The 72,089-nt window shown below is 37.1% G+C and overlaps 1 long non-coding RNA gene across 1 annotated transcript; it reads right to left on the bottom strand.

The window, feature by feature from the left end:
• Positions 1 to 21,317: 21,317 nt before the first annotated feature.
• LOC144291526 (uncharacterized) lies at positions 21,318 to 53,319 on the bottom strand. Its single transcript, XR_013358848.1, has 4 exons — positions 52,916 to 53,319; positions 40,165 to 40,274; positions 25,248 to 25,325; positions 21,318 to 22,973 (listed from the first exon to the last, which is right to left on the bottom strand). It is a non-coding gene; the product is annotated as an uncharacterized LOC144291526 (long non-coding RNA).
• Positions 53,320 to 72,089: the final 18,770 nt, after the last annotated feature.

The raw sequence follows: 72,089 nt of genomic DNA, 5'->3' as shown, positions 1-72,089 counted from the left end.
TAGTGCTCTCATTCTCTTAAAAATGTGAAAATAGGGGATCCCTGGGTGGCGCAGCGGTTTAGCGCCTGCCTTTGGCCCAGGGCGCGATCCTGGAGACCCGGGATCGAATCCCACGTCGGGCTCCCAGTGCATGGAGCCTGCTTCTCCCTCTGCCTATGTCTCTGCCTCTCTCTCTCTCACTGTGTGCCTATCATAAATAAATAAAATAAAATTAAAAAAATTTTTTAAAAAAATGTGAAAATCTATGGACAAAAGAGTGAATGATATATTGCAGTTATTCTTCCTAAACTATGGCAGGATGAAACAATATTTGCCCGTCTTAAAAAAAAATTCCTTAGCTAGATAATCAAGTAAGTTAAATATGATCAGAAATATTTTATATCTTTGTTTTCTTATTAATTTATATTTGGTTTTGTTCAAAAAGTTTAGAGTGCAGCATCTGACTCATTCAGTGGAACAGAGCACATGACTCTTGATCTCAGGGTCTTGAATTCAAGCCCCATGTTGGGCATAGAGATTATTTGATTAAAAAAAAAATTTTCTTAAAGTTTAGAGTAATAAGTGCTCGCTTCGGCAGCACATATGAAGTTCAGAGTAATAAGCATAGAAAACTTTATGCTACCTCAAGTAGCCTTCAAACACCTTTGGTAAGGTTAATCAGAGTTGGGAATTTTTTCAAACTTCTACAGAAGCAAGATCCAAACTGTAACTTTAAAAAGTTCTCAATTTACAAAGTAAAACGGGGCAGCCCTGGTGGCTCAGCAGTTTAGCGCCGCCTTTAGCCCAGGGCCTGATCCTGGAGACCCAGGATTGAGTCCCATGACCGGATCCCTGCGTGGAGCCTGCTTCTCCCTCTGCCTTTGTCTCTGCCTCTCTCTGTGTATGTCTCTCATAAATAAATAAAATCTTTAAAAATAATAATAATAATAAATAAATAAATAAATAAATAAATAAATAAATAAATAAATAAAAAGTAAAATGGCCAAAAAGGTACCTCAAATCTCATCTGGATCTAAATTTGACTCTCAAGTGTCCTATAACAAAGCTATCTTTGAATGTATCTACTCCCAGCAATTAACATTTTACTCCCTGTCTTCCTTACCTTTCCTCAAAAGTTTATCACATTTAAAATCAATTTTAAATGAAGACTCAAAGGAAGTTACTACCACAATCCTGGCTTCTTGATTAAACCTTCCTTCTCACATTTACACACACACTTTACTGAGAGTTGGGGCCACTATAGTTCAGCTCTTGGAAAACCATTCCTATCATCCAAAACTGATCACATGAAGGTGTGGCTGGCCAATTTATGCCTGCCTTAATCTGGAAGAGAAAATATTTATGCTCATAGCTGCTTGCTTCCAAAGTGATCACCACATTTTTGATAAGTCATTACTCCTGGGATTTTTTTTCCCCTCCTCAAAGCAAATCTAGAATTCTGGAGTCAGTGCTGCCACTACCTAAATTCCAGGGCCTCCTTTGAATGGGAATGTCCCAGGGTTAGTTAGCCAAGGCAAATGCAAGTCAAAAATCTACTGGTCACAAATCTAAACAGTTTACGAGAAATCACAAATATTAGCGCAAATTCCAGGAAGCATCCACCATAGGGGCATATTATTACATCAAGAGAAACCAAGGAAAAAAGGCTGGAAGAGGAAAATTAAAGGCTCTTATTCTAAAGCTAACCACCACCTAGCTGCACACTTTCTAGGTGTCAATGTATAATGTCAGTTGGACATATGTGGCAAGTTTTAATTCCACTTTGAGCAGTGTGAATGAATTCCATGGTTACCTTCTTAACTCAAAGAAATGTGGTAAAATGGGATCCCTGGGTGGTGCAGTGGTTTAGCACCTGCCTTTGGCCCAGGGCGCGATCCTGAAGACCCGGGATCGAGTCCCACATCGGGCTCCCAATGCATAGAGCCTGCTTCTCTCTCTGCCTGTGTCTCTGCCTCTCTCTCTCTCTCTCTCTCTCTCTCTCTGTGACTATTATAAATAAAAAATAAATAAATAAATAAATAAATAAATAAATAAATAAATAAATAAATAAATAAATAAATAATTTAAAAAAAAGAAATATGGTAAAATGGAATCATAAAGAGTCTCCTCCCTTTCCACCTATCTTATTTCCTGTACAAAGGAAAAATAAATATCATTATGGGGAAAGACATGATGAGAAAGAAAAAACAAAATTTCTTTGATATGTAAAGAATAAAGAATACACTAAAGCATTGAATAACCCTTAAAAACCACTTGTCTGAAAGTAAAATCCACAAAGTCTGAGAAAAACCAAGCTCTGTTATTCAAACATGGAACTTTTACAATAATTTTTAAGTGAGGTATCTTCATTCTTTCCTAATGTTTATGTGTACTCAAAAGGGAAGTTAAATATTGTGATTTTTCAATGTTGTTTTGCTAGTGTTTTGATCCAAAGAGTTCAATTTACTGAACTTCCCCTGAAAAGTATGTGTTGTCCCCACTTTCTTCAGCATAATTTGGTGTGTGTGAGGAACTGGAAGGGATTATAAGAAAACCACAAGACATAGTTCTCTTCTGGCTATTATTATTATTTGGCACCAGAACTTGAGCCTGAAAGGTTTATTTCCGTAAAGTTCAAAACACATCTTGTGTGCACTATGTAATTATCATATTATATTTTTTTACCTCCTTGAGGGAAATTTGCTCTTCTAGTTTGGTTCCCAGATGGCATAATTCCGTGGGTCGTGTGTGTGTGTGTGTGTGTGTGTGTTTATAAATATATCTTAAAGCATACATGAGATAGATGTCACAGTCCTCCAGACCAGCCCTCAGCTGGCTCTAAAGCAGATAAGTCAAAAGTCCTATTGCTTGGCCCTTAGCAGTTTTGGTATTCATATCCAAACTTCTGTCTTTAATATTCACATAATCCTCAGCCAGTTTCTTGCAGTTTGCCTTGCTGGGCCATATAGCAATGCTACCACCTAGCGGAGCTTAATTTATCCTTTGGTGAACATGTTGCAATCTAACCCTATCAAGAAAGTCCCCTTGTGGGCAGCCCGAGTGGCTCAGCGGTTTAGCACCCCCTTTATCCAGGATGTAATCCTGGAGACCCTGGATTGAGTCCCACGTGCGGCTCCCTGAAATGCATGGAGCCTGCTTCTCCCTCTGCCTCTCTCTCTGTCTCTGTGCCTCTCATGAATGAATAAATAAAATCTTAAAAAAAAAAGTCCCCTTGTGAGTGGGTAAGTAGTCTTCTCCCAAGAACCTTCTTCCCAAAAATATTGCTTCCTACAGCAACCGCCAACATTTGATCTGTTTAGAAATTCCAACATTAGATTCACTTTTGGGAAAGCTTGACATTGAAGAATGTATCACTGTTTCCAACAGAATGTGATCTTAAATGTATGTAATAGCTACGAGGGAAAATTGTAATTCTTAGAATTTTTTCAAATTAACAAATTTTTAATCTAATTATCAACTAAGAATTTAAATGTCAAAGTATAGTATGCTCAGAATATAACTTGAAGAACATACACCAAAATATTGGCAATGATTACCTCTAAAGGGTAGAGATGAAAGGGAGAAAAGTGTAATGTTTTCTTGTTTTTCACATTTTCTACACTGAGCAAGCACTTTTTAAAAAAGGTTTTATTTTTTATTGATGAGAGACACAGAGAGAGGCAGAGACATAGGCAGAGGGAGAAGCAGGCTTCCTATAGGGAGCCCAATGCAGAACTCAACCACTGAGCCACCCAGGTGCCCCTGAGTAAGCACTTTTGAAACTAAACAAATTAACAAATAAATGTTAACCTTGATTTATATACCAGCCACGCAGAATGAATCAGTAGCCAAGTTTTCAAACGGGTCAGCAGCAATATCCCTTTATTATAGACAAGGTGGTCAAGGCTCAGAGAATTTAAGTGACTTACCTGAATTAAGAGTGATGGTTATTTTTATGTATCCATTTGACTGAGCGCCATGGAATGCCCAGACAGCTTCTTAAATATTATTTCTGAATGTGTTCATGAGGGTGTTTCCAGAAGAGATGAGCATTTGAATTGCTGGTCCTGGTAAAGAGATGCCCACTGCAAACATGGTGGTCACTATCCAATCCACTGAGGGCCTCAATAGAACAAAAAGGCAGAGGAGGGCTGGTTTTGCTCTGCCTGACTGCTTAAGCAAGGACATGGATCTTTTCCTGCCCTCAGTGCTCCTGGTTCTCAGGCTTTCACCTCAGACTGGAACCTACACCTTCTGCTCTCTAGTTCTCAGGGCTTCAAATTACACCCCCAGCTTCCCTCAATCTGTAACTTGCAGACAGGTGATCATGGAGCTTAGCCTTCACAATGGATCTAAACTCATGAGCAAATACCCTATAATACATATCTTTCTAGATATAGATATATACTGTTAGCTCTGTTTTTCTGGAGAATTCTGGATATTACAGTAACACAGCTAGTCACTGGCAGAATCTCAGTTTCAGTTCCAGTACTTATGCTACTATCTGATGATACTTCTCCTTCATCTCCTCTCTGGTTGAATTTCTTACATAACCTCTTTCCATAGTGCTTATCTCAAAGTTATTTTAATTTTTCCTGTGAACAAAAATTTAGTCACGTATTCTTGTGTGAAAGTGGAACAATAAGACTAGTACCCATGAATGTCTTTTGCCATGATACCCTACATAAGTGATAGGAACAGAGTATAATCTCATTGTGCATAAAATAATGTGCAGGACCCAATTACCTCAATTGATCAAAATACTTCTGATAAGCTAATAACACTAGAATACCAACAAACGTTTTCAGACTTTATTATTAAAATACTCTCAAGGATAATATCTAAGATAAAATGCCAAAACTCTAAGAAAAGCTTTAAAATATTTAAGCTTTAATTTGAAACACTAAATATAATAATTCTACCCTAACTTGGGCTGACTTGGTAAAACTCATGAGATCTTCTTCTTCTGTTTCTCACTCCACTCCTATCTGGCCTACTTGCAAATAAGCACGATGTAACAGAAAAATACCACTGGTCCAAGTAAATAAACTAATTATTTCTACTCATTTTCAGTTAAAAGAATATTATAATCTAGCTTTTGTAATTACTCCTTGTTATCATTTGTTGAGGTACTACACTCTAGGTGCTTTGTAAATGTCTGTAATTTTTAAACACAAAAGGTAGGTGGTATTACCATTTGCTTTACTGATAAAGAAAATGGAGTTCCAAAAGCTACTTGCCCAGTAACTCACACAGAGACACTACCAGGGTTGCCCTCATGAAAATTAAATATTTATGTCTAGAGTTGCATTTAAGTACTTTGTATGCTATATGCTAACAAGCTGTATCAAGATCTTGTTTACAATTACCCAGGTCACAAACTATTTCAGCAGTTGACCAGGTTGACTGCTTGACAAGCATCTTCCTTTGCAGACAAAAGTATAGACATGAAATTAATTAACTGTTCCTTCTCAAAAAGGCCAAGTCTATTCAGGGATGAAGCAGAAAGACTATATGAGAGACTCCGAAAAATAAAACACTTAATCTAGTTCTCTCACAGAATTTCCTGAGGGGGAGGTAAACTGCCCAGTTTCCCAGAACATCAAAACTTTAGTTGAAAATGAGCTAATCTTTCAATCAGCTCCATTGGGCTCTTTGGCAAGAGGCAGAAGCTTGGACAGTCACAGTCTGTTGTGAGACTATGGGATTTTCTTCCTCAGTGCTATTATTTTGGCACCTTTCACAAGCAATAAATCCTTTAAAGCCGAATAAGTAATTGTAGAGATTGAAACTAAAGCTGCTATAGTTGCAAAGCTTTTAATGTGTCACTGGAGTAAACCATCATGTTCACTGTTCTGAACAGAAATGTCCTTCAATACTATGGGGTTATTTTTTACCACCTGCTATATATCTGGAACTGTGTTAGAAACTACAAGGACTACACACACACACACACACACACACACACACACATCGAAAACAGTAATTCCTGTCTCAAGAAACTTAATGTAACAATGAAGAGGCAAAATGTTTACAAGTAATAATCATAATTTCTGGGATCCCTGGGTAGCTCAGCGGTTTAGCGCCTGCCTTTAGCCCACAGCGTGATCCTGAAGTCCAGGATCAGGTCCCACACCAGGCTCCCTGCATGGAGCCTGTTTCTCCCTCTCCCTGTGTCTCTGCCTCTCTCTCTCTCTCCCTCTCTCTGTCTCTCTCATGAATTAAAAAAAAATATTTTTTTAAAAAATCATAATTTCTTAATGAAACTTTCCTAGAACATTAATAAGAACAATTCATAGTTGAGACATTCCAAAACTGTCAAATCCAAATAGGAAGTTGTCGAATTTTGTACTAGTCCCCCTTAGAAAACAGAATTTTCCTCCAGATGATTCAAATGAAAACACGCTAATATAGGGATCAAAAACAAAGGTGTGGGAAGAACTGAGCTAATAAACAAGGCATGATGAGGCATCCAGAAACCCATTCATGCAAGGACATCACCACTCTTAAGGCTGAAGGGGCAAGAAGAAAAAATGTTAAAGGAGCCCAGTAAGAGCTAAAGCTGTGGAAGGGTCTACCCAAGGGGATCAAAATCATGGAAGAGCACATCTACTATAGGAGAAACTGATGCATGGAAGCAGGGAGGATGCAAGAAAAAGAGAGCTGTGGCTCCGTGTCCTCCCAAAGCCTCCGCTGGCTGAACCCAAATATAAATCAGCTAGAAAATATAAATCAGCTAGAAAGGGGAACCTAGGGGCACCTGGATGGCTCAGTGGTTGAGTATCAGCCTCTGGCTCAGGTCATGATCCTGGGGTCCTGAGATCAAGTCCCACATCAGGTTCCCCAGAGGGAGCCTACTTTTCCCTCTGCCTATGTCTCTGCCTCTCTCTGTGTGTCTCTCATTAAGAGATAAATAAAATATTTTAAAAGAGGGGAGGAACCCAGGTAATGCTCTTCATAGTCAGCAGTCAACTGTGAGGGTGTAAAGTAAGGGAGGGGGAAGACGGACAAATACAGAATATCTGTATATAGACCAATGAATTTTTATTATTATTATAAATACTAATAAGTAGTAAACACAAAGGATTTACAATGCCAAACACTGGTCTGAGTGTTTTACATATATTGAATCATTTAATCTTCACAATGATCTTATGAGTTAGAACTGGTATTAGCCCTTTTACAGATAAAGAAACTGAGACACAGGAAAGTTAAGTATCTTGCTCAAGGTCATACAGCTAGTAAGTGGTAAAGCCCAGATTGGAACCTAAGTAATCTTGCTCTAAATCTCACGGCCTGAAACATTATGTTCTACTGCCTATTCTAACACTAAAAACTCTCTCTCCATGACAGCCCCCGAGAGCAGCGTCTCTGGATATGAAATCAACAAAGTTAAAATCTAACTTGATGCCTCAGAATTTCACCAAATATTTCTTTTTTTAATTTAAATTCAATTAGCCAACATATAGTACATCATCAGTTTCAGATGTAGTATTCAATAATTCATCAATTGTGCATAATACCTAATGCTTCTGTTAACTGACATGAAGAAAGTATTTGGGATGCACACTCCTCTACAATACAATGAAAGAAAATTAGATATCATTTTGATTTTACCCAAAGATGCAGGAATTCTTAGAGGAGTAGTGGGAAAATAATCAGAAAACACTCTCTTGCAAAGGAGAAAACCAGTGGCGGAAAAGAAAAAGACATGATTTAAAGCCCAAAGAGAGAAGTTATTTTAACAAAGAGCAACTACTGCCATTGCTTTGCCTCTCCAGACTTGAACCTGGAGAAATGTTGATGTTCTCAAACTAGTAAAATTGTAAAGCTCCTCAGAGACATTTCTTCTTGGAGGCAGAAGAAAACTGATTAGCCATTTAACCTGAGGTAGGTACATAACTTGAGTTTAAAAGAAAGCAGGCATAAAGAACGACTTATTCAAAAGTCTGCAATAGTCACCAGATTGTTGTTGCAACTCATCACATCCTTCCTGAAAAATATGGAAGAAATGCTAAGCTTTCCCTGGCCCATAATAAATCACTCAGGAGCTGCCACTCCCAGGCTAAATCTTCCGGTCTGCTCCCTACCGCTCCCTTTTTTTCCCTTCATATTTATCCTCTCTCATATTTCTAGTCTCAGTTAAAGGGAATGAGAAGAGGAGTAAAACTAGACCATTTTCCTGCTTCTGCTTAAAATTTCTGCATCAGAAATCATAGCTGACAAGTGTCCACCATAAGGACATATCACTTTGGCTTTGTACTTAAAGGGAGTAGGTGACCCGCTTGCTTGAAAAGATGCAGTTTTAATATGGATTAGATTTGTCCAGAGTTTCTCTCCCACTATCCTGTACCAAGTCATCAAATTTCTTGAAGATTTAATTTTCTGAACTATCAGTAAATAATTTGCTTATGTGCTCAACAGATTTCAAAGCACATTAGAAGTGTTACCTATTTGATCTTTGTAACAAACCTATGATTTATTCAATTTGCTCATCTCTGTTCATATCACCACCATTGCTTATGGGGGTTAATAAGGTAGGGCCTCTCACGATTTGAAGACTAAATGAGGTAGAAAAGTACAGTGTGGAAAGGGAAAAAAAGGAGTAACTTTGTGGAGAAACCTGACAAACACTACTTAAGCAAGGTTAGAAAGGTTAATTCCAAGAGTGATGAGACATGTTAATAGTATGTACTCTTGATGTTCTGAAAATAGCACTTTATCTCTGTGATTTTCCTCCCCAAAACTCATAAACCCAGTCTAATTATAAGAAAAATATCAGACAAATGCCAAATGAGGGACATTCTACAAAATCCCTGACCAGTACTCCTCAAAACTGTCAAGGATTATCAAAAACAAGAAAAGCCTATCACAGCCAAGAGAAATCAAGATGTAATGACTAACTGTAATGTGGTATCCCACAGGGGATCCTAGAAGAGAAAAAGGACATTTAGATAAAAAATAATAAAATTAGAATTATAAAATAATTAATAATATGTCAATATTGCTTTATTAATTATAACAAGTTACTGTACTAATATGTTAATAATAGGGAAAAGTAGGTATGGAATGTATATGGGACCTCTCTATATATACTACCTTCACAATTTTTCTGTAAATCTAAAACTCTTCTAAAAAATAAAGTTTATTATAAAAATGAAATAAGATAATATATAGAAAGGTTTTTTTTAACCATAGTATATTCCTAGGGTGATGATGTTGGTTATGATTAGAGCTGTGTTTTGGTGACAATCTGGCAGTAACTAGCAAGTGGACTAGTGCAGTATTCACAAAGGATTTTCCATGGCTCAAATTTGTACTACAATATTCACAATTCCATTTTCTTGGAAAACACAAACTTTCAGATACATAATTTCTGAAAGTAGTTCTAGTTATCATCAGACAGATATCAGAAATTATTCAATAGTTCATGAATCATTCTGCAAGTCATTTCTTTTAGTTCTTATCATGCAGCAGGTACTGTCCTAAGTATTGGGAATACAAAGGCTTACATAATTGACCTGCACTCCCAACCCCCAAGGAGTGGACCCATAAAAAAGGTAAAAGAAACTAGTGTTTATTGACATCCTGTGATATAACAAGAACTTCACCTACACTGCATCATGTAATCCTCATGATTTAGAAAATGTCTAAGAAATCTTTCACTACTGCCCAAGAGTGCATCCAGTTCTCACCCCTTTTCTGGCACTTACCACACAGTAGAGCAATAGCCAACATACTGCCCATACCCACAACTAAACTGTCAAGTCCTTCAGGACAAAGACCTATTCATTGTTGTGTTTCAAACATAGTAAAGCATAATACCTGCCCATAATTGGTGAAGTGGGTGAATGAGATTTATTTAATCCTCCCAAAGCTTCTACCAGTAAATCTCATCACCCATATATATGCTCTAGCTGAAGAAGTTGTAGGAACTCTTAAGATTCCAGATCATACTGGTGAAAGATAACTTACTGAATGTCTTATCATTTAATATGCCACTCTGTGCTCTTCAGTAAGAATCATTCCTGTATAATAACTAATGGAGCAACACTATACTGCTTTTCTAGACCAGCTCTGTTCCACTTTAATGGAAGCTATCTAAGACAAACTGGATCATATTTAAGACTGCTTGATATGCACCTGTTCTTTGCTTTTATCACCTTGACTGTTAATACTTGCTGGGAACTCTATGCAATGGGTCAGAAATAAGTGTAATTTTTTTCTGAAGTTCAAATTACTCCCTACTCCATTTGGCAGCAGAAAACTTATACCCACTAATGCAGGTTAAACTCAGTTAATTTGGGTACTTTCTTAGTCAAATCAGTGTAAACTCAATTTAGGGTTCTCTCTCCTTCTTAATTTAAGTTCTACTTGGCTTACTCCATGGCATCAGGGAAAGGCACATGTTCCTCAGTCCATGCTGAGTTCTGCTGATATGCACCTCATTCCATCTGACTCATGGAAGGCATCATATCTCCATGCTGGCATCTCCTGAGGACATCTATCTGTGCTGCTTTCCAGTGGTGGTCCCTTGTTACAAATACAGGGCTGCTCCACAAGTGTCTATCAGGTACACACCCACATTACTCTTAGCTATACAGCAAAAGATTTGGCTACTCCTTACACTACATATGAGCAGAAGGAGATTCTCTGTAAGACCGTTCTCCAAGCAACACTGTAGTATCTCCAGCTACTCTGCCGTCCCATGGATAAGGACCGCAGCACCCCTGAAAACCAGCCAAGGAGTAGGGCATGCGGCCTCTCTGAGTTTACCCAGTCCTGGGACAAAACTGTTGCTGAGATAGGTGTAGGGAAAAGCACGTGGCTCTGTGCCAAAGACCTCCAAGAGTTTCTAATGCCATTCCTCTCCAATTATTTCTCCATAGCCCAAAGAATCTTTATCAAGTCTAGAAAGAAAAAATGCTCTTATATTATCATGAATTCTTGCCAATTTTCCAATCATTTCTTTTAACTACTATTTCTACCATGAATTTTAAAATCAGAAGCTCGGATCAAATAGTTTGCTTTCAATTGTTTAATAGGCCTCCCTTCTCTGAAACAGTGGCTGCCTGAAATGCAGATAAAAGGTCATTCACAACCATTTCACAATAATTTGGGGGCTATCCTAATAAATGACCAGATCAACCAACTGAAAAGACCTATGTAGGTGTTTTGTTTTGTTTTGTTTGTTGTTGTTGTTTTTGGCTAAGCCCTTAAGTATACAATAACCAAGACAAAGAAGAGAGGACAAACCTTATGCTTGGCAAAAAGGAGACTTTTGTAATGAACATCATAACTTTATCATGGACTGTATTACTCCAAATGCTGGCAGTATCCAGAGGGCACTATGTGGACAGAGGTTTCCAATTCTGCCCCCCAACCATGAAATCATTCTCATACTCCATCCTGAAGAAAAGAATGGAAAAGGGATACAAACCTAAAGGGCTATGAATTTAACACAAAAGACACTGAGTCAGCAAAAAGACATCTGATGAAGAGTTAGTATCCAAAATATATAAAGAACTTAGAAAATTCAACACTCAAAAAACAAATAATCCAATTAAAAATGGGCAGAAGAAATGGAAATTTGTCCAAAGAAGACATATAGATGGCCAACAGACACATGAAAAGATGCTCAATATCACTCATCATCAGGGAAATGAAAATCAAAACCATAATGAGATATCACCTCACATCTGTCAGAAGAGCTAAAATCAACAACATAAGAAACAAGAGGTGCTGTTTCTTGTAGAAAGCAACATCTTGTAGATGTAGAGAAGGGAACCCTCTTGCACTATTGGTGGGAATGCAAATCACTCTGGAAAACAATATGGAGGTTCCTCAAAAAGCTAAAAACAGAACTACCTTGCAATCCAGTAATTGCACTAGCAGGGATTTACTCAAAGAATAAAAACATTAATTCAAATAGATACATGCACCCCTGTGTTTAGAGCAGCATTATCTACAATAGCCAAACTGTGGAAACAGCTCAAGTGTCCACCAGCTGATGAATGAATAAAAATGAAAGAAAAAAAAAGAAAATGGGGGAGGGGGGGTGATGGAATATTACTCAGCCATAAAATGAATGAAATCCTAAATCTTGCCATTTGTAATAACATAGATGGAGCTAGAGAATATGATGCTATGCAAAATAAGTCAGAAAAAGATAACTACCATATGATTTCATTCATATGGAATTTAAGAAACAAAACAAGTGAGAATAGGAAAAGAGAGAAGCAAACCAGAAAACAGACTCTTAACTATAGAAAAGAAACTGATGGTTACCAGAGGGGAGGTGGATGAGAGGGTAGGTGAAATAGGTGATGGGAATTAAGGAGTGCACTTGTGATGAGCACTGGGTGTTGTACACCTGAAATTAACATTACACTGTAAACTAAAACTGGAATTTAAATAAAAACTTTTAAAAAAAGATGAAACTCGAAGAGTACAAAAGATTATAAATTGCACAGCACGGTTAATTTTTTCTTAACTACCCATTGAGACTGTCAGCAAAAGAAAAAAAAAAGATACTCAATTTTCCTTGCATTTCCAAGTATAGTAAGAGTGACTGCTACTCTGCTAGCAAATCCTCCAAAATCAATCTTTCCAACAGCAGTATACAGCAAAGCAGAATGAAGCAAGACAGTACTAACTGCTCCCAGGTAGCAAATTACAATATTCCAAATCAAATGTCACAAAAGTCTGTACTCTGCTTACTACTTTGGCTGAGATGTGGATACTGAGGTGATTAAAGAAAAAGGAAAACACATGGAAGAAAGAAGGAGGAAGGGAAGGAGGGTAAGAGGAAGGGAAGAAAGGGGGGTAGGGATAGAAGGAAGGAAAGAAAAGGAAGAGGAAAAGAGCAACAAAAATGACTTGTGTTATACACAACTCTAGGGTAAAATCATTTCCTCAACAAGTCATGAGTGAAATGAAAGCCAGTGACAGTGCCATTGTTCAAAAAAGTAATGCTTCAAAAAGCTCTTCAGTTTATCCCCAGTGAATTCAGAGCAACAACAACAACAACAAAATTTAAGTTTTCTTATCTTTACCTATCCTCCTGGTTTGAGTCTCTTCTCCAAAAGCACTTGATAACTCTCTATGCACCAAGTATAAAATTACCAATTTATGAAATGTTATAAAATACTGCTTTTAAAAATGAACGAATGAAAGAAGGAAGGAACAAGCATAAAGCACCCTAAACGCTTTGAACATCTACACAATAGTTTTTATTCATGTCTCCATAGAACTTACAAGTAAGTTCTAAATCCCATATCCGGGATCCCTGGGTGGCACAGCGGTTTGGCGCCTGCCTTTGGCCCAGGGCACGATCCTGGAGACCCAGGATCGAATCCCACGTCGGGCTCCCGGTGCATGGAGCCTGCTTCTCCCTCTGCCTGTGTCTCTGCCTCTCTCTCCCTCTCTCTGTGTGACTATCATAAATAAATAAAAATTTAAAAAAAAAAATCCCATATCCACTTACCAGCTGATTTTCTGTGCTGTTGCTTACAGGTGAAAAAGATACAATCCTCTCAGCAGAATTGTAACCCACTTACCAGACTACATTGTAAATGAACCTTTCCTCCCAAGCTCCCCAGAAAGGGTGTAATAGCAACTCCAGTCACTATAATTGTTCCATAAATGCCTTCCAGGAGATCTGAGAAGACCCAAAAGCCCACAAAGCTTACTGACTTATGTAAAAAATGCACAAAGGAGTTTTATTTTCAATTCCAATTTCTTAATTTTTTTTTATTATTTTCCCCAGCACAAAGCAGTCTTTGGACAAAGGACACACACAGAGGTGTGAAAAATGTGAGTCATGCTTTTGATAAATTCACATTGTAATACATGGCCTTGACAATAAAAAGCAAATGAAATCCTTCTTTCCTTTAAATTTTCTTTCATGTCAAAGGTTAGTCTTGCTTATTCAACAACTTAGACCTCAACACTTGAAAAATGATGAGTCTATCCAAGTGGTATCAACAGCTAAGATTTTACAAAGAACAGAAAGTCTTTAGAAAAATAACTCAGGTTAGCAGTTAGAGAAGAGTTCACAGTTTTATTAGTCCAGAAATAATTACAATCTGACTGATATAACATGTCATTTGGGGGATCCCTGGGTGGCGCAGCGGTTTGGCGCCTACCTTTGGCCCAGGGCGCGATCCTGGAGACCCGGGATCGAATCCCACATCAGGCTCCCGGTGCATGGAGCCTGCTTCTCCCTCTGCCTATGTCTCTGCCTCTCTCTCTTTCTCTCTCTGTGACTATCATTAAATAAATAAATAAATAAATAAATAAATAAATAAATAAATAAATAAACATGTCATTTGCTAACTTCTCCATAATCCACCAGGAAAATTTAAGAATGAGAACATTTGACAATAACTGCCTGACTCACTCTTAGGGCACACTGAAATTTGGAGTATTCATCCTATAAAATAAAAGTGTCAAGAAGGTAACAATCAAAAAATAAATTCTTCTTTTTTCTAGGAAAATATAATTAGATCTATATTTTAAGCCAACAATAAATCCTAACCACAGATTACCCAATGAATACGACATAAATTTTTGCAAAAAAAAATATTATTTGTTCTATCTCTCCTACCATTTGCAGGTAAATGAGAGCAAACCTCTGACAGGCCACCAAAAAATTTAGCTTTAAATGGCAGATAAGATAGTTGTATATTGGTCATACCCAGTTCTGTTCTAAAAAGGATTGAGACTTCTCTTTTTATTTAGTTTACACATGAAACCATTATGAAGTTTTGAATGAAAATAGAAGGTCCCAAAATTTACCTGGCAAAATGATCTTAAACTGTCTATTAACATGGACTTTCCTGTCTGCTCTATAATTTCTTAGTCTGTATTAAGGTAAAAATAATAGCTGACATGTAGTATGTGCTCACAATGTGCCACGCACTGTTTAAAGCATTAGCAAAAATTAACTCAAATAATATTCATAACACTTCTTGCATTTCTTGGAAGAAAAACTAAAACCAATTGGGAATATGAGAAAAAGAAAACAGTCTGATTTGTTTGGATGGCTAGATCATGAACTAATTTTTCTTTCATTTTGCCATTAGCATTGCTGTTGTTATTTTCATATAGTAAATATACAATTGTAAAGTTTTTTTAAAACCTCTTCCAAACACTATTTCTACCCTGGAAAATGGGGATAAGAATAGTACCTTCCTCAGAGGGGTACTGTATCAGTGTGTATTTTATACACTGCAAAAATCTTTCCAAAACACCACTTGTATTCATATACATTCAGCTGCTTGTTGAATCTAATCAAACTTCTTAGCTGGTCATGCCAGTCATTCTTTTTTACCTCACTAGTTCTCCGTATAACCTTTCATTCCAGTCAGGCCCAGGTTCACACCTAAATTATCCCATCTGCCTATGTTAACTCACCTTCCCTTCCCATCTCCTTATAAATATACTCACTCATCATCCCTCTGCTAATCACACCTCTCCCATTCTTCATCTTCCAAGTCACATTTTCCTATTTCCTTTAAGTCTTCCCCATCCTACGTGGATCTGACATGTAGAGTATCAGCAACATGCTTGGCACCTTTTATGTACGTTATTTAATCCTTTCAACAATTCTAGAGACAGTTAATAGTATCCCTATTAGATACACGAGGATTAGAGAGCTTGTGATTTATTCAAGGTGGTGGAAATCAGGGTTTGCACTCAGTTATGCTGATCCATCCTACACTTAAGAGCTTGTATCATGGGACACCTAAATGGCTCACTTAGTTAAGCATCTGAGCTTCAACTGAGACTCAGATCATGACCTCAGGGTTGTGAGATCAAGCTGTACCTTGGGCTCCACACTGGGCAAAGGAGCCTGCTTGGAATTCTCTCTCTTCCTTTCCCTCTCCCTCTGCCCTTCTACCCTCCCCTTTCTAAGTTAAAATAAATAATTTATATCACACAAGTCCTTAAGTTTATAATGTCTTGTAATGTTCTCTAATTACTTAATATATGCTAAATCACTGTGATCCCCTAAGTTCCTTGAGATCCATCATGCAGTTCACACCATAAGTGCCAGGTAATACTAATCACTTGAATTAACAGACAAGGAAAGCCTCAAAACTGCTATGAAGCGGTCCTTAAGTAGTGCAGTTGGTTAGGCGTCAGATTCTTGGTTTCGGGTCACATCTAGATCTCAGGGTCTTGGGATCTGGACCCACTTTGGGCTCTGAACTCATGGAGGAGTCTGCTGGGGTTTCTCTCTCCCTCTCCCTCTGCTCCTCCCTGGACTTGCATGCATTCTCTCTCTCTCTCTCTCTCCCGCCTTCTCTAGAATAATCAGTAAGTCTTTTTAAAAAGTGATATGCAATTCCCATAAAAGGGTTACTCTTCAAATATTAAATCATCCCAAAATTCCCTAAAAGGACTATAAACTACCAGATGCTTCAAACCACCTGGCAGACGCTTCAGGAAAGAACCATCATAGAGAAACACTCAATAGGTATTTGAAGATGATGATGAGAAACTCTTGAGGGAATTGGGACTTTTGCAGACTGGAGTAGAAGTGTCAGAGGAAGATCAGAGTTGCCCTGCAAAATGTTGAGCACCCAAGCACAACTTCCAGAGAGTTTATGTCTTAAGAAGTGGGAAAGATAAATAGTGTGTTTCCTTCTATCACTTTCATGTTCCAAGGCATTGCTTTTTCTTTTGACCCTAGTGGTTCATGTCAGCTGAAGCAGATTTAGAAGACAACTAAATTGGGTTGTTTCACTACCACTAAGTAAATTCTGACATAATTCTTTATCTTCTATCCAAAGGCCTGGATCCAAATAGAAAGGAGGTAAAGCAATGCCTGAGTATGTCTCAGCAACCACTCACCCAGTTCTTAATCTGGTATAACCAGGAAATATCTAGCCAAATAGCCTGAGTTGCTGTCTCAACTCTCCCACACCAGGCACAGCAACTGTGTAACAGAACTTCAAGCCCTGAAGAGGTACCCTGGGGATAGAGCTAAATGCTAATAAACCCACAGCCAAAGAGCAATCTGGGGAAAGCAAAACTTTGATAGCCTTGGGTTTCAACCTTAGCCTATGGTTAATGACCATACCTCTAAAAGAAAACTCTACCCAACATCTTTCCAAGCAGTTTTCTTAGTAATTTTTAAATACTAATTATTTCCATCACTATGGCCCTTAAGTGCTTCTTAATAATTAGTCCACTGGAAACAGTGAACAAACCAGCAGTTAAAATCCCCTAGCTCCTCCTTGCAATCCTGCTCAGTGAGGTGTATGAGTCTCTTTGTGACTTTTATTCAGGGCATGTGGCAGCTGGAGCACAATCAACCCCATCCTTCAACAGTCTCATTTGCTGGTTTTCAGGGGTCAGAGACAACACTCCAGCTGCCAGTTCCATGCCCAATGACAGGGTGAAGAATCTTTTCCAAAGAAAGGCAATGTTAATAAACAGCCCAAATCACTGACTTCTTAACTCTTTTTATTCTCCTTCCCTCTCCTGTGCCAAGGGACCCCCTCCCCGCCGATGTTGTAATGCCTTTCATCACCAACACAATTAAGTCCACTACCATGCACCCACCCCCAATGCCCTGATTTGTAGAGTATACTAATGTAACAAGACTTGGGCAAATAGAGGAAAGAAGTATGATATCTTACTGGGAAAAATCTGTTCACTACACCCCTCAGCCTCTCAGAACTTATTTATATACTCCTTAAAAAAATTAATAAAGCACTATTACCTTCTCTAACTTCTAGGTATGCTTATATATATCAGCCAAGAATGTATTTTCTTTGGGTTTAAGGATTTGCTAGACTATCATATGAAACATCCTCAACATATATATATATGTATGTACATTCACATTATATTCATTGTATATAAATATATAACCACAAATACTTAGAAATATTTTCATAGATCTATGTATCACTTATATTTTGAATTTTATTTATACTTATATATGTATGAATATGTAAACATAATACATTTTTAATGTATATATACTGTGTAAAATACATTAATATGAATATACATTAACAAAAATATTTCAAGTAACATATTGAAAATGTCTTTTATATATAAATATGAATATTTCCTGAAATATATATACCCTCACCCTGAACAAGATTTTGTGAGTCATTTAGGTCCAGGTGAAGTTTCTTACACTTCTTAATTTATATTTTTTATGTTTGTTTATGTTATGAATGGGGAAGGGGTGAAAATTACAAAATCATCACTTTTACCCTGGTTCCTCTATTATCAGGACAAGTAAAAACATCAACAGTTCTACAACCTTGAGGTGTCCTCATTGTTTAAAAAGAACATTCTCATTTTCAAGAAGGTAAAGGCATTATAAATGAAAGTTTTACTCTTAAATATCAACTAAAATGACTGTTTTTTATGGACTTTATAGATCAATACAGCAATTCCAAAATCAAGACTAAAACTGGAGGGAACAAAAACTTTTAAATAAAGCTAAGACAATGGTAATATTTATTCCCAGATACACAGATACCTTAAATAACAACATAACATATATAACATAATAATATAACATAGATAACCATTAAATAATATAGTCTCAATCCTTGGGAAGAGGTTGTTCAGCAGTTTCAAAATGTGTAGGTGCATACCTACCTAAGTCACAGAGAATTTCTATCAAGGAAGGTGTAAATGTACAGTTCTTATTCACTTATTTTTTATTTATCTACTTCCCACTCAACAAATTTCACAAAAGCATTTGAGGCAAAATTCCTCAATAGTTTAATCCAAGATTTTACTAGTCAAAGGGTGTGGGCAGAAGGGGAAGTAGTGTTAATATGGCTGCTCCTTTTCCTGTCCTTCCCCAAACCAGGCTCTTTCACACCAGGTCAGCACTATCCTCCCACATTCCCTTAACTCAAAGAGAAATAAATAAATAAACATTTTACTATTTGGCAGTATGTCTGACTTTTTAAAAGCCATTCAATCAAACGTTAAAAGTAAATAATTACACAGTTTATGTATACAACTTGCATTGTTTATGACAATTATAAAGGAAGAAAGGCAAAGAAAGAGGAAATATTTTCTTCTGGCATTTCAAAGTCGCTTCTGACATAACAAGTGATTGCATTTTAAAAATACAAACTGCCTCAATAAATTCTATTCCCCTCAGGAACTGCCAAAATTGCACTCTACAAACACTAGAAAAGAAGAACAATAATACTTCTGCCAAATACAAAGATGGTATCTAACAGTTAAAGAGTTAAGAAAATGATAGAGTTCTGTAATAGATTTCCTTTTCATTCTAAATATGTTTAAAGTATTTTAGCAGCTCAGATGGATATATTTAGCACCTTATACCTCAAAAGAAATAACTAATTTCACTTAAAAACTTTACTATCAATGCCATACCACGTGTCCCAAACATTTTTTACCACAAAATTGTTTCATCACTTACATATTAACATCTTGTCAGATACTAAATTCTCAGAGCATAGCTTAGAAATCAGTTATACAGAATTTAATAACTTACCCAACAGTATGGATAAGAGAAGTACATACATGTGCTAAAGAGGAGAAGAAAGGTATTTATAGAGAATGCTCCTCAAATAATACACACAACAGTCCTGCCTCCTACTTTCCCCTTCCCTCCAGGCTTACTTAGTTCCCATACCTTTTGGATAATTCCTTTCTATTCTCCTAATTTTAGTTCTCAAAATGGTTCATGACTATTTGAATCAATCCTACTCAGATTTTTATTTTACAGTTTAAAAAAAGCCAAATATAACCAATCAAAACTACAATAAGCCTGTATGGTATACAGTATTAAAATGGCAAAAAATAGGGCAGCCCCTGTGGCACAGCAGTTTAGCGCTGCCTGCAGCCTGGGGTGTGATCCTGGAGGCCCGGGATCAAGTCCCACGTCGGGCTCCCTGCATGGAGCCTGCTTCTCCCTCTGCCTGTGTCTCTGCCTCTCTCTCTCTCTCTCTCTCTCTCTCTCTGTCTCTATGAATAAATAAAGTCTTTAAAAAAATTAAATTAAAATAAAACAAAACAAAACGGCAAAAAATATATAAATTAAAACAAGATGTTCCCCTTTCAAGAACACTACAATTGGGATGCCTGGGTGGCTCAGTGATTGGGTGCCTGCCTTTGACTCAGGTAGTGATCCCCGGATCCGGGATCGAGTCCTGCATAGGGTTCCCTGAGAGGAGCCTGCTTCTCCCTCTGCCTGTGTCTCTGCCTCTCCTCTCAATCTGTGTCTCTCATGAATAAATATATCTTTTTTAATATTTTATTTATTTATTCATGACAGACACAGAGAGAGAAAGAGAGAGGCAGAGACACAGGCAGAGGGAGAAGCAGGCTCTATGCAGGGAGCCTGACGTGGGACTCAATCCCAGGTCCCCAGGATCACACCCTGGGCTGAAGGCAGCGCTAAACCGCTAGGCCACTGGGGCTGCCCAATAAATAAATCTTAAAAAAAAAAAAAAAAAAAAAAAGAACACTTCAATTTTAGCTAAAGTAAATATGATAAAGGTTAGAGTATATATAAAATATCTCTGAAAGGATACACAAAAACTGGTCATTGTTGCTTCTAATTATTTTTAACTGTATATTCTTTTGTAGTGTTGGTATTTTCCATTATATGTATGTATTGCTTTTGCAAAAAATAAAAATATAAATTAAATTAAAATTTTTTAGACAAATACTAAAACAATAAAATTTAAAATCTACATAGCAAACATAACATGGTGAGATTTGCTACCTATCTCATACATGGACTATACAAAGGTAGCATATTTAGTGAAAAATTAAAACTACATATGAAAATTAAAATTAATTAAAATCTTATAATTAACAAGAAATACTAAGATCTCCAGAGAAAAAACAAACAGCTATCCAAAACAAAATATAAAGCTGATGTTGATGGATTATATCTGACTCTTTATTCAACATTAGTATTCAAATAAATATCTAAAAATGTAAAATTATTGAATCCACAGTCAGGGGATATTAAAAAAACATTTCAGAATGTTAGATACTTGGAAGAAGGGATATTAACCTTTCAAAGCAGTGACAACATGACAAAATTCTCAGGAAAAGAAAAAATTATTCAGACTTAAAATTTTACTTTGAATATTGTTGTTACACAATGCTACATTAGTTTCAGGTGTACAACTCTGTGATTTGATAAGTTTATACATTATGCTATGTTCACCACAAGTGTAGCTATTATCTGTTCCATTACAATGCTATTATCATATCTTTTATTCCATTAGCTTATTCATTACATAACTGGAAGGCTAATAAATAAAAAAAAATTTAAAAAAATAAAAAAAAAATTACTGGAAGGCTGTGTTTCCCTCTCCATTTCACCCATTTTGACCAACCCCCACCCCTACTCCAGAAATCATCAGTTTGTTCTCTGTATTTATAGGTCTGATTCTGCTTTTTGTTTATTCATTTGGGGATTTTTTTAGATTCCACTCATGAATGGAATCATATGATAGTTGACTTTCTCAGTCTTATTTCATTCAGCATAAAACTCTCTAGGTCCATCAATGCTGTCTCAAATGGCACAAACTCATCCATTTTATGGCCATATAATATTGCATAGTACATATACCACATTTTCCTTAACGATTTGTCTATTGATGGACACTTACTTGCTTCTGTATCTTTAAATAATGGTGCACTTTAAATAATGCTGCAATAAACACAGGAGTGTATTTATCTTTTTGAAGTAGTATTTTCACTTTCTTTGAGTAAAGACCCAACAGTAAAATGACTGGATGATATACTATTTCTATTTTTAATATTTTGAGGAACCCCCATATTTTTTCCATAGTAGCTGTACCAATTTACATTCCCACCAAAAGTGTATGAAGGTTCCTTTTTCTCCACATCCTTGCCAACACATTTGTCTTTTTTATTTTAGCCATTCTAAATGGGGTAAGGTGATAACTCATTGTGGTTTTGATTTGAATTTCCCTGATGATTAGTAATCTTGAACATCTTTCCATGTGTCTGTTGTCCATCTGTATGTCTTTGGAAAACATCTTTTCAGGTTCTCTCCCCATTTTCTAACTGGTTTGTTTGGCTTTTTGGTGTTGAGTTATAGAGGTTCTTCATATATTTTGGATATTAACCTCTTATCAGATACATAATTTGCAAATATCTTCTCCCACTCAGTAGACTTTTTGTTTTGTTGGTTTCCTTTACTATGCAAAGCTTTTCATTTTGGTGTAATCTCAACAGTTTATATTTGCTTTTGTTTCCCTTGCCTTGAGACATATCTAGAAAAATGCTATGATGGTCAGTGTCAGAGAAATTACTGCCTGTATTCTCTTCTAGAGTTTCTATGGTTTCAGGTTTCACATGAAGTCTTTAACCCATTTTGAGTTTCTTTTTGTGTGGGGCATTAGAAAGTGGTCCAGTTTCATTCTTTTACTCAGCATCACTTATGGCAAAAAAACTGTCTTTTCCGCATTGTAAATTCTTGCCTCCCTTGTCATACTAATTAAACATATATAGGCTTATTTCTGTGATCTCTATTCTGTTCCATTGATCTGTGTGTCTATTTTTGTGCCAGTGCAATATTGCTTTATTACAGCTTTGTAGTATATTTTGTAATCTAGTATTGTCATACCTCCAGCTTTGTTCCTTCTCAGGATTGTTTTGGCTACATGGGGTCTTCTGTGGTTCTACACAAATTTTAGTATTATTTGTTCTACTATTGTGAAAAATGCTGTTGGCATTTTGATAGGGATTGCATTGAATCCGTAGATTGCTTTGGAGAGTGTGAATATCTTAAAATATTAATTCTTCCAATCCATGAGCATGGAATATCTTTCCATTTGTTTGCATCATCTTCAATTTCTTCCATCAGGGTTTTATAACCTTTCAGAGTAAAGGTCTTTGATCCCTTTGGTTAAGTTTACTCTTAGGTATTTTATTCTTTCTGATGCAATTGTAAATGGTATTGTTTTTTAGGAAATACGATTACGTAAGTACTGAAAAATAATGCATAAGAAGAAAAACCTTATATATTAAGACATTAATCACAGTTTTATTTTAAAATAGAAAAAATGAAAATGACATATATGCACATTAATAGAGGAATTATTCAAAATTATAAAATATTCCCTCAAATTTTCACAAATTTTCATCATAAAATCTATAGGGGACAATGAAAATTATTATTATCTAATGGAATTATAATATAAAACTGCATATATACCATCATCAAAATATGTTTCTGTGCCATTTTGTGGTGATACTACTGCAGCTCCAAGACCATGAAGAGAAAAAAAGTAGAGGCCAAGACTTCTAATGTTCAATGATACAGACACACACACTCCCCTCAGCCACCTCTTTAGGGCTTGGTATGAGAATGGACACACATATCCACCACATAAAAAAAACCGCTTCCCAAAAAACTATCACCTTCCTCAACCTTGAGGAAATTCCCCCAAATAACCCATATCTGTTCAGGATTAGAACCCTTCTACCTATCTCAACACCAGCCAAGGTTCCATCTCCTCCCTTTTTTGAAGCATAATTCTAAGCTTCATCCTTTTCACTGGACCTAAAACCCTGAAACAAAAAAGATTTTGACATCTTCTCTGCCAGTAAATAAGGGATAATGTCAAGAAGGAAAAGGAGAAGTTAGAAAGAATCTCCAGGTTGGTTGAGGGAAATATAATTATTTGTTCAATTATCCAACAAAAATGTACTTCATGCACAGTACACAGCAGTAAGCAAAATAAACACAGTTCCCATTCTCATTTGGGATAATTAACAATGAGTTCTACTGGGACACACTGAATTCAAGTTATTGCCAGGATAACCTAGTGGATAAACTTGTAGACAGATAGAAACATGGTTTCCAAAAAGTGCAAGTGAGACTTAACAGGGTTAGTTTTAGATGTTAAGCAGAAAAAATTGAATAAAGAGGATGTAAAGGGGTTGAGAAATTGAGTGTTTCACTGAGAATACAACTCAGGCTTGGCAAGATTGTCAATTCCACAAATCTGGGAGACCTCAGAGATGAAAATCTACTTGTAATGAATGATGAGGTCTAGAGGATAGTCACTCAGATAAGGATTAAGGTGGAGTAAAGACAAGAGTTAGAGACATCAAGGACAGCCAGACCCACTAAGTTGAAGAAGTAGAATAGGATCATTTTCATTGATCAAGGATTTTTCAACAGATGAGCAATTTAAATCAATACAACAGAACTTGAGATAAATTTCAACATCTCCATAAATAAAGGATTCTGAAAGAAAAAAAAAAAGCTTGAAAGAGGGTGACATGCCTGAAGAGATCCGAGAATGGAAAATTTCCATGAATACAAATAATAAAATGGCCTGGAGACAAGCTGAAAGACAAGAATAAATTTATAACTGTATATGTTTTTATACATACATATATATTTTTTAAGTATGTGACTCACAAAAAAATATATACTTTGGGAAAAATACTAAGGAAAATGTTTTAACAATTTATACAGCTTCAGGGCAGCCTGGGTGGCTCAGCGGTTTAGTGCCATCTTCAGCCCAGGGCCTAATCCTGGAGACCCAGGATCGAGTCCCACGTCGGGCTCCCTGCATGGAGCCTGCTTCTCCCTCTGCCTGTGTGTGTGTGTGTGTGTGTGTGTGTGTGTGTGTGTGTGTCTGTGTGTGTCTCTCATTAATAAAAACAAAATTATACAGCTTCAAAGATCACTAGAAAACTTAAGAGAGAAAAAAAATGGAGGCGAGGAAGACACAAAAGAATAACCATTTCCAATTTGGCTTAAATTATGTCAAAAATTTTTACTAGACTAATAAATAACATCAAGATATAAATACCTTGTAGCCACTAATGACCTAATAGTCCTTCTCTCATTCATACTATAACCATAAACAATAAACTACACATTTGGAAACCATGAAATAATCAAAATAAAAGTAGCCTTTTGGGAGGTAACATTGGATAATACTGCTTCATCTAGAAAAAAATGCAGCAATGAACATGAATAAGCCAGTCAAAAGAATAAATAACTCCAAATTCTCTATATTGATGGAGAAAATGTTTGGTTAATGTCACCACAGTACTTAGAGTAGCATAATTAGGCAGGGGATGCTTTTCAGTAAATCTAATGTTTTTCAAAGTATTTTAACATTTCTTCCCTGGCATTAGTTTTTAAAATTAGGAAATTCCAAAGTCAGTCAGAGAGAATTTAATCATTATGTAATTTATTAACTTGGGGGGCAGGTAGTTTAGTGTTTCATTTCAAATCTTACCTTTTTTTTTTTAAGAGCTGCAACAGATTGAATCTGGTGAAGTTTTCCATTTTTATGAGGACAAAATGCTATTAAGACCTATAAACAAATGTATTTTTATTAAAAATGACTAATGCTTAGTGAAAAGTTCAAAGGCTGGAAAAGAAGCACTAAAAAACGTTTTTAAAAGCAACAATTCAGCTCACTCAGTTACTGGAAAAGTCATTTTCATACTTAAGCTTCAGGGCTATGCAGCAGCTGGAAAAGCAGCTTATTTTATTATATAGTTAATAAACGTCATGCACTTTTCTTGAAAGAGTCAAAATATTACCTTTAAATAATGCAAACAACTCTATAAGAGCAAACAAGGTATACAACAGATTCAAGACACAATGCATACCATAATAAAAGATACCTCTCAATTAGATGCAGTGTATTCTCACTCATTGGCTCCTGTATCCAAAAATATGAATCAGTTAAAAGATATTTTAAAAAGTTGTTAAAATTGAATAAATTTAAACAAAAATCTATATTAAATTAATATTACTGAGTTTAAGCTAAATTTTTCAGTTTAACAATGTTTTAAACTTAGGTAGGAGAATGTCCTTGTTCCTTAAAGATTCATGCCAAAGTATCTGGGGGTAAAATATCTGCAACTTACTTTCACATGTATTTATTAAGTGTGTGCGTATGTATAAAGAGATAAAGCACATGTTCCAAAAAATTAAAAATCGGTAACTCTAAATGTGGTGCTATGGGCATTCACCGCACTATTATGCCAAATTTTCTGTAGGTTTTTAATTTTTATAAATAAAAAGCTAAGGTGGAGGACAAGCTATCTTGATCCAACATTATTAGAAAATAGCATCTCTTCAGAGAGACAAAGCAGAACTAAGCAGGTAAACATCACTACAAAAGCAAATTTATTTAGCATCTAAATACAGTACACTGTATAGGTAGTCTAACAAAAAACTAACGTCGTGTCTGGCTTTTAAGAACACATAATCAAAAAAAAAACATAATCTAAGGCAAATACTATTGATAAACATAAAAAAACATTTAAATAGAAATAACACCTAAATTTTTTTTAAGATTTTATTTATTTATTCATGAGAGACACAGAGAGAGAGAGGCAGAGACATAGGCAGAGGGAGAAGCAGGCTCCACATAGGGAGCCCGATGCAGGACTCGATCCCGGGTCTCCAAGACCAGACCCCAGGCCGAAGGCAGTGCCAAACCACTGAGCCACCCAGGCTGTCCTATAAATTTAAACGATAAATTAAGCTTTTGTTCTAACCATCACTTTTTTAATCACACAAACCTTAAAACTCTGTACATTGTACCATCTCATTTGACCTCATAGGATACAAAACTCTGACTAGTGTCATGCTTTCTTTCAAGACAGCATGTCTTCAATGACCATGAAGGAGGGATTTGATTTTATAAGACAAAGTAGTTCATTTCCATTTAGACACTATAACAGAATATTTTGCATTTAATCACAAATTTGCCCTCTTCCTAACCCCTGCCTTCCTTCATAAGTCAGCTCTAATGCTCTTTCTTAGAAGCATTTTCTGGGGGTGCCTGGGTGGCTCAGTCAGTTAAGCTGCCAACTCTTGTCAGGTCATGATCTCGGTCCTGGGGATCAAGCTTGTGTGTCAGGGTCCATGGTCAGTGTGGAATCTTCTTGAAGATTCCCTCTCTCTCTCTCTGCCCTTTCCCCCTGCACTTGCTCGCTCACATGTGCATATTCTCTCTCTAAAATAAATAAATCTTTTAAAAAAAAAAAAAGCATTTTCAGATTGTCCAAGGTGAGTTGGATGTCCTTCCATGTTCTCTTATTTATCCCATAGTATTATCATTGATTTTTCTTGTCCACACTAATCCAGTATTTACTAGGTACTTGAAATACATGAATGAGTAAGATGCTTTTAATGCCATCAGCAAGCTCTTAGCCTGGTAGTGGAGACACCAACCATGCAAAGAAATAATTATCATGAATTATCATGCCATCTACCAAGCTGTCAAAAACCTCAGATTCATCTCTTAATTCCTCTCTTTTCCCAACTCACATACAGCCCACTGGCAGAATGACTCTATCACCCGACACAACATAAATGCATCCACTTCTATTTACATCATAACCCTGGTCCAGACACTACCTTTTCTCACCCAGATTGCTACTATGAGACACACCTTCCCCTCATGACTTCGTACAATCTGTTTTTCACACAAGATCCAAAGTAATCTTTTAAAACATAAAACATATCACGTCAGTCCCCTGCTTAAATCCTTCTGATTGTTTCCATTTGGAATAAAATCCAAATTTCTTACCATGGATGCCTAACAGGTTCTATATAACACCTGTACCTGTCTGTGTGTCTGTCCTGATCTCCATCTAGTCTCCCTTTCACACAGAACACTTCAGTTCTGATCCTTCTGATCCTCAAATATACCAAATTGTTCCCTCTTACACATTTGCACTCCTGATTTCCCCTACATAAAACGCTATAGATTTGTGTGGCTGGCTCATTACTGCCATGCAGGTCTCATTTAAAATGTTATAACAAGCAAAGCCTAAAGCAAGCAGAAAGAAGGAAATAATAAAAATCAGAGTAGAAATGCACAATACAGAAACTAAAAATACAATAGATCAATAGAACCAGAAGATGGTTCTTTGAAAAAATTAATAAAGTTGATAAATCTCTAGCCAGTCTTATCAAAAAGACAAAGGACTCAAACAAATAAAACCACAAATGAGAGAGGGAAAAAAAAATGAGAGAGGGGAAATAATAACACCATAGAAATTCAAACACTTACTTGAAAAGAAAGAATAAAAAGAGCATTATGAAAATATGCCAACAAATTGAACAACCTAGAAAAAATAAATTCCTATAAACATAAATGACCAAAACTGAAACAGGAAGAAATAGAAAACTTGAAGAGACCAATAATCAGCAAAGAAATTAAATCAGTAATCAAAAAACTCCCAACAAACAAAAGTTCTACCAAATTTTTTTTTTTTTTTAGATTTTGTTAAGTAATCTCTACACTCAACATGAAGCTCAAACTCACAACCCTGAGATCAAGAACTGCATGCTCTACTGACTCAGCTAGCTAGGCGCCCCACATCCCACAAATATTTAAAGAAAAATTAATACCTATTCTCCTGAAACTATTCCAAAAAATAAAAGGAAGGAAAACTCCCAAAGTCATTCTAGAAGGCCAGCATTACCCTGATACCAAAACCAGATAAAGATTCCACATACATACATACATACATAAATAAACAAATAAAAAGATTCCACTAAAATAGAGAACTATAGGCCCATATCTCTGGTGAACATAGATGCAAAAATTATTCATTAAATACTAGCACACTGTATTTAATAATACATTTTAAAAATCATTCACCATGATAAGTGGGATTTATTCCTGGGTTGCAAGTATGGTTCAATATTCAAAAATCAATGTGATACATCACATTAATAAAACAAAGGGTAAGAACCATATGATCTCTTCAATAGATGCAGAGAGCATCTGACACAGTACAAAATCCATTCAAGGGAAAACTCTCAAAAAGTGGGTTTAGAGGAAACACACCTCAACATAATACAAATATATGAAAAACCCACAACTAATATCACCCTTAATGGGAAAGAACTGAGAGCTTTCCCTTCATCATAAGGAACAAGACAGGAATATCCACTCTTGACACTAACACAGTACCGGAAGTCATAGCCTCAGCAATCACACAACAAAAAGAAATAAAAGGCATCCAAATTGACAAAGAAGAAGTCAAACTTTCACTATTTGCAGATGACATGATACCCTGTATAGAAAACCGAGAGACTCCACCAAAAAACTGCCAGAAATGACAAATTCAGTAAAAATACAGGATACAAAATCAGTATGTAAAAATCTGTTGCATTTCTCTACATCAATAATGAAGCACCAGGGAGCACCTGAGTGGCTCCCCATGACTGAGCATCTGCCTTTGGCTCAGGTCATGATCCCAGGGTCCTAGGATCGAGTCCCACATCAGGCTCTGCTTCTTCCTCTGCCTGTGTGTGTCTCTGCCTCTCTCTGTGTGTCTCATGAATAAATAAACAATCTTAAAAAAATAATGAAGCAGAGAAAAGAGAAATCAAGGAATTAATCCATTTACAATTACACAAAAACAATAAGATACCTAGGAAAAAATCTAACCAAAGACATGAAAGATCTGTACTCTGCAAACTACAAAACACTGATTAAAGAAATAGAAGAGAACACAAATACATTCCATGCTCATAGACAGGAAGAACAAATATTGTTAAAATGTCTATACTACCCCATGCAATCTAAACACTTAATACAATCCCTATCAAAATACCAACAGCATTTTTCACAGAGCAAGAACAAACAATCCTAATTTTTTTTTTAATTTTTATTTATTTATGATAGTCACACACAGAGAGAGAGAGAGGCAGAAACACAGGCAGAGGGAGAAGCAGGCTCCATGCACCGGGAGCCCGACGTGGTATTTGATCCCGGGTCTCCAGGATCACGCCCTGGGCCAAAGGCAGGCACTAAACCGCTGCGCCACCCAGGGATCCCACAATCTTAAAATTTATATGGAACCACAAAAGACTCAGAATAGCCAAAGCAACCTTGAAAAAGAAAGGTATTTAAAATAAAAAATAAGGAAAGCAAACCTGGGGCAGCCCAGGTGGCTCATGATATGAAATACTGGTCCAGAAATGATATGAAATACTGGTCCAGAAAAAAATCAAACTGCAAGATACTACTCAAAAATCAGGATTTCCATTTTACTTAAATAATCAAAGAAATGTTTACCAAGAGGCTTCTTGGTGTCTTCGTGAATAAAGTTCTGTCAATCCTTTTGAATCAGCTCAAAAGACATGGCTAAAGCCCAGTTAGACTTGGGTTGGTACCCATGCTACCCTAGCTTCCATATGTTACATACTCAGGCATGATAGATGATAGGTAGATAGATAAGAGTCCCATTTACTCCTTACAACAACCCCCTATTCAGAAGGCATTATCCTATTTCACAGATGAGGAAGCTATTTCAGAGAAGAAGCAAAATCTTATCAGACATCTAAATTTGAAAATATTCAATGGGCATGTTCTGTCTGGCTTTAAATCACATACTCTTTGTATTTGAGATGCTCTGAAGTTTTTTGGTCATGACTTTAACCCCACTGCCACTCTAGCATGTCCAGCACACAATTCCAAAATTTACGCACCAACAAGGACTGTCACTTTGAATCATTTCTAAGACTTTTCAGTATACTAAAAATATAGAATTTATGGTTCCATTATACTAAGACTATAAATTCCCAACACCAGGGATGCCTGGGTGGCTCAGCGATTGACAGTCTGCCTTCAGCTCAGGGCATGATCCTGGGATCCAGGGATTGAGTCTCACACATCAGGCTCCCTGGAGAGAGCCTGCTTCCACCTCTGCCTATGTTTCTTGTTTCTGCCCCTCTCTCTCTGTGTCTCTCTCATGAATAAATAAAATCATGAATGAATGAATGAATGAATGAATGAATGAATAAATAAATATTTCCAAACCAAACTGATGTAGGAATGAGTTAGGCGTAGGCAGGAAAAGAGAAGAGAGAGGCCCAGAGTCAGACTCCTACCCAACCCAAGAAAGCAGAGATAAGACCATAATAATAGAAAAAAATAAACCTGGCTCCCTAGCTCCAAAATGTTAGGGAGTATTCCATTTTAATGGCTACTAAGTAATCACAGAAATCCCAGATATAGAGAAATGTTATGGAGGAGATATTAACCTGAAAGAAGGGAACACCTTGTTTGGGCACATGGTATTTGCAAAAAACATCTAGCTTGTTATTTTAAGTCCAGCATGTTTGTTCTAAATATCCACCCTGATTGATAAGAAATTTCATTGGTGTTGAAACTGATATTTCAGTATCATTGAAATTGATACTCAATTTCTTATTCATAAGAAATTTACCAAGTTCCCTGGTCAGTTTCCTATAAAGGACAGACCATAAAAGACCTCAGTGGCTAACCTGTGGGGACCCCTCTCAGTTTTGAGAGCTTTCTCTGTATCTCTGCTTAATAAACTTCTATTGCTTTGCTCACTCTCTGTTGTCCGCGAGATTCATTCTTCGACTCCGGGAGACAAGAACCAAGCTCTCCTGTATCGAAACCACCAACACAAATTCAGAAAGTCAAATTCTGAACCATCAAGTAAACCCTTTCAAAAAGGACCTTATTTCCTTTGTATGTTGTTTCCCTGGAAAATCTCAACATCTCATCCAACAAGACAACTAATCTGTGAAAGATTTGATATTTAGCTCTTTTAATAGTGTTCTGGTTCTTGAAGAAGAGTAAATACCCTTATTACTGTTCAAACTTTCAGAGTCCTCACATAACCACATTACCTTTGTAGAAAGTTAGTGAAGACTTTCAGTGCTACAACAACACTAGATTTCTACACAATGATCACCCCATACTACCATTAATCTGAAGGCCATATCCTGTAGCAGTAGGTGGGTAGATTAAGTATTTAGTTTTTATCTAATAAAGAAGCAGATTAATTGTGGATTATGCTTAAAATCTTTAAAATTAATGTTATACCAGCAAACTAGGATATCTACTTTCTTAGTAGAAGTGGAATACCCTTGAGAAACAACTAGCAGGTGAAATTTACAGACTAAAGTAACAGCTCTGAACCCTACCACCCAACAATTGGATTACTAGAGATTTACCCCAAAGATACAGATGCAGTGAAAAACCGAGACACCTGCACCCCAATGTTTATAGCAGCAATGTCCACAATAGCCAAACTGTGGAAGGAGCCTTCGTGTCCATCGAAAGATGAATGGATAAAGAAGATGTGGTCTATGTATACAATGGAATATTACTCCAGCCATCGGTAACGACAAATACCCACCATTTGCTTCCACGTGGGTAGAACTGGAGGGTATTATGCTGAGTGAGGTAAGTCAATCAGAGAAGGACAAACATTACATGGTTTCATTCATTTGGAAGGAGAGAAAGTGAGTGGGAAGTATCAGAGAGGGTGACAGAACATGAAAGACTCCTAACTTTGGGAAACAAACAAGAAGTGGAAGGGGAGGTGGGTGGGGGGATGGGGTGCCTGGGTGACGGGCACTGAGGGTGGCACTTGACGGGATGAGCACTGGGTGTTATGCTATATGTTGGCAAATCGAACTCCAATAAAAAAATACAAATAAATAAATAAATAAAGTAACAGCTCTGAGAATCTAATCTGAAAAGGCTACATATTATATGATTACAACTATGGGATACTCTGAAAAAGGCAAAACTATGGAAACTAAAAAGATCAGTGGGAGCCAAGGGTTCTGGAGAAGAGAGAAAAGGATAAACAGAGCAGGGAATTTTTAGGGCAGTGAAACTACTCTGTTCTGTATCATGATAGTGGATCCACGTCATTAACATTTGTTAAAACCTATACAACTTACTACACAAAGAATGAACCCTAATATAAACTTAAGCTAAAAATAATGTATCAATATTGGTACATCAATTGTTACAAATATACCACACTAATGCAAGCTGCTAATAATACAGGAAATTGGTCTGGGATGGGGATGGTGAGGTTGTACACAGGAACTCTCTATACTTTCTTGCTCACCTAATACTGTTCTAAATAAATAAAGTGTAGAATTAAAAAAAATAAAAATAAGTAACAGTTGGATAAGCTTTGCCACATGGATTCTCACAGGAGCCCATGGTACCTTGTCCATAGTGTATTCATCATGCCAGTACTATATGGATTATATACTTCAGTCAAAGAGGCCACAGACCAATGGTGGAGACTCAGAGAACTGGGTCTTGCAGCATGATCTTGAACTACACAGGTATAGATTATGTTAAAATTAGACAAAAAAAACTTCTTAGAAATTTCCATATCCCCTTTGGGTGAGTATTTACTGCTTTTACCTGAAGAGTTCCAATTCAAAACACTACTGACTTCTAGCCTTATACTGTAAGAAAACTGTTATAAAAGCAAGTGGCTTTTATAGTTAGTTAAGCATCTACCTTCAACACAGGTCATGATCTTGGAGTCCTAGGATCAGTCTGGCTCCCGGCACAGCAACTAGTCTGTTTTCCCTCTCCCTTCTCCCTCTGCCCCTCCCCCCCGCATGTGCTCACAGGCTCACTCTCAAATAAATAAATAAATAAATACATACATACATACATAAATCTTTTTAAAAAATAAAAATAAAAGCAAGTATCTGGACCAGATATCCAACCAACACCAACATGGGCCTGACTAGTAGACCCTCCCTTAAAGACACAGCTCACAGCCTTAAACAATTCCACAGAACACAACTGTGGCTTAAGACTGAATGAAAATACTGGAGCACCTGGGTGGCTCAGTGATTGAGTATCTGCTCTTGGCTCAGGCTGTGATCCCAGAGTCCTGGAATCAAGTCTCGTGTCTGGCTCCCTGCTGCCTATTTCTCTGCCTCTCTTTGTGTCTCCCATGAATAAATAAATAAAGTCTTAAAAAAAAAAAAAAAGACTGAAAATACCCTCTTTCAGGTATCTTAGAAGCTCTGTCACTAGACAGAGACTACACAAGATTCACCACAGGATACCAGGAACATGGGTTTAAAGGGGGATATGGAAATAAAAAGGGTTTGATAGTACATTAACAGGTTTTCACTGAGGTGGGGGAAAAAAAAATACCTCAGGTGAGACTTGGTTATTATAATTAGGTCTGCCAACACTGCAATTTTTAAACTTAGCAAAAAAACAAAAGAAGTCTCTACAGCCGCATTCTGAGAGGGAGAAATTATGCATAGATATTTCCTTCCTCCAGACATAGTTAATCCACATTGCCAAAATTAAGCTCTTGGTAAGGGGTTTCTTTCAATCAAGTTTAACTCATTGGTCATAGACAATGGAAGTCTGGCTCCACTGGCACCCAGATCAAAGTGAAACAAGACTTTCTTCTTTTCACTTTCATTTTTCAGTTACTATGCCTGCTATCTTCACTTTGCACCCCCATTAATGGGCTCCTGTGGCCTCTGGATTCTGGCTACTTCAGTCATTTAGAAGTAACAGCATGAGACTGGAGGAAGGAACGAGGGTGACACTGGACTATATACTCCCCAGTTTCTCTCCCTCTCCCACAGCTCTCTTCTCTTCAGGATTCCAATAATCTCTCATTTCCCCCTTCAGCTCTAGGGGTGGTAACAGCTTCCTGATTACCAGCCTCAGGGGCATATACTATTTCCTGTGTCTTCTCACTGCCCACAATCTTATTAAATTCCCCTCAAATCATCCGAAGTAGAAGTGTGCCACCTATTTCCTACAGGGCCTCTGGCTAATAAACATACCACTGAGTTTCTGGCATAGACCTTCAGGAAACACTAAGTACAAAGTTTTAGGGAAAATAACTTGGCCTAGGTGATAGTTTTCAGGACTTAAGATCCACTTGAGAGAGGAATCAGTGGTGTGATAATGTTAGATGTTCTGTTGGCCCTTTAGAATCTTTTTTAAAAATCAGGTCTCTCAGAGATTTGATTCAGAATCAATAAAACCTTTGAGACCTTGAAGAAATTTCATTGAAAAATAGTATAGGCTGACTATGGAAAGAAAAACAACTCTACTCAAGACATCAAGAACCTTCTAGCTGAGACTGAGCATAAGAATTTGAGGTCAATACAAAACTTCAATTTCTTTGAATTTTAATTCAAAGCTCCAAAAGAACTTGATATTTAACCTCAATTCCCCTGGACTCTTAACTTAAAAAAAGCTGAATCTTTGAATATCTGGTTTTTTTCCCCAAGAAATTTATAATGGGAAAATGTTTATCTTCAAATTTAGGGCATTCCTTTTATATTTTGTTTCAGGTACAATCTAATGTAGTTTCATTTTATTTCATAATTTGATTTCATTTTATAATTTCTAAGCTACATTGGACAATATGGGCATCATAGTTTTTACTGGAACTAGATTAGGATGTCAAGTTTCTGTCTTGTGTACAAAGGAGTTTTGGAGTCCACTTAAATAATGTGCAGTTTTGACCCATTTCAGAACCTGTGATAAAATCTACGTTGCCACCAATAGCTCAAAGAGGACCCAAAAGAAGCAATGAATTGCCTTGAGAGACCCATCTCAGGAAAGTGTAGCAGGAATGCTCTTGACACAGTGCTGATCACTGTTCCCAAGGAGCAGACATAACGCAGTAAGTTCAGTTCAGGGTGTCTCTAGGGGATTTGGGCGGGGGGGGCATTCTTCATTAGAAGGGACTGTTCAGTGCAATGCAGGATATTTAGCATCCCTACACGCCCCCTCCCCACTATACTCCATTACAACACCATCAGTATTCCATAATCACTGTTAAAACAAAACTTCCCCTAGGGGAAGATAATCCTGGTTTAGAACCACTAGGTTAAAAGAATAAGAATTTCAAAAAGTTAACTCCTTTCCTGTTCTTGAGGTTTCCTTCCAATGTGAAGGGAGCCCCATTAAAGTAACATTCTTGGGCTCTTGCCAAAACTTTACTCTCTCCTCCCCAAAAGAGGCACACAGACTTACTGATTGCAAATTTAAGAAAAATGTAATGGCATATTCAACTCTTTCCCCTTCCTCTTCTCTTTGAAACCATCTGACTGCGGCAAGCTAACATTCAGTGCTACCTCCCCAGGCTGATGGTTATCTAGGGCAGCTCTGACACTGTGGGGCAGTACCTGTCTATTCTACGCTCTCTGGGACTGGGTAGGGAAGACTGCCTAGGTCTGGAATCTGTTTCAAGGAAGATCACTGTCCCTACAGCTAAACCACAACTACTAACATCACTTTATGAAAAATAAAGGTGGTGCTTTGATCTCCCATCCTTCCTGTATCATTTCTCAGTTCACTCAAAACATTAAAAATGAGGGACATCATTGACCTAATCATTGCAAACCCAAATATCTACCATAATTCTGCCTGTCTACTAACTTATATTTTCCACTAATCTAGATTTCTTTCCCCATCACACACATCCTTCAAGAAAACTTTTGACCATCTAAATCAAGCCCACATTTTTTTAAAAATCTAGTCTTCCTACCCTCTCACAATCATATGCAAAATCTATGGTAGCTAAGAAAAATGTAGAATTTAGAAACAGGTATTAAAAGCTTAAGAAAGGGGATGGCGCAGCGGTTTGGTGCCTGCCTTTGGCCCACAGCGCGATCCTGGAGACCCCGGATTGAATCCCACGTCAGGCTCCCGGTGCATGGAGCCTGCTTCTCCCTCTGCCTGTGTCTCTGCCTCTCTCTCTCTCTCTCTCTCTCTCTGTGACTATCATAAATAAATTTTAAAAATAATAATAAAAATAAAGGGATCCCTGGGTGGCGCAGCGGTTTGGCGCCTGCCTTTGGCCCAGGGCACGATCCTGGAGACCCGGGATCGAATCCCACGTCGGGCTCCCGGTGCATGGAGCCTGCTTCTCCCTCTGCCTATGTCTCTGCCCCTCTCTCTCTCTCTCTCTCTGTGACTATCATAAATAAATAAAAAAATTTAAAAAAAAAATAATAATAATAATAATAAAATAAAAAAAAATAAAAGCTTAAGAAAGCACAATAACAGCAAGTCTCATCTAGGAAAAACCTTTTATTCAAAACCATTTTTCCCTAAATATCTACTTTTTTTTTTCTGTCCCTGAAATTCCTGAATGAGGCTGACCTTCTTCTAAACAATCTTCAATCAAATAGTTTTTATCACTAAGATTGATCTGTAAAAACCATACAGATTAAAAACTCAGTTAAAGTTTATTATCTCTCATTCTTTTACTAGCAGTACTTTAATTACCAAAAATATTTTCCACAAAGATATCCCAATTCAAGTCTTTTCAGCTACTCAATTGTTCAACTATTTGGGGTTTTGAAGAAAAATAACAGACAGCATTTTTTCAGCCACTTTCTTCTCTTAATCGCTAAACATGTATACTTTAAGAGAAATTTAATCCAGCTTCTTCTGGTTGTTTCCATTTAAATCATTAAAATGTTATTTTTTAAAAGTCACTTGTTATCCAAAAGACGTTTTAAATTAGTTTCTTTGCTTAAAAATCCAAATTGGCCATAAGACCATGAGCTCTGATGCCAAAAAGATCAAGTTTGGAACAAAAGTGTGAGCCCCAAGTTGGAAATCAGTTTTAAATGCAGGCTATGACATAAAGGGACCATGTGGACTCCTTCCCCAACTCACGGAGACTTCCGTGCAAGCAAACATTACAGCTGAGGTTACCAAAAGGTCTTCAAAATAAATCCTACAATCAGTAATCAGTCAGAGCTTCTGAAAATTCTAATTTATGGCCATAATTGTCTCACATTTGTGCTAATCTCATGTGACTTCTCCTTTACATTATTCAAGAGGGAAATGCTTTCAACTAACATTTAATTCAAAAATAATGAAATGCATTCTTTTTTTTTTATGTTTAACTCTTTTCATCTTCCCTCAAAATTAAGGAAATCCCTTCAATTAGAGGAGAAAGTAACATCATTATTGGAGCTCATTTTACATCTTGCTATCCACTAGAAAACTCTTTATATTCCCCAAAAGTACCATTACCACTGGTGGTAGATCTTTGTACACTTCTGCTGCTGTGTCATAAACACAGGGAAAGCAAATACTTCCAAATATAAAACGAGGTACCAAACTGCCATGTTAACAGTGAGGGAGGTAAAAGAAACTGGAAACAGTTGTCTGCTTTGCTTATTGGTTAGAAGAAAAATTGAAGTGTAACTTCCTTTTTGCACAAGTTTCTCAGTCCTCCCAATAAGAAAAATGGACTTAAGCTTTACTAACTTCTTTATTTATTTATATCTGCCTTTGTCCACTAAAAAGATGTATCACTTGCACTTGCCTATTTCTCCTTCAAAACAAGCAATCTGAAAATATATTTCTATGAACTATATATATTAACAAAACAAAAGCAACAATCTTCAAAGTTATTAAGGGTATCTTCTTGTTCATGTCTCAACAAACAGGCAATTAGAAGAGATGGCTCAAAGAAATAATAGATGGAGAAGGAACTACACAAGTTGAGGCTAAAGATACGGTTAATCTAAGGGACATCTTGCCAATTTTCAGAATGCTGGTTTTTGGTGAAATAAGTAAAAGGCATTCAAGAATAAATCCAATTTTCCAGTGTGCTTAGCATTTAACAGATGTAGTTCTGGCTTCACAATTTAAAATATGATGTCATAGGGCAGCCCGGTGGCACAACGGTTTAGCACCGCCTGCAGCCCGGGGCGTGATCCTGGAGACCCTGGATAGAGTCCCGCATCGGGCTCTCTGCATGGGGCCTGCTTCTCCCTCTGCCTGTGTCTCTGCCTCTCTTCTCTCTGTCTCTCATGAATAAATAAAATCTTAAAAAAAAAAATATGATGTCATAATGTCTTTGAGTATGCTTAAATGACTTATGCACACCCATCTATCTACTTCCTGAAGTACTAATATTCCAAAAGTCATCAATCTTGTATCATTTTATAGTAACTTTATCAGTCCTTTAAATAAATGTATCAAACTGCCAACCTATAAACCATTATTTATCAAATGATAATTTATGTATCATTTATTCACTAGAAGTTAATTGATAATGACATCCTCATAAATTATGGTCAGTGGTGGCAACAAATATGAAAGATGAGTAAACTTGCCTAATTAAAAATTGCATAGTAGCTTTATTTTGAAATTTTCATAATTCATTATTCTTAAGTTTTTAGGCAGTGCAAAGTTACCCTTATTTATTGCTATAATTTAAATTATCTTTTGTTGCTTCCTTTTAATTCTCTAAGGCTCTATAAAAATAGAGATAAATAACACAAGATATATGAAGACAATTATTGATTAATAATAACAAAAAGTAATAGTTTTCAGGGTTTCTCAAGTATTCATTAAGCTGTTTGCATAGCCCAATGCTAATATTTGTAGAAAGATAACACACTGTTCCATTAAAAAAATAAAGTAAGCTTTTTCTTCTTCTACATGAGCCACTTTTAAAGGTAGGCAGAGTGCATTAATGAGCTTACTTTACTTTGTAAGTCTGCTGCAAGGTGAACAACCTGACAATTCCAAACATGGGTCATTTTATACTCTAAAAAAAAGGAAGTTACATTAAAAAGACCTAAACAACAAATCACTCATGCAATGAATAATAAAATTTTAAAGTTTATATTTTAATACAATGGCCTATAACTTGAAAGGTATCATTTTAATCTGAGAAGTCCTGGAATGTTTTAAACATTGGAATTTTAGAGAAAGTGAATATAATTGTGCACTCATAACACATCCTCACAAACTGAGTAAAAGGAAACAAAACCACTGGTAAAGAGTCAGACACACATTGTAAGAAGTATCACATCTCAGCTCTTCAATTTACTATAAAGCATGACTAATATTACTTACTTGCCTCACTTAATGTTTTCCTGACAGTTCCTTTTAGATTTCATCCCTTTGCCTCATGAAAGGACCCAGAAAATGATTATTTTCTCACTTGCAATTTTGTTATTTTCTTACCAACACTTGTTTTCTCACAACTAAAATGTACAGAAATTTCACACTGTGTTTGTAGGGTACTCAATAAATCCCACTCAACATTTGGCATAGCTCACCCCAACCTATCTTTAATAAGGCAGTAATCCCTTTCCTCAGAGGTGCTGCATCATTCTGACAATCATGGTACTGGTGTAATTTCCTTTGCCAACATGACAAAACAGAGAACGCTCTACAATGCCTCACGAGCACCAGCCCAGTGAGACCATGAGCTCAGCTCTCCCGTGGCAGAACACCATCATGAGCAAATAAAAAGGTCCATGTAATAATAATTTTTAGGTTTTACAGATGCTCTATAAATTTTAGTACTAACCATCTCATTCAGAAGAAAATAAAAATCCAAATGAACAATTACCTTTTCCTATTAGGCTCTTCACTTCACAACAGGCTACTCTAGAAAATCATCTTGATCGATTCTCCCAATCAGGATAAAAGTGACATCCAGTGACAGGTCCAAGCAAATCTCTATTTCCAAGAAGCCAAGTAAGAGAAATATAAAGAGAATTCACTGTTTTTTTGCTGGATGCAACTACGACAAGAAAGGCTGGTTAAAGCAACACTAAACTTGGCTCAATCATGCAATGGTCTCAGTTTGGGATAGAATTGAATTTATAATGTATGACAGAAGCAAAGTTGTAATGTACAATTATATAATTTACTTGAACAGTTGCTTTCCATATGGGAAGTAACAGATTGCCCAGTTGCATTTTGGCTAGGATTAAACCTACCATTATTCAGGGCAAAACAATTTTGTTGAAATCTGGAAATCCTGCAGAAAGCATCTCTAAGTATCTCTGATGACTCCTGACATTGTTTCTTTTTTCATAGGAATAGTATACAGCTGTATCCTTTTTCTAAATACTCCTGACCCACATTTAGCATAGTATTTTCTGGAAAACATAACTATAACTATACCCAACAGATTTTACAGATGAGATAACCACTCGAGCCATTCATTAAAATTTCCATGATGAAATCAAAACTAAATAAATTCAGAGATGAAAAAAGGATTATAAAAAAAACAAATCTTTCTGTGCATTTTCTTTTCTAAACATTTAATATTATAAGGAAAACATACTTTGAAAGAAATGGGTCTTTTCTCTCTCATTTTATATCTCAGTTGAATACCAAAGTAGAACTCCTACATACTTAAAAATATTCCCCCTGGTTAGGTATTACTCCAAGAAAAGTATTTTATGGGCTGTGGAACATTCTTATTCATGACCTTAACATTTTAAAACAGGTTGATGGATAAGCAATGCATTTTCTATACTGGTGCATAAATGATCTGGATCCCAGAATATATCTTCAAAGTTTGAAAACTTACATTGTCCAGTAAAAATATGTCATTATCACCCTTTGAAAGGGTCTTGAAATTGCAACTATCTATGGCCAAATATTATCTTCTGAAATATGTCCCCCTGTGCATGGATTTATGACTCCCATGATTGGTCAAAGGGAAATTATCCAAGGCAAAGTTGTCCAAATAGGCAATTATCCAACACACTAAAGCCAAAATAATTCCCTGGAGGTAACTGCACAGGTTCAACTACAGCTGTGTGGGAAGTAAGAACACCAATCAGCTCTCTAAAGAGTTTGGGTGTCTCCAGGAAGAATAAACTGGGAAGACTGTTTTTGTGTCCTAGGCTATTGGTTTATATTTTTTTAAGAAGCTTAGAGGAGGCTTAAAGTATATGCATTCCTATAGTATTTCTACCTCCAAATACCTATGTTACACTGTAGCATTTCTACCTCTAAATAACTACATTGTATTATATAATGTTACAATTAGACTATAACAAACTTTTCTGCAGCTCTGGTGTATTCAAATAGCAAACCAAATGGTTGAAATCTAAGACTAGAAACACAATGCAAGTATCAGACACTTTCATGAGTGCTTGCAAAGAATAATAGTCTTTCCTGTGCAAACTAGCTGCATATATTCAATCTCATTTGATCCTCTGGCTAACCCAGGAGGTTCACAGGGAAGTTCTTATGATCCTTTTACAGATGAAGAATGTAAAACTCAGAAAGTCTGGGATAAATTCAAAGGCACCCACCTAGTAAGTGAAGAGTAAGGATTCAAAACAGATGTTATTTGAGGACCAGTGCTCTCTCCACAGGACTGTTAGGCAAGCTCTGTATTTGAGAACATAGAGACCCTGTTCTATCATCTCCACTACCACTACTTCTACCCTACTGATGGTAAGCTCTATACTTTGTCTTATTTTTTGATGATGGGACTTTTTAACATTTTAAATCAATACTATTTAATATTACCTATTTTTATCACATCTCTTTTTGTATTCCCCAGAACAAGACACAGAACTAGAGATGTCTGTAAGATAAAGAAACTAGGTAGTAAAAAAATAAACAGAAAAGTCAAGGATGTTAAAATTGAAAAGATTCACTAAGGCAGACTCATTTTTAAATTATACAATGGAAGTACCCAACTATATTCTACTTTCCAGACGTCTCTGAAATCCAAATGTGATCTAGAAGAAAATTTTTATAGAATAAAGAGAAATCATTTATGCCTATGTTGCCATACATTTTGAGTCCATCACCTAACCAGAGCAAATGTGTAACACCTGTTTATCAAATTCTACTGGGTGTCAGATACTGGGATAAATCCTGGGATTAAAAGTACAAATATCTCTGCACTCAAGAAACTTGTAGTGAAGCAAGGTGGACGAATAACACCTGACACAATATCCTTTGTGAAACTCAATTTGTTGAATGACCAAAAAAAACACAAAACACACAAAACAAAACACCTAATTAATCGGACGCTGTCAATTATCTCTCCTTGAAACTCCCCCTTCCCTTTGCTTACATGACACCAAGTGGGTTGCTTTCTCTCAGATGCCTTTGTGGGTTCCTTGCTGTTCTGCTCACCTCATAAATGCCAGTGTTCCTAAGTACTCTGACAATTTGCTCTCTTCTCTTCCCACTATACAGCCTCTCCCAGGCTCTCTCATACTCAATAGGCTGATGACCTCCAATCAATGTTTCTAGTTTATTTCCCTCTCCTGAAACCATTCCTATAAAATTCTGTTGCTCATCAGATAGCTCCACATAAATGTTTCAGGATCTCACTTCCAAAATGACTCTGCTTTCTGGATTCCTTTTCCCAATGACTGGCAACATCAGCCAACCTAGACTTCAAACCCATATTTTAGGGTTTTTTGTCCTAAACTTTCACTCATTCTATACATTTAATCAGTTACAAGTAACCCACTCGTTTACTTATTTATTCAATCATGTGTTAAGTCTCCATTTATTACCATGTAATGTGCCAGACCCTAGCATGCCATGCTGACCTAATCAGACTCAGTTCCAGAAAACGGAGTCTAATCCATGACATAGACAAATAAACAAGTAAATACAATACACTGTTATAAATGTCATGATAATATAGATACAAAGTGCCCTAGGACCTACCCAGACTTGAGGTGGAGATGTGGAAATAGGAAGGCTTTCTAGGGGTACCTGGGTGGCTCAGTCAGTTGAGCATCTGCCTTCAGCTCAGGTCATGATCCTAGGGTTCTGGGATTGAGCCCCATGGGGCTCCCTGCTCAACAAGGAGTTGGCTTCTCCCTCTCCCTCTCTCCCCCTCCCCACTCCACCCTTGTGCTCTTACTGTCTCTTTCAAATACATAAACTCTTAAAAAAGAAAAAATGCTTTCTAATGGAAGGGATATCTAAGATGAAATCTAGAAAATGATAAGAGTTGGGATGCCTGGGTGGCTCAGTGGTTGAGCATCTACCTTGGGCTCAGGGCATGATCCCAGGGTCCTGGAATCGAGTACCACATTGGGCTCATCACACGAAGCCTGCTTCTCCCTCTCTGCCTATGTCATTATCTCTCTGTGTCTCTCATGAATAAATAAATAAAATCTTTTAAAAAGAAAATGAGTAAGAGTTAAACAAATTGAAGTAGGAAGAAGAAAGCATATGCCAAATCATGAAATCAAGAGCATATAACAGTGAAAAATGAATAGGAAGAACTTTAATATGTGTAGTGCTTAGAATAAAAAGGGTTAAGTGGTTATTGGCGAGTGTAAAGAAGTAGAACCTGATAAGCTATGCTTAAAAGTTTAGGCCAGAAGAGCAAACAGAAGTTCCTGAGGGATTTTAGCCAGGTGAACAATACGTGCATTTGAATAGATTTTAAAAAGGAAAGATTAAAGGATGGAGATGAAATAGAAGGCTCTTGCATTTACCCAGATGACAGCTAACTGTCAATTTGAACTAGGAAAATAGCAACAGAAATAGAGAAAAGTTGGCAGATCAGAGAAATATTTACAAGGTGGAAGAAATAGGATCCAATTATCTTTAGATATGGAACATAACGGAGAAAGACAAGTTAAAGATCATTTTCAAGTTTCTCCTTTGATGATGCCATTTAATGAGATTAGAAACAACAAAGGATAAGCAAGCATGTGCGAAGAGATAAGATGTGTTGTTTTGAAATACCTATATGATAGCCAAGTGAAAACATCTAATAGGCAACTGTATATACTGGTTTGAAGTTAAGAACTGTTGAGAGGGAATCAATAACTTGGGAATCATCAGTATATGGTTGGTATTTTAAGTCCTAGAAACAGATGATCTAAGAAAAGAACTATAGAATGAAAAGAGAAGACTGCAGGAAAGACTCCTCAGGCAAAGAATTTTGCAAAGATGTGTAAGAAAGAACCAGAAAAGTAAAAGGAAAATTTTACCTAGAATATCATGGAGGTCAAAGGAAGAAAGTGTGTCAGGATCAAAAGTGTCAAATAATGTAAGGATTGAGCCATGCCTCTTGGCTTTAGCAAGATTACTAGTGACTCTGGAGAGAGGAGTTTCATTCAAGCCAAGGAACCTGTGGACTGAAGGAATAGAACTAGTTGAGAAAGTAACAGGAAGTAGGAGTGGAAGCACAAAATACAACTCTCAAAATATGTGACTAAAAGGGATTGGAAAAAGAGCAAGGATCCACAAATGGATGCGAGATCTAAGTATATTTACAAAACAGGAGCAACTTATGCCGTATATAAATTCTAACGGAACATAACAAGAGGAGAAGGGAAAAAAATCCACTGAGCAAGGTCCGTGAGATGATGGCAGGGTATGAGATCTAGAACTCACATAGATTATACCTAAACAAAAGAAAGGGTCCTCTCTGAATTATAAGTAGGAGGGATTGAGTAGAAGGTGGGGATAGTACAGATTTTCTTTATGGCAAAATGTTTATCTCTTAAGAAGGGAGCAGTTGGGGGGAGGGTATAAGTAGCTGGAGTTCAAGGAGAATGAACAAGTTTTTTGTTGTTGTTTGGTTCTTTTAGGATTTTAATTATTTATTTGAGAGAGAGAGAGCAAGTGCACATATAAAATGGGGGAGAGAAAGGGAAGCAGACTCCCTGATGAGGAGGGAGCCAGACTCCAGGACCCCAAAATAACGATCTGAGTTGAAAGCAGATGCTTAAAAAAAAAAAGAAAGCAGATGCTTAACTGACTAAGCTACTCAGACACCCCAAGAATGGACAAGTTTTGAAAGAACTTCTACGGAGAATGAAAAAATAACATTTTCAAAATGGCAAAGATATGCAAAATGTAAGGAAATTTAGGGAACTGCTTACAGATGGTTGAAATGATGAACCATGGGAATTACAGAAAGACAGGAATTAACCAATAGAGAGAATGCTGATAAGTCAAGGACTAGTTCCCATGTACAAAAAAGAAAAAGACAAAAAGAAAGAAAACCTAGTAAAAAAGGACTAATGCAAGAGTAGGAAGGATGGCTTATTATGTCTAAGGAAGAAATATTAGGTAAGACAAAGTCCAGGTACAGCTATAGAAAAAGGTGAAGAAACAGAATGGACATGAAGTTGCTGATAGCCAAGTAACTGAGGAGGTGACATGTTTAATTGGCTATAGACATGAACCTTGTAGTCCCCTTGTAGTTACAACTGAAAGATACAATGAGCCAGAAATATGAGTCTACAGGAATGCTATCCTCAAGCAAGAATTATTCCAATGTTTTAATTTGTTCTGGACTGACACATTCTGTATTAGATACCAAGTATGACAGAATTCATAATTCAAAGTAAAATAATTCTTCCTCTCAAAATCTACTTAAAGCAAACTGGTAGTTGTTAGAGGGGATGTAGGGGAGAGATGGGCAAGATGGGTGAAGGGATTTGGCAGTGCAAACTTCCAGTCACTGAATGAATGAGTCATGGGGAAGAAAGGTACAGCATAGGGAATATAGTCAATAATATTGTAATAACTTTGTATGGCAATAAATGGTAACATCATAGTGAGCATTTCAGTATGTACAGGATTTAAAAATGAATTGCAGGGCAGCCTGGGTGGCTCAGCGGTTTAGCGCCACCTTCAGCCCAGGGTGTAATTCTGGAGACCGGAGATCAAGTCCTACGTCTGGCTCCCTGCATGGAGCCTGCTTCTCCCTCTGCCTGTGTCTGCCTCTCGCTCGCGCGCTCTCTCTCTCTCTCTCATGAATGAATAAATAAATAAAATCTTTTAAAAAAAAATGAATTGCAACGAGATAGAGGCCAGTGCTGGTGCTAACATTCAGGCCCTTCTTTCTATTCCACTACCCTTGGAACATTGGCTTGTTGCAAAATGGATTCTACAGCTCTGCTCTACTCCTCATTCAGGACAGGCAGAAGAAAGAGGAACATCAACAGCTATATCTGTCCTTTCAATTAAGAAAATGAAAAGCTTTCCCTGAAGATCCGGCAGCTAACTTCCCTTAGGTCTCAGGGTCCCTAAGAGGATCACACGACTACAACTAGCTAGGAGTGAATCTACGAGCAGGGGGAAGGTATACCATGATTAACTTAGATCTGTGGTTGTACCTCAACCCCAAGGGAATGTTTTGTTTTGTTTTTTTAAGATTTTATTTATTTGAGACAGAAAGTGGGAAAGAATATGAAGCAGACTACACGCCGAGCCCAGAGCCTGATGCAGGGCTGGATCCCCAACTGTGAGATCATGACCTGAGCCAAAACCAAGAGTCAGACACTTAACCAATTGAGCCATCCAGGCCCCAAACGGAATGTTTTAGTAAGTGTGAAGAAATTTTGATCATCACAATGATGGAAAGAAGCACGTGGCATGACTGGCATCTCATGCCTAGAGGCCAAAAATGCTAAAAACACTGAAATGCTGGAAACAATCCCCTACAATGGAGATTTGTACTGTTCAAAACACCAAAACACCTCCATCAAGAAACACTGGCTTAGACCAGTTTTAACCAGCCACTAGAGTGGGCACATTGCTACTCCACTACAAACAAAGAACCTTTGTTCTGTTAACAAAGAATCTAAGTGGAGGGAGACAGTAGGAGAGTGTGAGGAACAGTCAGAGAGAAGTATGTACCGTGTCATGTAGTTAATGAAGAAGCCATAGAAGGGTTTTTAATTGACAAGTAACATGATCAGATCTTAGATTTATCTGGTAGCAGTACTGAAGATGAAATGGAGACATATGAACCAACCTAACAGAAACCAGTTTAAGAAACCCAGGCCAAGGGCAGCCCCGTGGTGCAGCGGTTTAGCGCCGCCTGCAGCCCAGGGTGTGATCCTAGAGTCCCACATCGGCTTCCTGCATGGAGCCTGCTTCTCCCTCTGCCTGTGTCTCTGCCTCTCTCTTCGCTCTCTCTGAATGAATAAATAAATAAATCTTTAAAAAAAAAAAAAAGAAAGAAAGAAAGAAAGAAAAGAAACCCAGGCCAAGTTGATGAAGGAATGAACTACACTTGGAACAGTGAGAATGGAGAAGAGGGAGCTTTACATACGTAATATTAACGAAGGAAAATCAATCTGTTACTGCATAGGACCTTAGTTTAGACCTGCCTCTCCCACCCAATAGCCATATTGATCTCAAATAATTTACAGAATTCTCAATTCAAATTTCTCCTTGACTTTAAAATACTAGTTCCTAACTCACAAAATTGTTATGGGAATACAACAAGGTAATGAAGTATGCCAAATGCCTATCACAGTATTAGACCAGTTCTTTTTATCATTATCATCAAAGGAAAAGGGAAAAACAGTCCCCAGGTTTCTTTGTTATCTGGAGACAAGTATTTACTTATGGAGAGAAATAGAAATGAAAAGTTCTGGACAGGTTAAGTGCTAGCACATAACAGGCCCTTAATAAAAATGCACTGAGGAAAAAAGAAAAAAACGCACTTAATAAACAACAAACGAACAAAGTAAAGAAGAAACCAATAAAAAGACTCTTGAATACAGAGAACTGGGCAGCCCTGGTGGCACAGCAGTTTAGCACCAGGGGTGTGATCCTGGAGACCAGGGATCGAGTCCCATTTCGGGATCTTGGCATGGAGCCTGCTTCTCCCTCTGCCTGTCTCTCTCTCTCTCTCTCTCTCAATAAATAAATAAAATCTTAAAAAAAAAAAAATACAGAGAACAACCTGGTGGTTGCCAGAGGGGAGGAAAGTGTGGGGATAGGTGAAACAGATAAAGGGGATTAAGAGTACACTTATTGCACTCTTAAAAAAAAAAAAAGTACATTTATTGTAATGAGCACTGAGTAATGTGTAGAACTGTTAAATCATTACATTATACAGCTGAAACTAATATAACACTGTATGTTAATGGTATTTCAAGAAATGAAAGAAATAACATTTTTTAAATGCACTGAATGAATAAACGAATGCTTAAAATGCCTGTAGGAAAACTGAAAGATTTCTCCCTTATGTATCAGGAACTTAGGATCTGGGAAATACAGATCTGGAAGTCACTAGTATATAGGTAGTCTCTGAAAAAAAATGTATGACTGACTGTAATCAAGAGACATGTACTATGGAGGATGGAAAGGAGCAAAGGCAAAATAAGAAATAGCAACATTTTTAAAACCAGGCAGAAAAGTAAACAAAAAACATTCTAAGATAATTATTTCCCATTTGCCATACTTCCCGTTTGACAAAGGAAATTTATTTGTAACCTATGATATTTATATCTAACCACAAGACTTTTGTGGACATTATCATACCCTTCATGAAACAGTACGTGCCAAGATTACAAGGGGAAAAAAGAACATAACCTATATGAGGAAGTTTCTCCTTTCTACTCCTTTTGTTGGGATTTTCATGAAAATATTTTTTTAGTGAAGAAGCTCTAATGGGATATGCCAGATACTTAAATATAATTGATACATGTGATGGGAAAAAGAGGAAGGACAGTATTTCTCCTATGATCATAAATTAGAAAGGGAGAATGTGATTTAAAAACAACATATATTTTGGTCTTTTCCCACAGTTCCTTAAACAGAGCTCCTAAAACCTCTATAATTTCCTGAATGAAAGGGATGATAGAAGCAACTTGGAATATTTGGTCTTTATCCCTGGTTCCTTTGTCCCTTGGAATTTCCTGGGTAATAAAAGCATCTTTTCTTTAATTGAGGCCACTCTTGGTAGGTCCCTAGATAGCTTCAAGATGGGTGCTCATCACCAGAAAGACCAAGGCAAGATTAGAGTACTGGAATTTTCAGCCCCACCCACTGACATCTAGGGAGGCGAGAGGGGCCAGAGATTAAGTTCATCACCAACAGTCCATGATTTATTTAATCAACCAATGAAACCGCCATAAAAACTCCTAATGATAAGGTTCAGAAAGCTTCTGGTTTAGTGAAAACATCGAGGTACTAGGAGGGTGACATGCAAGCTCCACATGCCCCTCACCTATATCTTGCCCTATGCAGCTCTCCATCTGGCTGTTCCTGAATTATATCTTTTATAAGAAATCAGTTAACGGTAAGTAAAGTTGATGTCAGAAAATGGGAGACATGGCTGTTACTCAAAATTGTTGTAAGGTAAAAGAAAGGTTTAGAAGAGATTGATGAATGCAAATGCCAACTACTAAATAGAAAGTTCAAAGGCTTTAGAATATTTTCTATTTGCACAGCTAATCTATTAATCCCTAATAGCCATATGCTCTTCAAATTCTATATTCCACAAATGTTTCCTTTCACCTCATTTTTTTTCAACCTTAACAATATAAATAATATATAAATAATAAAGAGAAATGCTGTATATTGGCTAGCCTTTGGTCTGTTGAACAGACTTTCAGTACACTGATGGAGTAAATACTTTCCACAAATGGAGAGAGAGAGAGAGTGAGAGCAAGCCTAAAAATTAATTAAATAATAAACATTTGTATCATTTTTTCCTCAGGCAAAACTTCTACAAGACTGAATAAACCTCATATTATTTCCTTTTCTTCCCAATTTGTGTCAAACTTACATTTATAATGTAGGCTCTGCTTATCAGCAAAGTTAATATGGAAAAATTACACTAGCTGAAGCATAGCTCCAGGCAGCAGAGATTTAAGAACAATTCTTTTTATAGAGAAGTTGACAGGAAAGCTCCAAAGATGCTATACAATGTTCTGGAGCAAACAGCAATGGATTATGTAACCTAGATCCAAACATCTCTCTTCAAACACATGTACAGAAACCCAATAATATACAAGAAAAGGGACTGTGTTGGCCTCAGGGTGAAAGTTACTATTAACCTTAACTTCCCCTTTTAATCTTACCTTCCCTTCTCACATTATTATGGTACAATTTTTTGTGGAGTTTTCTCTACATATGGTTTCTTTATATCTACAATATATTGCAGAATTTTTTCTATTTAGTACTATATCAATATTATTTATAGAACAGCCTCTTTTTTCTTCCAGTTTCTTCTCATAACCCAGCTAGTATCATAAAGTAAAAATTATACCTTAGTACAGGAGAACCCCGGACGGAGCACACCCTTAATCTATGTTTGACGGATGTGACATTATATCTGCTCTTTAAGCAATCATGTTTAGTACTGAATTCAGGTAAAACACGTGTACTTTTTCCCTAATATATAAAACTTAAACTGGCATAGCCAGAGGCTGTTTATCCTAAGAGTCGCCTCACCCTAAACTGAATTAATACTCTTCCAGTTCTTTTTATCCAATGTGAGGCCTGGGTACCATGGTTCTAAACTCCTAATTGCTATAAAAATAATTTTCTTTCCTGGAGCTAAGCCTGATAATATGGCTCTAACAGATGACCTCTACAATGTAATTTGTAATACGAAAGCCCCAAGTCTGAAAATAATTTTACATATTTTAATTGAACCTAAGAGATATCACAATAGCATCTCCACCCTTGCCAAAGAAGTAAAAAAGGCAATAATAATAATACTGTTTAATAGTATTGTATAATAATCGGCCTAATATTATAACAATATACATTATGTATATTGTATATTATGTTAGTATGCCTAAGCTTAAAATGTTTCTAAAATAAACTTTCCCTTCTAGTTACTCTAAAGTTATTCTTCTATTTTCATATGCCCAGCAAGTAATCATTGTTCAAGATTTCAGATCCAAAATTATTTCCCTTTAATTTTAGAGAAATTGACAAATTTGGATTCTACTGGGTTACAGGGAGGGTATACTTTGACATTGGTGGAAGGGGAACAATATGTTTCCCTTTTCAGTGCCTGCTTCATTCTTCAAAAAGTAATTTCGGGGGATCCCTGGGTGGCTCAGCGATTTAGCGCCTGCCTTCAGCACAGGGTGTGATCCTGGAGTCCTAGGATCGAGTCCCACATCAGGCTCCCTGCATGGTGTCTGCTTCTCCCTCTGCCTGTGTCTCTGCCTCTCTCTCTCTCTGCCTCTCATGAATAAATAAATTTAAAAAATCTTAAAAAAAAAAACAGGTATCTTTATGCATTAAAATATAAAAATAACTGGAGCTCTTCTTAAGTAATTGCCCCTAAAAGTGGCTAGTCATTTACTCTAAACCCATTTCTTCACATAGATTAAGGTCAAGATAGAAAGTTACCTTGGTAAAAAAAAATAAAATAAATTCCAAGATTACAAAATAACAACTACAGATATATACGCCAGTCATAGCTAAAGAGAACGAAATTGCAGGTGGCTTAAGCAAAGAAGAGAAAATAAGAATAGACCCACATTTTCCAAAAAGATGGCAATAATAAACTTCCCACATGTAAAAGGAACTGCCTTCTGCATACATGTGGGGAAAAAAAAAACAATTCTCACAGGAGCATGCTCCTACAGTTGTGAGGACATTTTCCTTAGTCATGATTTTTTAATCCCAATTAAGCCATCCTCCCTATCAAGTATCTGACTTGGCTGGAAGATTAGAGAATACAGTTTGTGGTGGTTAAGGGCATTTTGACTGGTAAGACTCCTCACATTAGTTCTCAAATATGCTCCCAATATATGGAACTAGGGAATAAGGCACTAATTCAGAAATGGAGCAGAGCATGTACAACACAACAAAGTCTTGGAGTACTTAATGATGGCTGCATGATTTAAAAAACTCCACGAGGATCCCGGGTGGCTCAGCAGTTTAGCGCCTGCCTTCGGCTCAGAGCGTGATCCTGGAGACCCGGGATCGAATCCCACATCAGGCTCCCTGCATGGAGCCTGCTTCTCCCTCGGCCTGTGTCTCTGCCTCTATCTCTCTGTGTGTCTTTCATGAATTAAAATAATTAAATAAATAAATAAATAAATAAGCAAGCAAGCAAGCCCGTGACCGGGTGGCTCAGCGGTCTAGCGCCTGCCTTCGGCCCAGGGCGTGATCCCGAGGACCCGGGATAGAGTCCCACGTCGGGCTCCCTGCATGGAGCCTGCTTCTCCGTCTTCCTCTGTTTCTCATGAATAAATAAATAATCTTTAAAAAAAGAAAAAAAAAAAGCTCCTCAAAATACAGGCATGACTGAAAAAGAGGAAGCCTGATGCACCCAGGAGAGGTATAAAGGAGACAGTTGTGGCAGTAAATGGGGCCAGGACAAACATTTAAGAAAACGGAAGAGGAAGGTGAAGAAGAGTGCAATCAAGTTACAGCCATTAAATATTTGAAGAACCGGGAAAACACTCAAAATAAAGCATGACGTATAAAAAATTGGGGCAGGGAATTACGCAGTAGGACCCCCATCTTGTGATACAATTGTGTGTTTTCTTGAAGAAAACCAAATATTGAGCTTGGAGAATCAAGCTTTCTTTTTTTTTTTTTTTTTAAATGTTTTCATCCCACTTTTCTAACTGTCACACAAACTGTACCTTGTAGGCTTGAAAAAGTACACGCTACGCTCGCGTCTCGTGAAAACGTGGCCTCCTTTTCCATTTCACGGACACAACGCGGCGCTCAAGTTCCCACTGTCAGCGGAGTCGGGAAGCGAACCTGGCGACGGAGGCTGCTCCTTCACTTCCGGTTGTAAAACACAGTCCCAGGGAAGACGGGGGTCTTCCAGGTCGTCTAGGCCTCTCCGGGGTAACGGCAGAGCGACGAAGCTTTCTCTTCCGTCCCGCTCTCCAAAAGGGAGCTGAGAAGCTCAGCAAACGGCGCCTCACCGCGGGCTACCTCCAGGCCTCCCTGTCTGACTAGCCGGCTCGGCGGCACGTGGGCGACCAGGGAGCGACGCGACGGCGCCAGGGCGTGATCCCGCCGGCTCCCCCGCACCTCATGCCGCCGCTTCCGGGCTCTCCTGACCCACTGCGCACCCCCGCCGCGCAGCCCCGCCTCCGCCGCAGGCATGCGCAGACGGCAGCCCTCCCGGCGTCCCCTGCTCTCTCTCGAGGCGGCCACGTGGCTCGGGCCTGCGCAGTGCTGCCCTGGTCCGTGAGCCCTGGCACGCCCTGCGTGCGCCGCCATCACTGCCTTTGAGGCCCGACGAGGCGCTGCTCGGTTCCCATGCCCCCCGCAGGCTTCCTGGGAGCGAGAGCCGGGCTTCCCTTGCTTCTAACCATCCCCGCCCACCGCGGGATACACTCCGACACGCCTGTCTGACCGTCCCTTCCTCAGCCCCCGCCTGATTTTGTGTTTACTTGGCCTGACTTAGACTTCCCTTCCATCCATCTTCCTCTTCCCAAGGCAGCAATTACCCCCTGCTCAACAACCGTAGTGGTGAAATGGCTGCAGGGACACGTTAGTTGGGGGAGGGGGGGAGGGGAGGGGGATTGAAAAAACAACAGTTTAATAGATTTAAGATTCTTCATCACGTGGTTTCTACTTCCATCATCTTTTCCTAAAAATATTATTTTTAAAGTGTTTTTATGGGAGCCCTAGGGTGGTTCTGAAAGTCCCAGGCAGCCCGGTAATTCTCAGTGACCGCCAACAAGATAACCTTTCCGGAAGTAGGCTCCATCCTGAATTCCAAAGGAACACGTTGCCCATCCTGCCTAGGCCAAGAGAGCGTGATGAGCCCTATAGGGTGCGCCCTAAATACCTAAACGAAGGGTTTAGCCTGCCAGATACATTGGTATTCAGCAATGCTAGCTGTGATTACCACGCTGCGCAAGGAAGCAGAAACAGATTTGATCAGATGCCACAGTAGGGAAAGAACTGATCCTTGAAGTAGTGAGCCCCATACCAATATAACATTAACCTGGCCATTAGTTTCACTGCCAATTTCCTTTTTTTTTTTTTTTAAGATTTTATTTATTTATGCATGAGAAGCACACAGAGAGAGGCAGAGACATAGGCAGAGGGAGAAGCAGGCTCCCTGCAGCTTCTGATGTGGGACTCGATCCCAGGACCCCGGGATCACGGGATCACGCCCTGGGTCAATGGCAAGCGCTCAACCGCTGAGCCACCCAGGGGTCCCTCACTGCCAATTTCATGTGCTCTCATACAACACACACTCACTGTTGATCTCACTTTCCATAAAGGAAACTCTAATACTGTTGGGGGGAGAGGGGGGCTTGCCACTGCTACTTAAAATGTTCTACTTTACAGTGAAAGGAAGGAACCATACACAGAAAAATGATTTGATTTAAACCTAAGGTATAGTAAGATGCTATATGACAAGGTTTGGCTACTTTCAGAAAACGCCACTCTAGAAAATAAAAAAATATATATATATATATATATTATTGGAGATAGAGTCCTGCAGCCTGTTAGATTATTGAGAGAAGGAAAGAGAGGAAGAGAAGGGATTAAAGAATTTTAGCATAAACTCTGAATTGAGGAGATGAGGGGGAAATGTGGAGGGGATGAGACTGGTAAACTGTTTTGGAAGGTGAAGTTGGTGCAACCAATGTTCAAAACAGCAATGTCCACAATAGCCAAACTGTGGAAGGAGCCATGATGTCCTTCAATGGATAAAGAATATATTTTATACACACACACACCCAATGGACTATTAGCCACCAGAAAGGATGAATACCTACCATTTACACTGATGTGGATGGAACCAGAGGGTATTATGCTAGGTGAAATAAGTCAATCAGAGAAAGACAATCATCATATGGTTTCACTCATATGTGTAATATAAGAAATAGTGAAGAGGACTATAAGGGAAAGGAGCGAAACCGAGTGGGAAAAATTAGAGAGGAAGACAAACAATGAAAGACTCCCAACTCTGGGAAACCAAGAGTTGCAGAAGGGGAGGAAGTTGGGGGAGTAGGGTGACTGGGTGATGGGCTAGGGAGGTCACTTGATGGGATGAGCACTGGGTGTTATACTATATGTTGGCAAATTGAATTTAAATAAAATATTCTTTTAAAAAAGGAAGGTGAGGTTGGTTAAGAAACATAAAAAAATCAATTTGAACAAATAAGTTTTGATATATTGTCTTCCAGGAAGAGACAATAATAGAGCCTTTTTAAAAATATATTTTAGAAATAATATTAATATCTTGTATTTTAACTATACTACTTAGAGTCTTTTTATTGAATTTATTTGTTTGTTTGTTTGTTTGTTTATAAAAAAGGAAGGAGCCCAGCACCTGGTTGTTGAAGACCGTACAAAACCACTCCTTATTTTAAACAAGTCCCTTTAAAAATAAATAAATAAACCAAGTCCCTTTAGTAAGGCTAGGACAAACTCAAACTTAATGATGTGTGGATTTTTTTTTTCTAAACAACCTACTACAAGATGACAAACATAGAAAAGAAATTGGTGAACCATTTGCAAGTTTATCAAATTAAAACCGGCTACTACCATTTCAAATGTTCTGGGTTTTTATGTTGTGTGAATGGAAATCATAGTTAACTGTTAACAAAGATGCTGCTTGATGCACACTACTCACTAGGAAGTCCTTCAGGAAGGTCACTGTGAAGGGTAAAGCAATGCTGCTGGCTGATTTTGTTAACATAATCCCAGGCTTAGCCATATAGTGGGAAAAATGAAGTGAAAGAAGAGCTTTCTCTTCAGCACAGTATTTAACGAAGTAAAAATAAGGATGCCAATGAAAGGATCTTAGGTAAATTCTAAAGTACCTACTAAAGGCTCACATCAGTTGGGGGGGCGGAATATTATATAATGCTTTAAAATAACTACAACATAAATTTTTATTTCATAAATATCGGTTTATGCCATTTGGTGAATCAAGTTAACACTCACAACTACAGCTGTAACATAAAATGTTTCCAGAGGGGGAAAACAATGAGAAATCTCTAGACCAAAACACTGTCTTACACTGAAAGGAAGGTAGATCAAAACACACCATTTCCATAATTTAAAAGCTCCTAAAACTTGGATTTTCCTGTAACCAAAAAAGGTAACCTCCTGATCAACTCATACACAGTCTTGTATCAATTTCTATGCACTTATCACACTCTTCATATTTGATTTCACTTTTTTGGATGCCAGCAAAAATCTTCACGGAAGTCAAAAATATCCTTTAGAACAGAATTTCTTTTCCAAACAGTACAACTTGAAAACTTGAAGAGTCACAGTGCCCTCTAGTGACCCATTGATAAGCCTGGCTTTTATTATAATATCAGAAAACAAAAAGTATAAATGAGTCTTAAATGTTTTCAGGGAGGTTTTTTTCCCCATACATATTTATAATCACCAATCTCTATTTCTTATTGAGGAAAGTATATATTACAATCAATTAGCCACATATAACACTGGAGAATGACCCTTTTATATCCAGTGCTCCCACAGTTACATTGTATCTGGAAGGGGGAAAAGGCTTCATTCCAATCAATCCTACAAAACAAGATACGTTAATATATACAAATGTAAGATTCTTAATTTATAATTCTGATAGGGACAGGTTTATGAAGCTGTACTGTTGTCCCAAATCTGTCAAAGCCTGACAATGAGACCAGTGTTAAGGAATTTGATCTCACTAGAACCTCATTTTTCTTCCTCTTAAATGAAGAAAGGATTGGTGCAGATGCAGGGAAATGGACTCTAAACACTTCTAGGAGGAGCAATGATTCTACAGCCTTTCTCGAGGGAAAAATGGCAATAACTTTCTAACAATTTCCTAAGTACACTGGCAATAACTCTCAAAAACTAGGAGTTTCCAAATGTACATCGCCTTAGTGCCAGAATAATGGCCAATATTGAAGTCATACTCTGTCCCACACACTCTTTTAAGTGCTCCTAGTATATTGCTCATTTAATCCTCAGAAAAAATTCTATAAAGTTGTACTAAGAATTAATCCCATTTTACATGTCAGGGAACTGAGACACTAAAATTTGCCCAAGTTTACAAAATCAATAATTGGATACAAATCCAGGCTGTATGGTTCAAAGCCCATGCTGCGAACTATTATCCTATATTCCAGAACTTCATCTTCTGGGAATTTATCCTAAGAAAATCATCAAGTATGTATGCAAAGAATTTTCAATGAGGGTGTTAATATCAGCATCATTTATAATAGGAAAAAAAATGGAAAATAACCTACGTAACCAAAATTAAGGCATTCATTGAAATGATTGTTAAAGCCAAACCATTGATTCATAAAGAATTAATGATATGGAAAATGTTCCCAAATATATTAAGCAAAAATAGCAAGTTAGAGACCTTGCATACATTCATAAATGTATACTCCCATTTTTAAAGAAATATATATTTAAGAGAAAGGAAGGAAAATTGAAAATGTGTAAATAATAATTATGTTGTAAGCATATCATAATGTATAGAAAAACTGAATCATTCTGTTTTACACCTGACACTAATATAACATTATATGTCAATGATACTCAAATTTAAAAATTATAATACTAATGTGTAGAGAGTAAGTGGTCAGAGTAGGGGTAATGATTTTTATTCTCTTTTCTTTTTTATGTCCATTTTCCAAATTTTCTATAAATAATTCTAAAAATATTTTATATTTCTAAGAAATTAAGATTGACTTTTAAAAAAAGATTGTATTTTTTTACTTTTGCAAAAACTTTTTTTAAAGATTTTTGTTTATTTATTTGAGAGAGAGTAAGAGCAAGAGAGGTCACAGAGGAAGAAGCCGACTCCCTGCTGAGCAGGGAGCCTAATGCAGGGCTTGATCCCAGGACCCTGGGATCATGACCTGAGCTAAAAGGAGACAGTTAACCAACTGAGCCACCCAGACACCCTTCAAATTTTTATTTTAAAGTTGGAAAGTTTTGACTTTTAAACTTTTGCTTTTGACCACTACTTTTCCATGTTTGCACTTGCTATTTTAATTCCAGTTTAGTTAACATAGAGTGTTATATTATTTTCAGGTGTAAAATACAGTGATTCAACAATCCCATACATCACCCAGTGCTCATTGCAACAAGTGCACTCCTGGGGCACCTGGCTGGCTCAGTCAGTAGGTAGAGCACGGAACTCTTGGTCTCAGAGTCATGAGTTCAAGATCCACATTAGGCATGGAACCTACTTTAAAAAACAAAAAAGTGCATTCCTTAATCTCCATTACCTATTTCACCCGCTCAGAGAAATGCAAATCAAAACTACAATGAGATATCACCTCATACCTGTCAGAATGGCTAAAATCAACACAAGAAGCAACAAGTGTTGGTGAAGATGTGGAGAAAAAGGAACCCTCTTGTACTGTTGGTTTGAATCCAAACTGGTGCAGCCACTGTGGAAAACAGTACAGCAATTCCTCAAGAAGTTACAAAAAGTAGTACCCTACAATCCAGTAATCACTCCACTGGATATTTACCCAAAAAATACAAAAATACTAATTCAAAAGGATACATGCACCCATATGTCTAGTGCAGCATTATTTACAATAGCCAAATTATGGAAGCAGCCCAAGTGTCACTGATAGATGAACAGATAAAGAAGATGTGATGCACACACACACACACACACACACACACACACTGGAATACTACTCAGCCATAAAAAAGAATGAAATCTTGCCATTTGCAATGACATAAATGGAGTTAGAGTATAATGTTAAGCAAAATAAGGCAATCAAACACAAATGCCATATAATTTCATTCATATGTGGAATTTAAAAAGCAAAACAAATGAGCAAAAGGAACAAAAGAGAGAAAGACAAACCAAGAAACAGACTCCTAACTGTTGAGAACAAACTGATGGTTACCAGAGGAGAGGTTGGTGGGAATGGATAAAAATATTTTATTTTTAATGAGAAATTCAAGCCAAATGTGCTCTAAGATACTTTCTAGCTCTAAATATTTATGATATGGAAATAATAAATGGAGAATAGTCGTGGAATTTTAGATGTAGGAGGAGAAAAAAACTTACCATCCCTCCAGAGGTTCCCATATCTGCTTGATTCTCAGAATCACCTAGACTAATCAGAGACAAACTACTAGCCTCCCTCTTTTTCCAATCCAGATCACCTGAGGATGAGATCCAGGTGATTCTTATGTGCTGACAGTGTGGGAAACCACTGATTCATTCCCACTGAATCATTTCAATCCTCTGACTGGCATATAAAACCGCACTCTTTTAATCCAAATGAAGACCAGAGCCTTCATATACTGTTGTCTAGTATAAGCAATCCAATTGATACTGACAAATTTCAATTTCAGGTTCAATTTTTTAATTTTCATGAGGAAAAATGCATCTTAAACAATCAATTTGCTAATAAAAAATTATAGGCATAAAATAATGAAAGTCAGACCTACCAAAAATGAGCAGAGAGAATGTATTTTTACCTATAATTAATTTGCACATAGCTTGTTCACATTTCTCTACTACGTATTTAATTAAAGGAACCAAAATTTCTTAGAGTTCACAGAGCACAAAATCAGACCCAAGCAGAAAGAATATTTTTGATACTATGGGCAGGGGGTTGGGGAGGGTGGAGTTAATCCAACAAGAAAGTTTTGTTTCAAGCAAAAGATTGTCCAAAGCCGCCTCAGTAGTCCTAGTTGCACCGAGAAAGGAAAAGCCATTCTGGACACAATGAAAACATTTGTCAACAAAGGGAAACTCTTACAAAATCTTCCTTGAAGTTCCAGAATTTAAATGTTTGTCACCTTTCCTGGAGCCATTTGGCATATTCTTAGAGCAGCAATTTTTATTTGTGGTACAGTAACCTAACTGGTCTCAAATTGATGGTACATAAAGAGCTAGAGTTACAGTAACTCACAAGCGATACTTATCACCAGACTCTATTTTATCCAAGCCACAGACCTAGTTGTGTGGTATGCCCAAGTCGCTTTGTACATGAAGACATCTGCCAAGTGTACCCCAGGAGGAAATAGGGGGCTGACTACTGATCCAAAAAAAGTATAAGCAAATAAATATGGAAGGTAAGATGGTTCATCTCTCATTCCTACCACTTAAAAAGAAATAACTCCTGATGCACCAGTCTCAACAAACATACATACACACACTCAGAAAACATTTAAAAATAAAAACCAAGACCAATGTTGAACTGGAAAACTCTGTGAAGATGGTGCAGTAATAGTATCGAGGTAATGTGAATTGTAGATAGCATTTGCTGTTGCCCTGATTGCTTGGATGACTCGTCAGATGACACCCTCCTCCAAGCCTTAACTGCAAACTGCTTCAATTCCCTTACCTATGCTTTCACTCTTCTTTCTTAGAGTTCTGGAAAATGTTCTACTCAAGGCAGCAAGTACACACATAGCCCAGATGAACTATAATGAAGGTGGCAAGAAACCAAGGAAAAGAGAAGGCAGTATTAGTTCAATTGTTTCCTTTGCACAGGGAGCAGATGGACTCCAAAGTCTAATAACCCTTTTGTACCTCAGCTAAGGCTGACAATACATCATTATATTCAGATGGGAGCAAGAAGAAGGTGCCTAGCAACTTGGACTTAGAATGCCTGAGCTTTTGTCAATTTACGTCATAATCTTAATATTAAACAGGCTTGCTCTCATTTGCCAGTCATCACCTCATTTTATGTTTTTCAAACACAAGAAGATTAAATAGTCTTTCCTGAAAGCACTTTAGCCCCTTAGATATAGAACAGTAGTAGTATTTAAGAGTCTCCCCTTATAAATGTATACATAAAACTGCCATGAGCCTTGATGGAAATTATATAAGTAGGGGGGCCTGCCATGGGTAACATTCTCATTAGCCACAGCATGCACGTAACCCAGAGTCTTTTTGGAATTCAGATACCAGGGACTTTCCTTGGACTTCATTGTGTTTGTGTGCTTTGTGGATATAAGAAGTTATTAGAACTTCTATTTAGTTTTATCTTTTCCTTCTTTAATGTCTATTTGTCTACATTATAAAATATGGCCAATTATATATATAGTATCTTATAATGAAAATAAAATGTGTTTTGAGTTGTATACTCAAATACTTTAAATGTCTAGATCATGGTATGTGATCAATTAATAGTGATGAAGGGTAATAAGGAAAGAATAAAGAAAGGAAGGAGACCTGAGAATGAATCAAAATCACTGGACCATCAGTGGACCAAACACATACCCTTCTCACAAGGAGAAAATTCTATTAGTAACATATGATCTAAGGGATGGCAATCACCATTTCTCTCCAATATCCTACTGTGATATCTAATTATGTCAACATAGGAGGGAGACATAGCTTGTTAATCTTCCATCTTACTCTACGGTAAAGAAGAAAAATATTGGGGAAAATTAACTTTTATCCAGAAACACAGAAATATTGGTTGGAGATGTCAATAACAAACCTAGTCCTCAGATACCAGATAAAGGGCTTCACATATAGCTCATATTCTTCTGGCTTTCTCACTGGAGATGCCAATGAAAAAAGAGGAAGAGATAATTATATAAACAATAAATCTGAGTCATCGCTGAACTCTTACAAATATTTCAACAAAAATAATTTGAAAAGGAATAAAAAATGCTTCTAGCAGAATTATCCTTACTTATGATGAAAAATACATAACTGAGCATGTTATTTTTAATAGGACCCACTCTCCCCAACAAGGACATTTAGAGTTTGGAATAACTTCAAGGAGGAGAGAATCAGGAGATTTTTCTAGACCACATGGTTATCAACTCAAGGAGAGAGGAATGTTCCAGCACAAACATGATTTGGAAGAGAAAAATTTTCCCAACATGATATTGATGAGTGTTGGTCTAACATATCTTCTCCATTCTTCTGCCAATGCTATACTCTCCTACCATATGACAACTTTCAGTGAGAAAAGTTATAAATGTGTATCTTATCCTTATCTTCTCCCTATCCTTTGGTATGTGACCGTATACTTGGAAGATCTGGAGTGAAGTAAATGTTTCAAAGGACCATAAAATTGTATGAAGAAGAAAAATGTGATAAGAGCAGATGTACTATAAAACAATTAGTGGAGACAAAGAAGAAACAAAATGAAAGTCATTTTAGCCAGGCCATTCAAGGCTTCTCTCTCAAATGGATATTCTGCTTCAAACACAAAGAAGGGTTTGTTTTCTTCCTTATCTTTCACAGCCATTCTAAATCTGTTCAAATATCATTAGACTTTTTCAAGATTTATGTTAAACTTCTGCAAGAGCTATTTTAGAATTCTTAATGTACAGAAATAAAAGTAGCCAAAGATCCTTCTCCAAGGTTCTAATTTCAGCTGGACAACTGACTTCTTGTGGAGTCTTAAGAAAGTATTTTAACCTTTCCAGGTCAAGGCCACAGCTTTCTCATTGGTAAAATAGAGCTGAATATCTTCCTAGAATTTCCTCATAAATTGTTTTGAAATTCAAAAAAACCACTGGGAAGTGTTGAAACATTTTGCTACTTTTTTTTTTCCTCCAAAGGTAAAAAGGGATTCTCCCTCCAATGAAGGAAAAACATGAAATCTACATGATTAAGTCATTTTAGATGCTTAAATATACAGCATTGTTAAAAAGGGTCCTCAAACCTTCAGCCCTGGATAACCTCTCACAATTGGGCCACTGTTTAATACATTCTTATAATGCCAAGGTTTTAGAAAAGAGGGTAAAAATACCTTCTTTGGGCAATTTGTGTGCAAATGAAACAGCTTATTAAAGATTCCCTCAATGAGAATGTGTAAACACTGGTCTTGGCCACAAAGAAACAATTTCCTGGGGCAAACTTCATGGTCTGATTTCCCAGAAATACCCTGGAAAATGAACAGAAGGAAACGCCTTATAGTGCTTTGTCTGAAGCCACAAAATATACACATAGGGTCCCACCCAGCTGGAATTTAACCCTGTGGCCCCCAAAAAGAACAAAAATAAGAAGAAAAGTTTCATAATGAAGCCACTGTACAAAAAATTGTATCTACCCTACCTACGCATGAAGGCCAATGTAACTATGGTCCAAGAAACAGAGTTCCTTCAGAGTGGAAACGTAAACAGGTGCCCTGTGATATTTTTTAGGCAAGAACCATTCAAGTTTACCTCCTCTCCTCTCAGCTCTACTTAGTTTAAATCCATCAGAGGGAGAAGTAATAGGATATTACTTGCTAACTTATTCCATTTAGAAGGGACTAAGTGAACATTTACAAGAATATGTCTATCAAAGGTTACATTTAATTTAAAGTTTAAAAAACTGTCATTATTGTAATTGTCAATATAACAGAAGAGGGTTTAGAACGATTCACTATTCAGTCCATCCTTGAATATTATCCTATATCTCTACTACCATCTTATGTATAAAATCAGGCTATCAATGTCTTTCTATCCTATTTCTATTCCCTCAAACCAGCTTACAGCCAAGAATAGCCACTTCTGTTAGCAGATTAGAAACTACATTAGACTCAACGTAGACTTCTCTCTCCTTATTCTCAATTGATCAACAATCCTTTTAAATATTAGTTTAGAAATGCCTCTCCCTCCTCCGCCACTACCATGGTCCCAGCCTTTGGCATCCTTCTCCAGTTGCTTCCAACGTTGCCTTTCTACCACTAGCTCTCAACACTGGTTGCACTCTAGAATTACCTCAAAGTATTTGAAAAATACCCCAAACTTTTACACAAACATCCTTAAACAGTAAGATCTTGTTACTTGCCTCCTTAACTCAAAAAAAAAAAAAAAAACTTTAGTATAGAAACCTATGAAATTTATCTTATTCTTTTTAAATGAGAGTACTTTATAGTAATATTTATGTTCATATTATTAGGACACACAAGTATCTCTGGTCCCTGAATAAATGCCTGTTACATTTATTTTGCACAAGAAATTTTTCTTAGGGCAAAACTACCCACAGATTGCAGGTTGTGATAACTGAGTTAGGAATAGTTATTGTTATTATTTGATTAATAGGCCTAGGGGATTTAAATTTTAGTTCTGATTCTTGATTAAGTAATCTGCGCTGCTAAGCATAAGTTCCTTTTTTAAAAAATGGGAATAATATTGTTCCTACATACCTCAAAAAATTATTGTCAGGAGTAAATGGGATAATATATTTGAAAAAGTATGACCTACAAATCCCAAATGCCCTCCTCTTCAATATATGCATTTTATTCCTAAATAGGCTATAAACCCTTAGATTAGCTGTAGTTTGTTACAAACTACAAATTAAACAATATTAGAATAAATATTAGAATATTTAATTGCAAATTAAACAACATTCTAAAAAGAAGATGTACTTTTCAAGAGATTTATTATCTCTGTTATCACTTATGCTAACTGTATACCATAGGCAGCCCTCTATTTAAAGAAACTATAAGTCAGAGTATATGGAACCCTTCTCAGGCTGCCAGCACTTTCTCCTTCATCTCTAATCATTCCCTACTGTCCTTGGCAAGCCCTCCCTAAATCTGCAAATAATTCCTACTCCCTAATTTCAAAGACAAGGAAAAACACTCCAAACAACAGGTAAATTGCCAGCCATGTCTTGCTTCTACATTGGATAATCAGGCACAGTTATCTTCTAAACTCCTCTGCTGCAGAAAACACAGGAGGAACTGCTGCTGAGGGTGAAGGTACTCACATCTGCTAAGAGTGTATCCTCGTGTGTTTGCCTGTGAGAAACAAGAGGGTGTCTACATGTAAATTCTTACGATGGAATTGAATGAGTGCAAGGGGAAGGTAGAGAGCCAAGACTGGTTTCAGTCCAAAGCCACACGATAGACACTCAGATTTAAATCTGCTTTGTATCCCAGATTCCCCCCTTGAAGATTAATGTAGACTTCCACCTGATTCAGAGGCCATAAGAATAGTTCGAGGGACTTGAAGGGATTTCTAATCATATCCAAATATACCAGATAAATCCTAGTTAAGTTCAAATCTTAGCCAAAAAAAGCAAACAAACAACAACCACAAACCCTTTTTATGAAACAGTGTCCACCTGAATAAAAATTTCCTTATCCTAGATATGTAGAAATATAGGCAAGTTTTAACACTAACCCAATACATGATTGAGAATACAAATTTAGTGGACTCTTCAATTAAATGATATTTAAATGTAATATTCACTTATTTCTTATCCAGCTGATTATTTATTATGTTGAAGGTATTACACTCAATTTTCACTTGGCAAAATTCATCTTTTTTTATCAAATAGTTCATAATATACTATTATTTCTCGACCATTTAGAGTTGTTAAATCTTTTGAAAATCTTATTAAAGATACAATTGCCCTTACCAGAAATACACAAATACATGCAAAATTTGCATCAGTTTTAAGGGCTGAAGTCTACCTAATGCTTATTAGTAACAGTTAACATTCAAGAAAAAATAAGAATGAAGGTAATAAAAACAAAGTAGCAAAATATGAAAGCAATAAGATCCATTGAAAGAGCTTAGAACAAGGAGCATTTATTTGGCCATAGAATTCTCAGGTAAAGGTTCATATGGAGGACGCTTTGAGGTTTGACCTAGAAGGATGAGTAGGACTTTGCCAGACAGAAGTGGAACATTCAAGGCTACAGGAATGGCATAAGCAAAGGTAGAGAATCATGTAAATATATGAATGTTAGGCAAGTTCAAACAAGAAAACATTTAAAATCTCACTAGAAAGTTTGGATTTCATCCTATAAGTAAAACTAAGTCATTTATGTTTTTTAAGCAAGAGAGAGAAATGATCAGAATGGTGCACTATAAAAATTATTTTTGTGACATTAAAGTATAAACTGGTGCAAGATAAAGATTAGAGAGAAGGTTATTGCAATGGTATAAGAAAGAAAAGAGTCAGGGGCAGTAAGTCTCATATAATGACACTTTAGAGGTAGAACCAAGCAAAATTAGCCATTCATTAAAATGTGGAGAGTGTAAGAGAAGAGGGGATTAGATGTGATTACATAGGTATCTCTTTTAAAATGTTAGGAAATACAGGAAATGAGGCACATTTTGTGCGAAAGATTGGTTTATTTAGAGCACTTTGAGTTTAAGCTATTAATTATTTCTAAAAACACAAGATTTGACTTATGAATCTATATCCATCAGAATACTTATAGTATTAATAATGATAATATTAAAAGAAAAGAGACTAAACAAAATCTTGAGACTCTATCAGGAAATTGAACAATCCTCCAAGAGAATTTTCAAACTTTATTCAAACAAATAGGAATTCAGTGACTGTTTTGCAACTCATATCACATTTCCAAGTCCCAGCCTCTTTAGTTTTATGCTTTGCAACTTTTATACTTTGCACAAACTAACCTACACCATGTAAAAATAGAAGGTGTGCCAATATTCATCAATAAGCAGAAATAAGCAATGTTGCCAACCTCATTAAAAACACTGATTCCTCCAAAGAGAAAGAATCTCAGCAAATGACTCGGGGCAACAGTTACTTGACAACAGCAGGCAGCAGAAATTTGATTAGAAACCATCTTCTGCCTCCAACTCAGCCCTCTCAAAATAATAGATTAAGAGATAAAAGGGACGTGAAAGATCATCTAATGCAACCTTTTTTGAAAAAAAAAAAACTCACACAAAAAATGGTAATGCTCAGGGATATTAAGGAAGTCACTTTGGTAATAAACAACAGAAATGGAACTAGAACTTTGTCTCCTGACTCTCATTTCAGGTGTGCTTTCCTCAGTCCCATATTTTCAAATGTTTCTTTAAGTCATGAATTAACCCAGTGGACTTGGAGTTAACCTATGACGTCCCACAGAGCAGGCCTCAGGAGAATATTGAGCTGCCATACTGATGGATTATTGGGGTTGCTTCCAGCTGTTTGGACAGAACCACTCAAGCATCTGGCAGAGTTGAGGGATGAGTGGCTACACATGTGTGCTTACTGAGGAAAAGGCTAGAAAAGGGAAATAGCTTGTTCACAGATGCCCTCCACTGCCCTTTTCTGCATTTCTTCTCCAACAGTGGCTTCTAAGAGACCTGATATCAAAGGACTCCATGTCCTCTGCCCTACAGCCTGCCCTTCTCTCTCTGAGCCTCATGCCCCCAAGTTATCTATCCCTATTCTTTCCTTGAGAGATTGCTAGTACTTAAAAATTGCTGCTCCAAGGAATAAAGAAACAATGTAATGAAAACAGTATTTGAACTTCAGAGTTTGGGAAGCTATAATGAAAAGGCCCCTTCACTACACTGTTACAGGAGCAGAAACCAAATGCATTATCAACAATGGCTGGAAAATCAGACTCTGGGAGCAGGACTCAAGAATCTGTTCAACAAACTCCACAGGGGATTCTAATGTTCAGCAAGTTTAGAAAATCTCCAATATAATCTTTATGCAAATAGTTTTCCCTGAGATTACATTTTGGATGTCCATTTCAATAGCTAACCTGAAACTCTTAAACAGGAAAGACAACACAAAACTGCTAGAGATTGAATGTGACAAAGCCATTTCTGAAACTAGAAGGTTTTAGAGATTTCTCCTGCAGAAGAATTCTGCATGCACTGCAGAAATTTCCCAATGTTGCACTTCCATGGAAAGGAAGATTAAATACACTTGTTTATTTTTCCCATCTTTTTTCTTTAGATTGCAGACAGAGAGTAAAATCCATAAACAAAACAAAACAAAAAGGTACCAATTTCAACGTAATTCCTGAAGGAGAAAAAAGAAACTCAATGTAGACAAAATTTGATAACCAATTTACTCTCCATATGCTGAATCCTTAACATGTTCTCTGCTTACGTGCCAAACAAGGATTTATGTGCCCAAAAATATTCAACTCACTTGACACTTTACATTAAGAAAAAACAGCAGGCTTCTCATTCAGTGAGACTCTGCTCCATGGCTATTTATAAATGAAGTAGAATAACAAATCATTAGGACATGTTTGAGAGGGGGGAAAAGGCATGAATAACTACAGTTAGTATATTTCATGTGTCAGTCTACTATCTCAGCATTTATAGAGCCCACAGGAGGAAATTTTTTTGATATTTCTTTTCAGTTAAAACCAGCTGGTAAAATTTATAGCTTTTCTGGTTCACAGAGAACTATGGCCTTTGTAAAGGAAGGGTGTTGAGCTTTAAGTAGGTAAAGAGTAAATGATATTACCAAGAAATATTATTTTTCAACTTATTTTATACTGGCTCTATATCACAGTCTAACTTCAATGTTTCTCCAGAACCTTCTAAAACAGAAAAAGAAATCATGTCAGAATATTAGATTAGTCTTACAGAATGAATATCTCAAAGGAGAAATAGTTTTCTGTGTTAGATGAAGTTTCTTTTGGATAAAGTCAGGTTGTACCTGCACACAAATGATCCTTAACAAAACATTACATTTATTAACTAAGATAAAGGTTAGTCAGCAAGACCTGTCATATCTTGCTCTATTTCAACACTGAATATATATATATATATGGAATTCCATATATATATGGAATGTTTTTCCCATCCAGTAGACACCAGGAAAATATAGAGAAAATGGAGCTAATTTTGGATTACTTATCAAGTGGCACATTCAGGAAACCATAGAGTAAGTGTCAGGATATTTGGGGTGCACCAAAATAATACTGTGATGGGATTAAGATTATTGCGCAAGAGGATTCTGGTCAACTGGCAATGCTCTATGCCTTAATCTGACTGCTTACTTTGTAAAACTTAGTGAATTACATTCTTTGTAAGCTTTCTACACATTTGTTACATTTCACAGTTTAAAAAAAAAAAGTTAAACAAAAGAGAATATATCTCAACCATTCATTAATCTCTGCCATCTCCCGAGGATACCTTAAAATTACATTGAAAGGATTTTTTTAAGTTCCAAACCCATAGAGCAAAAAGAATAGAATAATATAGAAAATAGAGATTTCAACTAAATTTTGGAAGGTGGAAAGTACATGGACTTATAATAACTGACTTAGAAGAAAAGAGAAAAACCAAATTCCTACACAGAAACAAGACACAAATATTGAAAAAAGTCTCAAGAGTTGGATCTTACAAGTACCACTGAAGTTCAGGTATTGTAGGACCGAGAATAGAAGGGTTGGTTATCAGTCTGTGTAAGAAGCAGTTAAACTCCTAGATGCCCTCCATCGCCTCAGTAAAACATTTTTAAAGTTAAACCTTGGAAACTTTAATTAGGAGTCATTGGGCACAGCTAAAGGCAGAGATGCCATACTGAGTGAAATTTATATATAAATAGGGGAACTCTTGAGCTCCACCACCAACACCCCTTACCCCCCTCCCCACCCCACCATAGCAACCTGACTCTTGGAGCTCTGGTAGTGACCCTTATAACCCCTATGCAAGAAGGTAAAGGATTTCTACTTATCAATACTGAATACGTAAAAGAAAAGATCCACATACTCAAAGTTGAATATGAACAATGAAGCATCACACTCCCTACCCAAATAACCCACATAGAAGCCAGTCAATCAATACATAAGAATGAAGGTAGGTCCCTGGGTGGCTCAGTGGTTTGGCACCTGCCTTGGCCCAGGGCATGATCCTGGAGTCCCAGGATCGAGTCCCACGTTGGGCTCCCTCCGTAGAGCCTGCTTCTCCCTCTGCCTGTGTCTCTGCCTCTCTCTCTCTCTCTACGTCTATCATAAATAAATAAATCTTAAAAAAAAAAAGAATGAAGGTAATAGAAACAAATTAGCACACGCACGCACACACACACACAGATTTCAGTGAACTCTTAAACTCTTGGATTTGAGGCATTACTGGGGTGGGGGCAGTGAATTTTAGAATCAGTTTTCAATTTCTAGAAAAATTGTGCTGGGATTTTTTTCTCGGATTTTAAAAATCTGTACATCAATTGGGGATTCTAAAATTCACTATAAATGCAAAGGATGCCACACAATAGCTTAAGGATTAATACTTCCTGACTTCAAGACTCATGATACAACTAGAGTAAAAGGGTCTGTAGAACAAGACCAGACCCTTGGGGATAACAAGGGGTGTTGGGCCTGGAGCAGTGGTTGCCTGCCCTCCCTCCTACCACATCCCTGTAATGCCTACCCCCACTCCGGGTTGGGCTGTGTCTGATAGGGTTTACATACTTCCAAGCATAGCCAGCAAAGATCTGAGGCTGGAAGTGCTTCGGCAAGCCTCTAACGGACTTCCAGGTGCAGCTGGGAGAATTACACACCTAAGATCCCAAATACTGTGACTGGCTACTGCTTGAACCGAGCTGGCTTTGGGGCCTCAAATCCAAGCATAATTTGGCTTTTTGTCTCTAGGTGCCCAGAAATTCATCTCAGATATTTCCAATGATGTCCTGTGGCATTGCAAAATGAACGGCACCGCCGTTGTATCTCATTTTGATTTTAATTTGTTGCTCCAGTAACTAATGATAATAAGCATCTCTTCACTCTAACCATGGAGGACTTGACCTCTGCCCTCAGCAAATAAGGTATCAATGTAAAGAAGCCACAATCTTACCTGAGCCAGCCCTCCTAAATGTCCGCATACCAGTTTTTCATAAACTTCACTGTGACAAGCAAAAGAGAGAGAGAGAAAAAAAAAACTACAGTAAAGACAATGTGATATCAGAGCCAAGATACATAAATAGATTAATGGAATAGAATGGAGAGCTAGAAACAGACCTACATGTATATGAAACCTGATCTTCCATAAAGATGCAAAGGAAAATCAGTGAAGAAAACAATCTTTTCAACAAATAGTGCTGGATCAATTGGAAATCCACATATGCACACACACAAAGAACTTTGACTTATACCTCACACCATATACAGAGATTAATCCAAAATGGATAAGTCTGAATATAAAACCTAAACCTATAAAACTTCTGGAAGAAAACTTAAGAGAAAACCCCCATTACTTTGAATTAGGCAAAGGTTTCTTGGATAAAACACCATAAACACAATCTACAAAGGAAAAAATTAATAACATGGACTTCATCAAAATTTTAAGCTTTTTGAGTTTTGAAAGCTTTTCAAAAGTTAACAGAGTGAAGAAAAGCCACAAACTGGAAAAAAATATTTGTGAACCAAAGATCTGATAAATGATTTGTGTCCGAATATAAAGAAAAACTTAAAGCTCAACTATAAGAAAATTTTTTAAAATGCAATTTTAGAAATGAGCAAAGGGGAGCACCTGGGTGGATGGCTCAGTCAGTTAAGCATTAGACCCTTGATTTTAGCTCAGATCTTGATCTCAGGGTCATGAGTTCAAGCCCTGCATTGGCCTCCATGCTGGGCATGGAGAGTACTTAAAAATAAATTAATTAAAATAAAATAGAAATGAGCAAAGGATTTGAACATATACTTCACTCAAAAAGATAAACAGATGCCAAATGAGAACATGAAGAGATGCTTATTATCATTAGTTACTGGAGCAACAAATTAAAATCAAAATGAGATACAACTACATACCTGTTAGAACGCTAAAATTAAAAAGACCAAAGACTGATAGTATTAAGTAGTGGAGAGGATGGAGAGATTGGAATGCTCATACATTGATAATATGAATGTAAAACAATACAACACTTCAGACAGTTTCTTAAAAAGCCAAACATCTGCCTGCCATATGATACAACCATTCCACCCCTAGGTACTTAAGAGAAATGAAACATATGTCCATACAAAGATCTGTATATGAATGTTCATAATATTTTTATTTGAAATAACCAAAAACTAGAAACAATCCAAACATCCAGTAACAGGTGAATAGATAAATAAATGGCAGTACATCCAAACAATGAATAAATTCAGCAGTAAAAATAAACTATTGTTGGGACACCTGGGTGGCTCAGTGGTTGAGCATCTGCCTCCAGCTCAGGGCATGATCCCAGGG

This window comes from Canis aureus, chromosome 20 (assembly GCF_053574225.1).
Source record: "Canis aureus isolate CA01 chromosome 20, VMU_Caureus_v.1.0, whole genome shotgun sequence".
In the NCBI taxonomy this organism is placed as follows: domain Eukaryota; kingdom Metazoa; phylum Chordata; class Mammalia; order Carnivora; family Canidae; genus Canis; species Canis aureus.
This window is presented reverse-complemented; position numbering and strand designations above follow the sequence as displayed.